Source organism: Lolium rigidum, chromosome 3 (assembly GCF_022539505.1).
Source record: "Lolium rigidum isolate FL_2022 chromosome 3, APGP_CSIRO_Lrig_0.1, whole genome shotgun sequence".
NCBI lineage: Eukaryota > Viridiplantae > Streptophyta > Magnoliopsida > Poales > Poaceae > Lolium > Lolium rigidum.
In genome coordinates, this window is record NC_061510.1 from 250,098,797 (window position 1) to 250,169,949 (window position 71,153).

The 71,153-nt window shown below is 45.6% G+C and overlaps 4 protein-coding genes across 5 annotated transcripts; 1 reads left to right on the forward strand and 3 right to left on the reverse strand.

The window, feature by feature from the left end:
* Positions 1–23,687: 23,687 nt before the first annotated feature.
* Positions 23,688–30,866, forward strand: LOC124703272 (factor of DNA methylation 1-like). The gene is made up of 6 exons (XM_047235499.1): positions 23,688–24,573; positions 24,684–24,865; positions 29,296–29,385; positions 29,464–29,748; positions 30,151–30,360; positions 30,459–30,866. Exons 1-6 carry the CDS (start codon positions 23,688–23,690, stop codon positions 30,684–30,686), a joined length of 1,881 nt encoding a protein of 626 aa, XP_047091455.1. The 3' UTR covers positions 30,687–30,866.
* Positions 30,867–31,880: 1,014 nt separating this feature from the next.
* On the reverse strand, positions 31,881–34,447 carry LOC124703273 (cyclin-dependent kinase B1-1). Of its 2 annotated transcripts, XM_047235501.1 has the most exons (8): positions 34,319–34,447; positions 34,094–34,144; positions 33,757–33,818; positions 33,554–33,665; positions 33,344–33,437; positions 32,790–32,859; positions 32,328–32,466; positions 31,881–31,973 (listed from the first exon to the last, which is right to left on the reverse strand). In XM_047235501.1, exons 1-8 carry the CDS (start codon positions 34,445–34,447, stop codon positions 31,881–31,883), a joined length of 750 nt encoding a protein of 249 aa, XP_047091457.1. The 2 variants fall into 2 exon arrangements, with proteins under 2 accessions (XP_047091457.1, XP_047091456.1); XM_047235500.1 differs by having other exon boundaries at positions 34,094–34,447.
* Positions 34,448–36,150: 1,703 nt separating this feature from the next.
* On the reverse strand, positions 36,151–41,084 carry LOC124696344 (probable indole-3-acetic acid-amido synthetase GH3.7). The gene is made up of 4 exons (XM_047229076.1): positions 40,585–41,084; positions 38,074–38,175; positions 37,144–37,961; positions 36,151–36,743 (listed from the first exon to the last, which is right to left on the reverse strand). Exons 1-4 carry the CDS (start codon positions 41,082–41,084, stop codon positions 36,151–36,153), a joined length of 2,013 nt encoding a protein of 670 aa, XP_047085032.1.
* Positions 41,085–55,747: 14,663 nt separating this feature from the next.
* LOC124699300 (translation initiation factor IF-2-like) lies at positions 55,748–59,417 on the reverse strand. The gene is made up of 4 exons (XM_047231621.1): positions 58,317–59,417; positions 56,745–56,960; positions 56,565–56,656; positions 55,748–56,471 (listed from the first exon to the last, which is right to left on the reverse strand). Exons 1-4 carry the CDS (start codon positions 59,415–59,417, stop codon positions 55,748–55,750), a joined length of 2,133 nt encoding a protein of 710 aa, XP_047087577.1.
* Positions 59,418–71,153: the final 11,736 nt, after the last annotated feature.

A 71,153-nucleotide genomic window follows, 5' to 3' on the forward strand; every position in this document is an offset into this window, starting at 1 on the left:
CGGGAGATGATTCCCCTCTCCGGCAGGGTGCCGGAGGCGATCTCCAGGATCCCCCGAGATGGGATCGGCGGCGACGGCGTCTCGCAATGTTTTCCGTATCGTGGCTCTCGCATCGGGGGTTTCGTCACGGAGGCTATTTGTAGGCGGAAGGGCAGGTCAAGAGGCGGCACAGGGGGCCCACACCACGTGCCGGCGCGGCCAAGGGGGGCCGCGCCGCCCTAGGGTTTGGCGCCCCCGTGGCCCCTCTTCGTCTCTCCTTCGGACTTCCGGAAGCTTCGTGAGAAAATAGGCCTCCGGGCTTTTATTTCGTCCAATTCCGAGAATATTTCTTTACTAGGATTTCGAAACCAAAAACAGCAGTAAAACAAAGAATCGGCACTTCGGCATCTTGTTAATAGGTTAGTTCCGTAAAATGCACGAATATGACATAAAGTGTGCATAAAACATGTAGATAACATCAATAATGTGGCATGGAACACAAGAAATTATCGATACGTTGGAGACGTATCAGCATCCCCAAGCTTAGTTCTCGCTCGTCCCGAGCAGGTAAAACGATAACAAAGATAATTTCTGGAGTGACATGCCATCATAAACTTGATCATACTATTTGTAAAGCATATGTAGTGAATGCAGCGATCAAAACAATGTGTATGACATGAGTAAACAAGTGAATCATAAAGCAAAGACTTTTCATGAATAGCATTTCAAGACAAGCATCAATAAGTCTTGCATAAGAGTTAACTCATAAAGCAATAATTCAAAGTAAAGGTATTGAAGCAACACAAAAGAAGATTAAGTTTCAGCGGTTGCTTTCAACTTGTAACATGTATATCTCATGGATATTGTCAACATAGAGTAATATAATAAGTGCAATAAGCAAGTATGTAAGAATCAATGCACAGTTCACACAAGTGTTTGCTTCTTGAGGTGGAGAGAAATAGGTGAACCGACTCAACATTGAAAGTAAAAGAATGGTCCTCATAGAGGAAAAGCATCGATTGCTATATTTGTGCTAGAGCTTTGATTTTGAAAACATGAAACAATTTTGTCAACGGTAGTAATAAAGCATATGCATCATGTAAATTATATCTTATAAGTTGCAAGCCTCATGCATAGTGTACTAATAGTGCTCGCACCTTGTCCTAATTAGCTTGGACTACCCGGATTATCACCGCAATACATATGCTTTAACCAAGTATCACAAAGGGGTACCTCTATGCCGCCCGTACAAAGGTCTAAGGAGAAAGCTCGCATTTGGATTTCTCGCTTTTGATTATTCTCAACTTAGACATCCATACCGGGACAACATAGACAACAGATAATGGACTCCTCTTTTAATGCTTTAAGCATTCAACAACAATTAATTCTTTTCTCATTAGAGATTTGAGGATGTTTGTCCAAAACTGAAACTTCCACCATGGAACATGGCTTTAGTTAGCGGCCCAATGTTCTTCTCTCACAATATGCATGCTCAAACCATTCAACTCAGTGTAGATCGCCCTTACTTCGTACAAGACGAACATGCATAGCAACTCACATGAAATTCAACAACGAGTTGATGGCGTTCCCAGCAAACATGGTTATCGCACAACAAGCAACTTAATAAGAGATAAAGTGCATAATTACATATTCAATACCACAATAGTTTTTAAGCTATTTGTCCCATGAGCTATATATTGCAAAGGTGAATGATGGAATTTTAAAGGTAGCACTCAAGCAATTTACTTTGGAATGGCTGGAAAATACCATGTAGTAGGTAGGTATGGTGGACACAAATGGCATAGTGGTTGGCTCAAGTATTTTGGATGCATGAGAAGTATTCCCTCTCGATACAAGGTTTAGGCTAGCAAGGTTATTTGAGGCAAACACAAGGATGAACTAGTACAGCAAAACTCACATAAAAGACATATTGAAAGCATTATAATACTCTATACCGTCTTCCTTGTTGTTCAAACTCAAAACTAGAAATTATCTAGACCTTAGAGAAACCAAATATGCAAACCAAATTTTAGCATGCTCTATGTATTTCTTCATTAATGGGTGCAAAGCATATGATGCAAGAGCTTAAACATGAGCACAACAATTGCCAAGTATCACATTACCCAAAACATTTATAGCAATTACTACATGTATCATTTTCCAATTCCAACCATATAACAATTTAACGAAGGAGAAACTTCGCCATGAATACTATGAGTAGAAACCAAGGACATATTTGTCCATATGCTACAGCGGAGTGTGTATCTCTCCCATAAAGTGAATGCTAGGATCCATTTTATTCAAACAAAACAAAAACAAAAACAAAACGACGCTCCAAGAAAAAGCACATAAGATGTGGCCGAATAAAAATGTAGTTTCGGGGAGGAACCCGATAATTTGTTGATGAAGAAGGGGATGCCTTGGGCATCCCCAAGCTTAGACGCTTGAGTCTTCTTGATATATGCAGGGGTGAACCACCGGGTGCATCCCCAAGCTTAGAGCTTTCACTCTCCTTGATCATGTTGCATCATACTCCTCTCTTGATCCTTGAAAACTTCCTCCACACCAAACTCGAAACAACTCATTAGAGGGTTAGTGCACAATATAAATTGACATATTCAGAGGTGACACAATCATTCTTAACACTTCTGGACATTGCATAATGCTACTGGACATTAGTGGATCAAAGAAATTCATCCAACATAGCGAAAGAGGCAATGCGAAATAAAAGGCAGAATCTGTCAAAACAGAACAGTTCGTATTGACGAATTTTAAAATGGCACCAGACTTGCTCAAATGAAAATGCTCAAATTGAATGAAAGTTGCGTACATATCTGAGGATCATGCACGTAAATTGGCATAATTTTCTGAGCTTCCTGCAGGGCAGTGGGCTCAGATTCGTGACAGCAAAGAAATCTGGAACTGCGCAGTAATCCAAATCTAGTACTTACTTTTCTATCAACGGCTTAACTTGGCACAACAAAACTCAAAACTAAGATAAGGAGAGGTTGCTACAGTAGTAAACAACTTCCAAGACACAAAATAAAAACAAAGTACTGTAGGTAAAAACATGGGTTGTCTCCCATAAGCGCTTTTTTAACGCCTTTCAGCCTAGGCGCGTAAAGTGTGTATCAAGTAACATCGAGAGATGAAGCATCAACATCATAATTTGTTCTAATGATAGAATCATAAGGTACCTTCATTCTCTTTCTAGGGAAGTGTTCCATACCTTTCTTGAGAGGAAATTGATACTTTATATTTCCTTCCCTCATATCAATAATAGCACCAACAGTTCGAAGAAAAGGTCTTCCCAATATAATTGGACAAGATGCATTGCATTCAATATCCAAGACAACAAAATCAACGGGAACAAGATTATTGTTAACGGTAATGCGAACATTATCAACTTTACCCAAAGGTTTCTTTGTAGAATGATCAGCAAGATTAACATCCAAATAACAATTTTTCAGCGGTGGCAAGTCAAGCATATTATAAATTTTCTTCGGCATAACGTAAATACTTGCACCAAGATCACATAAAGCATTACAATCAAAATCTTTAACCTTCATCTTAATGATGGGCTCCCAACCATCTTCTAGCTTTTTAGGAATAGAGGCTTCGCGCTCTAGTTTCTCTTCTCTAGCTTTTATGAGAGCATTTGTAATATGATGCGTGAAAGCCAAATTTATAGCACTAGCATTGGGACTTTTAGCAAGTTTTTGCAAGAACTTTATAACTTCAGAGATGTGGCAATCATCAAAATTCAAACCATTATAATCTAAAGCAATGGGATCATCATCCCCAATGTTGGAAAAAATTTCAGCAGCCTTTATCGCAGTAGCTTCAAACAGCTTTAGCAGCTCAGCAGCTTTTCGCGCTTTGCATTAGAAGTGGAAACATTGCTAACACCAATTCTTTTATTAGTATGAGTAGGAGGTGCAGCAACATGTGTAGCATTAGCATTACTAGTGGTGGTAATAGTCCAAACTTTAGCTATATTCTTCTCTTTAGCTAGTTTTTCATTTTCTTCTCTATCCCACCTAGCACGCAGCTCAGCCATTAGTCTTATATTCTCATTAATTCTAACTTGAATGGCATTTGCTGTAGTAACAATTTTATTTTCAATGTCCCTATTAGGCATAACTTTCGATTTCAAAAGATCAACATCAGTAGGCAAGACTATCAACTCTAGAAACAAGAATATCAATTTTATTGAGCTTTTCCTCAACAGATTTGTTAAAGGCAGCTTTGTGTACTAATAAATTCTTTAAGCATGGCTTCAAGTCCAGGGGTGAATTCCTATTATTGTTGTAAGAATTCCCATAAGAATTAGCATAACCGTTACCATTATTATAAGGATATGGCCTATAGTTATTACTAGAATTGTTCCGATAAGCATTGTTGTTGAAATTATTATTTTTAATGAAGTTTACATCAACATGTTCTTCTTGTGCAACCAATGAAGCTAACGGAACATTATTAGGATCAACATTAGTCCTATCATTCGCAAGCATAGACATAATAGCATCAACCTTATCACTCAAGGAGGAGGATTCTTCGACTGAATTTACCTTCTTACCTTGTGGAGCTCTTTCCGTGTGCCATTCAGAGTAATTTATCATCATATCATCAAGAAGTTTTGTAGCCGCCCCCAATGTGATGGACATAAAGGTACCTCCAGCAGCTGAATCCAATAAATTCCGCGAAGAAAAATTTAGTCCCGCATAGAAGGTTTTGATGATCATCCAAGTAGTCAGTCCATGGGTTGGGCAATTTTTAACCATAGATTTCATTCTTTCCCAAGCTTGAGCAACATGTTCAGTATCTAATTGTTTAAAATTCATTATGCTACTCCTCAAAGATATAATTTTAGCAGGGGGATAATATCTACCAATAAAAGCATCCTTGCATTTAGTCCATGAATCAATACTATTCTTAGGCAGAGATAGCAACCAATCTTTAGCTCTTCCTCTTAATGAGAAAGGGAACAATTTTAGTTTAATAATATCACCATCTACATCTTTATATTTTTGCATTTCACATAGTTCAACAAAATTATTGAGATGGGCAGCAAGCATCATCGAACTAACACCGTAAAATTGATGGTTCATAACAAGATTCAAGAAAGCAGTGTTTAATTTCAAAGAATTCTGCCGTAGTAGCAGGTGGAGCAATAGGTGTGCATAAGAAATCATTATTATTTGTGGTTGTGAAGTCACACAACTTAGTATTTTCAGCGTTGGCCATTTTAGCAATAGTAAATAAAGCAAACTAGATAAAGTAAATGCAAGTAAACTAATTTTTTTGTGTTTTCGATATAGCAAACAAGATAGCAAATAAAGTAAAACTAGCAACTAATTTTTTTGTATTTTGATATAGTGCAGCAAACAAAGTAGTAAATAAAATAAAGCAAGACAAAAACAAAGTAAAGAGATTGAGAAGTGGAGACTCCCTTGCAGCGTGTCTTGATCTCCCCGGCAACGGCGCCGTAAAATATGCTTGATGGCGTGTATTTCACACGTTCGTTGGGCAACCCCAAGAGGAAGGTATGATGAGCACAAGCAGCAAGTTTTCCTCGTAAAGAAACCAAGGTTTATCGAACCAGGAGGAGCCAAGAAGCACGTTGAAGGTTGATGGCGGCGAGATGTAGTGCGGCGCAACACCGTAGATTCCGGCGCCAACGTGGAACCCGCACAACACAACCAAGCTACTTTGCCCCAACGAAACAATGGAGGTTGTCAATCTCACCGGCTTGCCGTAACAAAGGATTAACCGTATTGTGTGGAAGATGATTGTTTGCAGAGAAAACAGAGAGAACAAGTATTGCAAGTAGATTGTATTTCAAGAAAGAGAATTGGACCGGGGTCCACAGCTCACTAGAGGTGTCTCTCCCATAAGACGAACAAAGATGTTGGGTGAACAAATTACAGCTTGGGCAATTGACAAATAAAGAGAGCATGACAATGCACATACATATCATGATGAGTATAGTGAGATTTAATTGGGCATTACGACAAAGTACATAGACCGCCATCCAACCGCATCTATGCCTAAAAAGTCCACCTTCAGTGTTATCATCCGAACCCCTCCAGCATTAAGTTGCAAAGCAACAGTACAATTGCATTAAGTATGGTGCGTAATGTAATCAACAACTACATCCTTAGACATAGCATCAATGTTTTATCCCTAGTGGCAACAAGACAACACAACCTTAGAACTTTCGTCACTCGTCCCGTGTGTCAATGCAGCATGAACCCACTATCGAGCATAAGTACTCCCTCTTGGAGTTAAAAGCATCTACTTGGCCAGTAGCATCTACTAATAACGGAGAGCATGCAAGATCATAAACAACACATAAGCATAACTTTGATAATCAACATAACAAGTATTCTCTATTCATCGGATCCCAACAAACGCAACATATAGAATTACATATAGATGATCTTGATCATGATAGGCAGCTCACAAGATCCGACAATGATAGCACAATGGGGAGAAGACAACCATCTAGCTACCGCTATGGACCCATAGTCCAGGGGTAGACTACTCACTCATCACTCCGGAGGCGACCATGGCGGTGTAGAGTCCTCCGGGAGATGATTCCCCTCTCCGGCAGGGTGCCGGAGGCGATCTCCAGGATCCCCCGAGATGGGATCGGCGGCGACGGCGTCTCGCAATGTTTTCCGTATCGTGGCTCTCGGCACCGGGGGTTTCGTCACGGAGGCTATTTGTAGGCGGAAGGGCAGGTCAAGAGGCGGCACAGGGGCCCACACCACAGGCCGGCGCGGCCAAGGGGGGCCGCGCCGCCCTAGGGTTTGGCGCCCCGTGGCCCCTCTTCGTCTCTCCTTCGGACTTCCGGAAGCTTCGTGAGAAAATAGGCCTCCGGGCTTTTATTTCGTCCAATTCCGAGAATATTTCTTTACTAGGATTTCTGAAACCAAAAACAGCAGAAAACAAAGAATCGGCACTTCGGCATCTTGTTAATAGGTTAGTTCCAGAAAATGCACGAATATGACATAAAGTGTGCATAAAACATGTAGATAACATCAATAATGTGGCATGGAACACAAGAAATTATCGATACGTTGGAGACGTATCATCCCTCACTTCCAAGATCAAAGCCCCATGATACTATATTCCTATGAACTTTGTCTATGCGTACCCAAGCTTGCTCGGGGGTGAGTTCCATAAAAGATCCACCGGATAACAAATCTAATTCCCTTTTATTATCTTGTTCAAGTCCTCCAAACATGTAAAACATACCAAGGTGGTAAATCATGATGGGGACATTTTTGAACAGTACTGCTAAACCTGAGGTAGGCCCTCATTAAGCTTTCGCCGCTGCGATTCTTGAAATTTGTTATAAATCTTTGTGCTTCAGCGGATTTGACTTTGGGATATAACCAAAATATAAATTCCTTCATAAGATTCTCCCAAGTATCAATCTTTTCTGAAGGGCAAGTTCTATACCAAGATAATGCAGTGTTGGTTAGAGATTGACTAAACAATTTAAGTTTTAATTCATCATCAGTGTAGTTTCTCAATTTAATTGTCCAACACAACTTAGTAAAATAATGTAAATGACTATAAGGATCCTCATCGGGATCATATCCTGCAAAACTATTCTCCTTCATAATAGCAATAAAGCGCGGATGAATAATATACTTTACGTCACTCCCATTAGGGAATTCCTTAACAAACCCTCGGTTGAATTTCCCGAGGTATTCAGCAGCATCAGGCTTATTCATAAGCCTGAGAGCAGCCATGATATTACCTAGAACTATTAAACAACTTTAGTAAAACAACAATAGATAAGCAACTAAGAACAAAGACCAAAAGTGTCTAGCTCCCCGGCAACTGTACCATAAAATAGTTTGATAACTGCAAGAACACAGATCAACTGTAGCGCTAGTTTCGAAATAAGAGTATCGAACCACGAGGAGCTACTGGTTAGGTGATAACCCACAAGTATAGGGGATCGCAACAGTCTTCGAGGGAAGTAAAACCCAAATTTACTGATTCGACACAAGGGGAGGTAAAGAATACTTATAAGCCTTAACAAATGAGTTGTCAATTCAGCTGCACCTGGAAAAGCACTAGTAACAAGGGTGATGTGAAAGTAGCAGTAATATGAGAGCAATAATAACAGTAACACAGCAGCAGTAATAGTAGCACAGAGGTAATGGCACCATAAAATAGTTGATACTACTTCCAATGTCATGTAGAACGAGTATATGATGATGAAAGATGGACCGGGGTTCCCAGCTATCTACACTAGTGGTAACTCTCCAATAACAAGTGTTGGGTGAACAAATTACAGTTGGGCAATTGATAGGATTGAAATAGCATTAAGACAGTAACATCAAGATCATTAATCATGTAGGCATGTTTTCCATATATAGTCATACGTGCTCGCAATGAGAAACTTGTACAACATCTTTTGTCCAACCAGCCGGTGGCAGCCGGGCCTCTAGGGAATCTACTGGAAATTAAGGTACTCCTTTTAATAGAGCACCGGAGAAAAGCATTAACACTCCGTGAAAACATGTGATCCTCATATCTAAGCCTTCCCCTCCAGTTGTCCCAATTTCTGTCACTTTGGGGCCTTTGGTTCCGGACATAGACATGTGCATACAACTTGTAGATACAATCTAAGCAATAAGTATAGAGCTTAAATCTAAGATCATGCCACTCGGGCCCTACTGACAAGCATTAAGCATAACAAGATTGCAGCAACAATAACTTCATAAACTTTGTAGATAGACAATCATAATGTAACAATCCATCGGATCCCAACAAACACAACACCTACATCAGATGAATCTCAATCATGTAAGGCAGCTCATGAGATCATTGTATTGAAGTACATGGGGGAGAGAATACCAACCAGCTACAGCTAGAACCCGTAGTCCATGGGGGAACTACTCACGGAGCATGGTGGAGGCGGTGGCGTTGATGGAGATGGCTTCCGGGGGCACTTCCCCGTCCCGGCAGGGTGCCGGAAAAGAGACTTCTGTCCCCCGAAACGGAGTTTCGCGATGGTGGCGGCGCCCCTGGAGTCTTTCTGGAGTTTCGTCAATTGGTGTCGCGTTTTTAGGTCTCCAGGGCTTAAATAGGCGAAGAGTCGGAGTCGGAGGGGCCACGGGGCCACCTCACACTAGGGCAGCGCCCCCTCCCGGGCCGCGCCGGCCACACGTGTGGGGCCCCCGGGGCTCCCCTCCGGGTCCCGCTTTGACTTTCCGGAAGGTTCCGGGAAAAATAAGATGTTGGGTCTTCGTTTCGTCGAATTCCGAGAATATTGCCCGAACAGCCTTTCTCGGAACCAAAAACAACGAAAAACAACAACCGGCCCTTCGGCATCTCGTTAATAGGTTAGTTCTGGAAAATGCATAAAAACATTATAAAGTGCAAGCAAAACATGTAAGTATTGTCATAAAACAAGCATGGAACATCGGAAATTATAGGTACGTTGGAGACGTATCAGCATCCCCAAGCTTAGTTCCTGCTCGCCCTCGAGTAGGTAAACGATAAAAAGAGTTATTTCTGTAGTCACATGCTACTTACATAATCTTGATCATACTATTATAAAGCATATGAGATGAATGCAGTGATTCAAGGCAATGATCTATAGTTGCTAACAAATAGATAACATATAGCAAAACTTTTCATGAATAGTACTTTCAAGACAAGCATCAAAAGTCTTGCATAAGAGTTAACTCATAAAGCAATAAATTCAAAGTAAAGGCATCGAAGCAACACGAGAGGAAGATTTAAGTTTCAGCGAGCTTGCTTTCAACTTTCAACATGTATATCTCATGGATAATGGTCAACACAAAGTAATATGATGAATGCAAATAAGCAAGTATGTAAGAATCAATGCCGCTTGACACAAGTGTTTGCTTCTAAGATGGAAGGAAGTAGGTAAACCGACTCATCATAAAGTAAAAGAAAGGCCCTTCGCAGAGGGAAGCAGTGGATTAAATCATGTGCTAGAGCTTTTTAAGTTTTGAAATCATATAGAGAGCATAAAAGTAAAGTTTTGAGAGGTGTTTGTTGTTGTCAACGAATGGTAGTGGGCACTCTAACTACCTCATCAACCAGACTTTCAAGAGCGGCTCCCATGAAGGACGTTATCTCTACCAAGCAAGGTAGATCATCCCTCTTCTCTTTTGTTTACACATGTATTTTAGTTTCATTATTTATGGTTGACACTCCTCCCAACCTTTTGCTTACACAAGCCATGGCTAACCGAATCCTCGGGTGCCTTCCAACATTCACATACCATGAAGGAGTGTCTATTTGCAAAATTTAGTTGCTTACGGATCGATCAGGGCAAAACACGTGAAGAGAATTATTAATGCAAGTTAATTAATTGGGGCTGGGAACCCCATTGCCAGCTCTTTTTGCAAAATTATTGGATAAGCGGATGTGCCACTAGTCCATTATGAAAGCCTGTCAGGAGTAAATGACAAGATTGAAAGATAAACACCACATACTTCCTCATGAGCTATAAAACATCAACACAAATTGAGAAGCATTTTGAAGGTTTAAAGGTAGCACATGAAGTATTTACTTAGAATGGCAGGAAATACCACATAGTAGGTAGATATGGTGGACACAAATGGCATAGGTTTTGGCTCAAGGTTTTGGATGCACGAGAAGCATTTCCTCTCGCACAAGGCTTTGGGCTAGCAAGGTTGTTTGAAGCAAACACAAGTATGAACCGGTACAGACAGAAACTTACATAAGAACATATTGCAAGCATTATAAAACTCTACACTCGTCTTCCTTGTTGCTCAAACACTTCTACTAGAAAATATCTAGACCTTAGAGAGACCAATCATGCAAACCAGTTTCAACAAGCTCTACGGTATTTCTCCACTAATAGGTTTAAACTACATGATGCAAGAGCTTAATCATGATCAACTTTGAGAGCTCAAAACAATTGCCAAGTATCAAATTATCCAAAACAATATGAGGCATTTTCCTTTTCCAACCAAATAGCAATAAACGCAATAGCTTCCAACTTTTATCATTGAACATTAAAAGTAAAACGAAGAACACAAGTGTTCATATGAAAAAGCGGAGCGTGTATCTCTCCCACACAAGGATTGCTAGGATCCGAATTTATTCAAACATAAACAAAAATAAAAGCACACAGACGCTCCAAGTAAAGCACATAAGATGTGACCGAATAAAAATATAGTTTCAATAGAAGAAACCCGATAAGTTGATGAAGAAGGGGATGCCTTGGGCATCCCCAAGATTAGACGCTTGAGTCTTCTTGAAATATGCAGGGATGAACCACGGGGGCATCCCCAAGCTTAGGCTTTTCACTCTTCTTGATCATATATCATCCTCCTCTCTTGACCCTTGAAAACTTCCTTCACACCAAACTTCTCATAAACTTCATTAGAGGGGTTAGTACTTCAAAAAACTTTAATCCACCTTGGCCCTGTAGTGACACATTGCAAGAAATCAATAAAACATTAGCTACAGCTCTCCACGTCTAGAAAGCCTCACTTAAAGTCCGCAAGAGACAATGCAAAAAACAGAGACATAATCTGTCAAAACAGAACAGCCAAGAAACACGAATTTTTAAGAGGTACTTCCGTTGCTCAAATCGGAAAACTCAAAACTAATGAAAGTTGCGTACATATCCGAGGATCACTCACGTAAATTGGCAGATTTTCCCGACTACGAGAATCATACCCAGATTCGTGACGGAAAGAAATCTGTTTCGCGCGTAAATCCAAATCTAGCATCAAACTTCTATTAGAGACTTCACTTGGCACAACATTGCAATAAAATAAAGATAAGGAGAGGTTGCTACAGTAGTAACAACTTCCAAAACACAACAAAACAAGTAGCAAAATAAACACATGGGTTATCTCCCAAGAAGTGCTTTCTTTATAGCCATTAAGATGTGCTCAGCAGCTTTAATGATGCACTCGCAAGAAATAAGAGTTGAAGCAAAGGAGAGCATCAAAAAGCAAGTTCAAAACACATTTAAGTCTAACCCACTTCCTATGCATAGGAATCTTGTACACAAATAAATTCATGAAGAACAAAGTGACAATCATAAGAAGATAAAACAAGAGTAACTTCAAAATTTTAAGCATATAGAGAGGTGTTTTGGTACCATGAAAATTTCTACAACCATATTTTCCTCTCTCATAATAATTTTCAGTAGCTTCATGGATAAACTCAACAATATAACTATCACATAAAGCATGCTTTTCATGATCCATAAACACATAATTTTTATCAAGCTCAAAAATACTAGGAACAAAACTTTCTAAACCACTTTTATCAATAATGTAACAAGATGATTGATCAATCTCAAAAGATATGGGACTCATAGATAAAGTCAAGAACTCTCCAATCCCATTTTCATTAGTAGTACAATTAATATTATCAAGTAATATAGGACCATCATCTAGAGATTTATCATAAACATTTGCCAAACAAAACTCTTTAGTACCATGCATTTCAACATCAGGCACAAACAAAGCATTATCATAAGATTTATCAAAATAGCATGGACTATCATAATTAACAGTAGCATAATCATTTTCACAAGTTTTACTCATAGGAAATATTTCAAGAGAATCCACAGGAACATAACATTCATCCGCCTTTGGTAAGCATGGAGGACAATCAAATAGTGTAAGAGATAAAGAGTTACTCTCATTAGAAGGTTGGCATGGGTAGCTAATCCATTCTTCCTCCTTTTGTTCATCACTCTCCTCTTCTTTTTCATCCAATGAGCTTTCGTGTTCATCAATTTCTTCTTCCACCGGTTCCTGCAAATTGTGAGTGCATTCTTGTGCATTAATGAGTCTCTCTTTATAATCAATGATATAAGGATTATCAATGTAGCTTTCTATGCAAAAATTAAGGATAGAAGAGACATAATCTTTAAGGTCCTTACAAACAACACAAGTTTCATAATTTCTAGCAATGAAGGATTCGATCTCAGAAGCTCCCATAAACAAAACAAATTGTTCTACTTCTTCGAACCCAAAATGAATATAGCTATTCCAATTATAGTTCTTAATTAAAACTTCCTCACTAAAGCCACATTGAAATTTAAGATATTTAGTATCCTGTTTAGAGCAACAGTTTATATCATGGCGTTTAAGCAAGATTTTAGCAATTGTATTCAGTTTTTCTATCACAACACTCATAACTTTTCCCGTTCTTGATTCTCTATAATTATTATATAATGCAATAAGCTCCAAATAGGTTGTAGGTTCTCCCATAGCAACAGTTTTAAATTTTTTGGTTTTTCAAATTTTTATGGATTTTCGGGTATATGAGAAAAGTAAAACAAAAAAAAAACAAAAGTAAACTAAGCAAAATAATACTAGATAGAAATAAACTAAGCAAGAATAAACTAGACAAAAGTAAACTAAGCAAAACAAAATAAAATAAAATAAAAACAGAGATAGAGGTAGAGTGTACTCCCCAGGTGAACTTATGAGTAGAGCTATGCCTCCCCGGCAACGGCGCCGTAAAAATAGTCTTGATAACCCACAAGTATAGGGGATCGCAACAGTCTTCGAGGGAAGTAAAACCCAAATTTATTGATTCGACACAAGGGGAGGTAAAGAATACTTATAAGCCTTAACAACTGAGTTGTCAATTCAGCTGCACCTGGAAAAGCACTAGTAACAAGGGTGATGTGAAAGTAGCAGTAATATGAGAGCAATAATATAAGTAACACAACAGCAGTAATAGTAGCACAGAGGTAATGGCACCAGAAAATAGTTGATAGTACTTCCAATGTCATGTAGAACGAGTATATGATGATGAAAGATGGATCGGGGTTCCCAGCTATCTACACTAGTAGTAACTCTCCAATAACAAGTGTTGGGTGAACAAATTACAGTTGGGCAATTGATAGGATTGAAATAGCATTAAGACAGAACATCAAGATCATTAATAATGTAGGCATGTTTTCCATATATAGTCATACGTGCTCGCAATGAGAAACTTGTACAACATCTTTTGTCCAACCAGCCGGTGGCAGCCGGGCCTCTAGGGAATCTACTGGAAATTAAGGTACTCGTTTTAATAGAGCACCGGAGCAAAGCATTAACACTCCGTGAAAACATGTGATCCTCATATCTAAGCCTTCCCCTCCAGCTTGTCCCAATTTCGTCACTTTGGGGCCTTTGGTTCCGTACATAGACATGTGCATACAACTTGTAGATACAATCTAAGCAATAAGTATAGAGCTTAAATCTAAGATCATGCCACTCGGGCACTAGTGACAAGCATTAAGCATAACAAGATTGCAGCAACAATAACTTCATAAACTTTGTAGATAGACAATCATAATGTAACAATCCATCGGATCCCAACAAACACAAAACCGATTACATCAGATGAATCTCAATCATGTAAGGAAGCTCATGAGATCATTGTATTGAAGTACATGGGGGAGAGAATACCAACTAGCTACAGCTAGAACCCGTAGTCCATGGGGGAACTACTCATGGAGCATGATGGAGGCGGTGGCGTTGATGGAGATGGCTTCCGGGGGCACTTCCCCGTCCCGGCAGGGTGCCGGAACAGAGACTTCTGTCCCCCGAAACGGAGTTTCGCGATGGTGGTGGCGCCCCTGGAGTCTTCTGGAGTTTCGTCAATTGGTGTCGCATTTTTAGGTCTCCAGGGCTTAAATAGGCGAAGAGTCGGAGTCGGAGGGGCCACGGGGCCACCTCACACTAGGGCGGCACGCCCCCCTCCTGGGCCGCGCCGGCCACACGTGTGGGGCCCCCAGGGCTCCCCTCTGGTCCCCCTATGACTTTCTGGAAGGTTCCGAGAAAAATAAGATGTTGGGTCTTCATTTCGTCGAATTCCGAGAATATTGCCCGAACAGCCTTTCTGGAACCAAAAACAACGTAAAACAACAGAACCGGCCCTTCGGCATCTCGTTAATAGGTTAGTTCCGGAAAATGCATAAAAACATTATAAAGTGCAAGCAAAACATGTAAGTATTGTCATAAAACAAGCATGGAACATCAGAAATTATAGATACGTTGGAGACGTATCATTAGGATCTTAATGCCCTTGCTACTTTCCACTAAAGATTACTTATAATTTGCTTTCTAATATCAGAATGTTTAAAGGGGGGCCTTGTAAATGGTTGAATATAAAATAAATAAAGCAGTAAAAACGTTATAGGAAATGGGTTGAAACTTAATAAGACAAAATGTTCTCAGCGATTACTGGATCCACCTCTAGCACTAGGATTCATGTTAATCAAGATAAAGTATGATTTTAACCATATTGTGTGTGGGAGAGCTCCGTAATAAGATGCGCCCAGAAATCCATCGGTCATCGCATCTCTAAATAACCACAACAACTAGTTTTCTGCAAGCCACATATTGACTATTGCTATTAAGGGGTTTACCCGCATGGTTATCGATATGAGCTTATAATAAATAAAGCAGTAAAAACATGTAAGTATTGTCATAAAACAAGCATGGAACATCAGAAATTATAGGTACGTTGGAGACCTATCATTAGGATCTTAATGCCCTTGCTACTTTCCACTAAAGATTACTTATAATTTGCTTTCTAATATCAGAATGTTTAAAGGGGGGGTCTTGTAAATGGTTGAATATAAAATAAATAAAGCAGTAAAAACGTTATAGGAAATGGGTTGAAACTTAATAAGACAAAATGTTCTCAGCGATTATTGGATCCACCTCTAGCACTAGGATTCATGTTAATCAAGATAAAGTATGATTTTAACCATATTGTGTGTGGGAGAGCTCCGTAATAAGATGCGCCCAGAAAGCCATCGGTCATCGCATCTCTAAATAACCACAACAACTAGTCTTCTGCAAGCCACATATTAACTATTGCTATTAAGGGGTTTACCCGCATGGTTATCGATATGAGCTTAGTGAATCCCTCTTATCCCCCTTATTCATGTGTCAAAGCGCCGATACAGTAATGTCACTTCCCGTCATTCACTTTACCACACTTCAAAGGGTAGTTCCCTCTCGAGACCATAAGGCAAATATTACATGGTGCACAACACATAATATCAAGAGAGAGAACTAACACACATTAATACTTAAAACCATAGATCATCTTAGATTCATCTCATATTCATGCTAGGGTTTCTCCATCTCCCCAAGAACTATTAGGACTACTCACATATGGAAGCAATCAAGAATATCATCATAATCTTATGGAGGGGATTAAAGGAATGGAACAAATTCCAATACAAATCCACAATAGCAATCAAGATTACAACTATGGTTTGAAAGGACACGGATGTCGCCTAGAGGGGGGGGTGAATAGGCGATTTAAAACTTTTACGAGATGGGCTTAACAAATGCGGAATAAAACTAGCGTTTACTTTGTCAAGCCCAAAGCCTATATACTATGGTTCACCTATGTGCACCAACAACTTATGCTAAGCAATACAAGCAAGTATGTGATAGCAAGATATATATAACTTCAAGCACGATGGCTATCACAAGGTAAAGTGCATAAGTAAAGAGCTCGGGTATAGAGATAACCGAGGCACGCGGGAGACGAAGATTTATCCCGAAGTTCACACTCTTGCGAGTGCTAATCTCCGTTGGAGAGGTGCGGTGGCTTAGTGCTCCCGAACGCCACAAGAGGCTCACCTTGAGATGTGGTTGCTCGATGCACACCAACGCCACAAAGGCCTCACCCCAAGATGCGGTACTCACACCACACACCGAACGCCACGAAGGCGCCTCACCTAAATCTCCGGTGACCCTCGCCACAAAGGCCTAGGTCACGGTTCCACTAAGGGATTTCCTTCGAGGCGGAAACCGGGCCTTACACAAAGATTGGGGCACACATCCACAACTTAATTGGAGGCTCCCAACAAATCGCCACAAAGGCGTAGAATCCGTCTAGGGTTCCAAGAACCCAAGAGTAACAACCTTCTTGCTTTCACCACCACGAATCACCGTGGAGAACTCAAACCTATGCACCAAATGCAATGGCAAGAACACCACAAAGATGCTCAACTCCTTCTCTCTCAAATTCCAACAAAGCTACAAAAGCTATTGGGGGAATAAGAGAGGAAGAACAAAAGAAGAACACAAAGTTCCCCAAGATCTAGATCCCAAAGATTCACTCACAAAGAGATGATTTGGTTTGGTCAAAGTGTGGATCTAGATCCCCTCAATCTTTCTCTCAAATAGATGCAAGAATCATTGGTTGGGGAGAAAGATCTCAAGCTCAAGTATGAACAACAATGGTGGAGCAAAGCTTGAGAAGAGAGGAGGAAGAAGCAGCCCAAAAAGGTGAGAGAAAGGGGCTTAAATAGCAGGCCCTATTTTTCTGCCCGTTGGAGGCGCTGTGGGCTGGGAGGGGGAGGCCGGAGGTACCGGCCAGGAAGGGCCGGTACTACCGGCCATGGTAGAGCAGCGCGGCGAGGCTTGGGGCGCGCGGGCCGGGAGGGGAGGCCGGAGCCTCCGGCCGGGTACCGGCCAAGGTACCGCCGGGGCTCCAACCTCCCCGGCACATGTACCGAGCCACAATTGGCTCCCGGCACCACGGGCGGTACCAAGCCCGGAGGCTCCGGCCGCTGCGTGGCCGGTGGTACCGCCCGCACCACCGCCGGCGACCACCCCTCCTCTTCTTTCCTTTTCTTCTCTTTTTCTTCTTTCTTTTAAACTCAAATATGGAAATGCGAATATCTTGAGATTGAAGAATCAGAACGAGATGAAACTAATTTTGTTGGAAAGAGGACAACAAGAGCTAGAGGTGGGGGGTGATTTTCTATGATTTTTAGAGGTGCAATACCTCAACATGAGAAACCGAGAAAATCACCAAACTCGAAAACGCAACAAGTGATATATGCAAAATCCGTTTTCGATGAACTAGAGCTTGTCATGAGAATAAGCACAAGCTCTAAAACATCACATGGATAAGATCTAAATAACAACCAAGAAAGATGATGCAAGGATGCAAAGGTTTGAGCTCTCTCCGAACGATACGATCGAGTTACTCACTCGAGAGCCCTCTTGATAGTACGGCAACTAAACTATAAACCGGTCTCCAACTACACCATGAGACCGGTGAGAAAGAAACCCTATCAAGAGCAAACCTTAACCTTGCGCATTCCACTTGATCTCGATGATGACGATCTTGACCGCAACAAGATGGAACGCCTTTCTTGCTTGTGCTTGCTTGACGACGTCTTGTAGATTGCTCCCCCATAATCCACCATGGGAGAGCTTCTTCTTCGGCGCATCTTCTCAAATCCATGAACACCATATGGATGGCAAGCTTCAAGCATATGATCTCTTCGAGTTGGCTCATCTTGAACTTGCACATCATTTCTTCATTCTTCATCATGTTGATGTCTTGAGATAACTTGAGGGCTCACTTCATCTTCATCTTCAAGACATACTTGACACTTGATATCCTTCATCAATTTCTTCTTATTGCAACCTTGAAGCCAACATATGGTTCAAGCATTGCCTATGGACAACTCCTACAAATATAACTCAATGCAAACATTAGTCCATAGGGATTGTCATTAATTACCAAAACCACACATGGGGGCTCCATGCACTTTCATGGTTGGAGGATGATGATGGTGATGGTGCAGCGGTTGATGATGATGAAGGGGATGATGCATTGTCCTCCGAGGATCCACGTAGTAGCCCGGATGTTGTCTTCTCCAAAGTTCTTTCTTGAGATCTGATCTAGGGCGATGTTTTTCTATTTCGAGGAGTTGCGTGTCTCTGATCTCTGATCCATCTGCGGGAGATGAAAGTATTTGATGAGGCGGTGCTTTTGGAGGGTGGTACGGGCGGGCCTTGCCCGTACCGATGCCCATTAAAGTTATTAGAAGTTGTCCATGCATTGTCCTTTCGCCCAGGTGCATAATTAAGTGCTAAAATGATTTCTATCACGTCAAAATGCCAAAAAAAATACAGTTTTTATTTATATTTCACCATTGACTTATTATTTCAAGATCATGTGTAGACAAGCATAAAAAGGCATGGTAGCGCGGTGAAAATACAAAATGTACTCATCAATCATACTACTACTCAATGATAACTTGATAAAATAACGATGTAAAAGCATGCTAAAAATGCACTCATCAATCCTCACCGTTTCCAAGGCGGCACGGGATCGAAACTCAGGGGGTCAAAAAATCAAAGAAAAGAAAAATGTATCGTTCATAGAGGATGACATGCGGGACCCATGAGGCAGTAGCGTCCTCAACGTTCAAAGGCGGCATGAGATCGAAAGAAAAAGGCAAGTGACCAAATATCAGGAGCTAAACATAATCCAAGAAAAAACTCTTATTGTACATAGAGGATGACATATGGGTCCCATTTTGCAGGAAAAAACTCTTATTGTACAAATACGTTTCGAAGGCGCCACAGGATCGAAAGAAAAAGTAAGTAGCCAAAAATCAAGGGTAAAAAAAATCCAAGAAAAAATATTTATCGTTCCGAGAGGATGACATGCAGAACCCATGAGGCAGCAGTGTCCTCAACGTTTCAAAGGCGGCATGAGATCGAAAGAAAAGTCAAGTAGCCAAAAATTAAGGGTCAAAATAAATCCAAGAAAAGAAATTTTGTCGTTCAGAGAGGATGACATGCGGGACCCATGAGCCAGCAGCGTAAACAACTCGATCGGAGAACGTGAATGAGAGGGCGCGATCGAAAAAAAAACATCGCTAGAGACGCTAACATCTGGGAACTACATCCCTGGGCGGTGCAGATTTGCGTTGACTTGGCCGGCGCACCCGAGAATTCATCATGCACCACGTCCCGGGCCACCATACGTTACATTTTACACATTTACGTCGGGCTAGATGGCCTCAAAAACGAGAAAACAAAATTAGGTTTTGACATGCATCACGGAGAGAGCAAAAATCGTCGGGGATGGTGCATCAGCAACCACGGTCCAACTTTGAATTCATCGGCCATGGCAACTTTTCTTGTAGTGTTGTTGCTATAATGTTTATTGTTAAAAGCATAACAAATCAGCTGGGCTGGAATCATGTTTCTTTTAGCTATTTAAAGTGCCAATTTTAATTTGTTGGGCCACATGATGATTATTACTTTTGACCAGCTTATGATGTTGCTTCCTATGGTAGCTAAGCTGTGTATGGAATAGATCCTTGGATCTATTCCAAGGTATGGGTATTACCTTGCTCTAGTTCCTAGACAAAATGGTTTATTGTTGTTGATTTCTGCTTTGGCTTGCCCTGCTCCTAGCTCCTGGCTGGATCTTGATCTAGCTCACCATGATGTGGATCTGGGATGATTTTTGGGTATGAACTGGATGGATTGTGGGGTTCTTTATGAACTTCTACTGGTTATGCTCTATTACCGGTTGTGTGTGTCGATGGAAAGCTTGCTGATGTGTTTATTTGAGCGCTTATATAGCAAGGCAGGTCCTTTGCTTGGTTGACATGAAAACCTGGTGACTGTGATGTGTGTGTGCTGAGCTTCTGTGTGTGTGAGCAACTTGGAAATGAAGGATTAAGTCATCTGGATCAGCTCATCCAAGTGATGATTATCACCATATTGATTTGTTTTGGAATGACACTTGTCATTCCACTTGTTTTTCCTGTATTTTCTTGTCGTTTGTTTTGTAGATGATCAAAGACAAGGAGATCAAGAGCAAGATAGGATACTAGCAGTAGCTAGGTTAATTTAGGTTTTCATTTCTGGTACAGACTTGTAATTTCCTTTTTGTTTATTTATTCATTCTTGTATAAAGAATAATGTAAAGACAATATATCAATAAAGTTCAAGTTTTCTCTATTGAGCTTTGAGTTGTATATGATCTTATTAATTGAGAATTTCAATTACTTATATACTTATTCAAATAGATGCTTATATTATCATTTCTTATTATATTTGAATTATGTTGTTTGTTTGAATTCCAATTTTTGATAGTTAGCAAAGTATTATTTTTGAAACAAAGAATTCAAACTTAAATTTGAATCTCAATTCAAATTTCCTTGTTTCCCTTCAAAACCGTAATAGCATAGAGGTCATGTCGAAATCTATCGCACCCTCACCGCGACTAAACCTAACTCGAAGAGAGAGAGAGAGAGAGAGAGAGAGAGAGAGACATCGACCCCCTAGGTTTTATGCATTTAGGCACGGAATTTTTTCTTGTTTTGCGATGCAATGCACAACCCTTTCTAATTCTACCCCGTGTTTGTCCTAAATCCTACATTGTTGCAGCGGCGGAGTAGGGCCGCTGGATCCCCGCGCCCGGAATTGCACGAGAACAAGAGAGAAGAAAGAGGAGAAGCTATGCACGGGGACTGAAGTGAACCAGGGCAGACCGGTCGGACCGGGCCAGTCCTAATGAGTGTGCAGCCACATTGACACTAAATGCAAGCCCAACCTGTTAGTTTTCGTGTCACAATATGACCAAACACATATTTCCTTCACGTGTGGTTCTTGACCCCAAAATTGGTACCAATTAGGAATTTTTGATGAAGAGGCATCGACTCATTATCCTAATCCAGTTATGATACTGAAATATAATAACTACTATACTAAAGGGAAACTAACATCTTTTTTCTCATGATTTTGATTATTTTTCCAAATTATGGTTAGATGGTTGGATTTCCGCATGTGTTTTTCTGGGTGTGCTTTCTAGGGATTTTCGGAGGCGTTTTCTTCTCTTTTCTGATCTGTTTCTCTATTGTTTGAGTAGCTTTAGTTGTGATGCTGGTATGCCGCATTGGTTCCGTGGATATCAGGTCTAGGCGATTCTAGTCGTGGTGGACCCAGTAGTTGACAGCTGGTTTATTTGCTACATGCCGTGACCTGGAGCTATTGGTTAAGCTGAGTCAAACTATTGGCTTGTCAATCGTTGCACGGTACGTCAGATCCATGTCCCCTCTTTTCTACATTTCCTCAGAATTGAGTTCGTAGGCAGTTCTCTTTCGATCCATCGCCCACGATGCCATTGGATTACCCGAACGAGGTTGCCAGCAGCTGCCGCCGGTCATCCCGACAACTTCACTGAGCGGTGGCTGCCGCCGTTTCCTCCAGGAGAAAGCCAGGGCGACGAAGGAGCTGGGAGCGTCCTCAGCGACACCAAGAAATCAGCGGCAGCTTGGCCATCCACCATCAGTGGAGGATATGCACCTCCACCGGCCTTTCCCGCCCCCACCTGACATGCTCCCTCCTGGATCCCCCTTCCCAAGCTCTCCTCAACCGCGAGCTCCCCTTGTTTACTCTATGAGGAAACTAGCGGGAGGAGCGATAGAAAGTCCTTTTGGCGCGTGAGATCCAGTGATCCCTCTATATTAAAAATTCAAAAATATAATTTACAGGTTTAAAAAAATGAAAACAATTATGTGTTTTGTCAATAACAAAATCGCAATGCGAAATTCTTTCTATTACTGGGCTATACACAAGAAAGACAAATCTGATTTTTAAAAAAGTTTAAAAATCTCTTGCCATCTTTTAGCCAAAGATACACATTATTTCAAATTATAGTTCATAGGATTTGTGAAACTCGGAAAATTTGTTTTCTATTTTTCTTTTTAACAAGCTGGGTCAGTGGTGCCCATGTGCGAGCACCAAATCCCCGCTTGAGGAGAGATGTTTTTGTAGTCCGACTTGAGAGCTGCCCTGTCCCTTCCCATTCGCATCTCTCTCTTCCTCTGCCTCTGTGTATCAAGACATTTATTTTCATCGCTTCGTTTCCGCACTTGTGGCCTGTTCAGTTTGGCCCCGCCTCCTCGGCATTGGCGTCAAGCTCTGCTCCTGGTCATGGCCACGGCATAGCTTCTCCAAGCCATCGTCAAGCGTCCCAGGTGCGTTCGCTTACGCTGGGATACGGGCCTGCTGTGTAGTTCTCTTTCTTCTAGGGTTTCGTTGGTTGGTGTTTTCTTGCTTTAATTGTAGGGGTTTCAAAATTCCAAAGACCACTTCCGGATTTATTTGCACCCGTTGGTTGCCAAGAAACGATCAAACAAGATTTGGGACGAGGAATAGATCTATCAGTACTTACTGCTAGTTTATTATTGGGATTTGACGCCATAAGTTTGTGATTGCGGTCATAAGCAGTAAACAAGTCCGCTTTCCATTACTGAACGTACTACTCTGCTTTGCCAGTTCTTCGTTTGTAAAGTCTTTGTTTGTTTGGCTTTGGATTTGTACTCGTTCATTTAATCTGCCTTTCTCTGCTTTGGACAATTTCTTTGTTTCATCCCAAGATATTAATCGCCCCTGTGATTAATGGCAGGTGCTGATTAATTATCTTAGCTAGGAGGCAGGCAAGTACAACAAGACATTGAGGATCATCAGATGGGGCAAGTCTTTTGTGTTCTTGTTACGAAAAATTAGCTCTAGGCAGGCACGACTATCATGTGCACACCACTAATAATACTTGCACCATGTATATTTTGTTGCCTGAGAGCAGTGATTGCTATCGTCATGTTCGAAAACAGGTTATATGATGCATCCGTGCTCATCTTGGATTCAAAATTTTATAAGCTGCTTCCTGTGTTTCTTCACTAGTTAGTTGATTTACACAAACCTGAAATACCAATTCTTGCTGTCCATGCATGTCTGTCTATACCAATAAGTATTCATTTTAGCTTGAATTGTGGAATGCACCATGTTTTTCCTGATCAGATGCCTTTGCTGTGTGTTATTGTAGTAATGTTTCTATCTGAAAAAATCCTTATTTTCAGGTCTGCCATGGACTGCAGTTCCGATGAGTCATCAGAGCTAAGTGATACAGATGTTGATGACTATGCTGAGAAGGTGTACATGGACCTGAAGTCCGGCAAGCTTGTGGCTAGACTAGGCACTGACAGGTTTAGATGCCCGTTCTGCCCCGGGAAGAAGAAGCTGGACTACTGTTACAATGAGCTACTTCAGCATGCCATTGGGGTGGGTGCATCCAATCGCGCTGCCAAGGTGAAGGCAAACCACCAGGCCCTGGCCAATCTTCTCAAGACTGATCATGCTGATGCGGCAGGCTCATTGCCGTGGCGACAAGCTGAAGCACTGTTTAATCCTCCTAAGCCTGTGCAAGATCAAGAGCTGTTTGTTTATCCTTGGATGGGCATTCTTGCCAATGTTCCAGCAGAGCAAACAGAGAAAGGTGGAGCCACTGTGATGCAGCAGCTAGATCATTTCAGACCCTCGCGGTTAGATGCTGTGCATTGTTCTAATGGGTACACTGGATATGTGGTTGTTCACTTTCACAAGGATTGGATTGGATTCAAGGATGCCTTGGCATTCCATAACTACTATAAATCACATCATTTGGGTAAAATGAACTGGAATGAGGCAGCTCGGAAGGGAAAGTATATTTTTGGTTGGCTGGCAAAAGAAGAGGATTACAGTTCAGATGATCCAGTTGGTAAGTTCTTGTCAGAAAGAGGTGAGCTGAAGACAGTGCCTGAACTGCAACTTGAGCTATCCCAGAAGACTGAGACTATCATAACTAATTTGACAAACCAGATTAGTGCTAAGAGCAAGTATTTACTGGAACTTGAGTGCAAGTGTAATCAGATGGATCTCGCTCTTCAAAGGGCCATGGAGGACACTGACTCACTGCACCAACGCTACAATGAAGGTACCCTCATGGAACTGCACTAAAATGGAAAAGTCTCCTGTGGTACACTCTTTTGCGTTACTGACATGATCATGTCTAGTGTTTTATGTTTTATCTTGCATTTTCTGCAGAAATGCGAAATATGCAGTCTGCTGCCCGTGAACATTCACGGAGAATTGTTCAAGAGACTGATCAGCTGAGAAAGCAGTTGGATGAGAAAGAGCATGACATCAAAAGGAGATCCAAGCAACTAAGGGAGATAGTTGCTCAAACTGACATGGAAAGAAGAGAGCTGGAAAATGAGAGGAAAAAGGTACGAATCTACCATTCCTTTGTTTTACGTTACTCCTTATTATCTGCACGTAGAAGTATAAATGTAAGCATAAGAGATAAATCAATGTCATGTAAAGGCTATCAGCAAACCGACTTTTGTCAGCTAGCTCAACATTCATTGCTTTCAGACGCGCGCATACGCTCACAAATACGTGTCGAAGACTAGCTATATCTGTCTAATTTTGCTTTGTATTGAGACAATATGTCTAAGCCACTTAGCAGGTTCAAATTTCAACTCTAACATCACCAATATGTTAGAATTTTCTGCCTTACAATACATAGATTTCCACAGTATTAAGAAAAATGGACATATAATTTAGTGATTGACTAAACTCTCCTCTGAAAGACAAGACACAAAAGACTACTTCCGAGCACCATCCATGACAAACAAGCTCAATGTGTAGACAATATGACACTAAAAAGTTGTGTTGCTTCAGAAAAAAAAAATGCATACACAGTATAGGTTGCCCTTTATCTGTAACAAAGAATCTCTTAGTTTTGATATCAGCCACCTGGGTAGCTTCTTCAAGCACATGACACAACCAACCAACAACCAAGCCTTTCAGTCCCAAACAAGTTGGGGTAGGCTAGAGTTGAAACCCATAAGATCTCGAAGCCAAGTCATGGTTCCGGAACGTGGATAGCTAACTTCCACGCACCCCTATCCATGGCTAAATCTTTGTCGATATTCCAAACCTTTAGATCTCTTTTAACGGACTCCTCCCATGTCAAGTTTGGTCTACCACGACCCCTCTTAACATTCTCATCACGCTTTATCCGTCCGCTATGCACTGGCGCTTCCGGAGGCCTCCGTTGGATATGTCCAAACCATCTGAGACGATGTTGGACCAGCTTCTCTTCAATCGGTCCTACCCCAACTCTCTCTCGTATATCGTCGTTCCGTACCCGATCCTTTCTTGTGTGGCCACATATCCATCTCAACATGCGCATCTCTGCTACACTTAACTGTTGGATATGTCGTCTCTTCGTTGGCCAACACTCAGCGCCATACAACATCGCAGGTCGGATAGCTGTCCTATAAAACCTGCCTTTTAGCTTTTGTGGCACTCTCTTGTCACAGAGTACGCCAGAAGCTTGGCGCCACTTCATCCAACCAGCCTTGATTCGGTGGCCCACATCTTCATCGATATCGCCATCCTTCTGCAACATGGACCCCAAATATCGAAAAGTGTCTCTCTCCGGTACCACCTGCCCATCAAGGCTAACCTCTCCCTCCTCGTGCCTAGTAGAACTGAAACTGCACCTCATGTATTCAGTATTAGTTCTACTAAGCCTAAAACCTTTCGATTCGAGAGTTCGCCTCCACAACTCTAACTTTCTATTAACCCCCGTTCGGCTATCATCGACTAGCACCACATCGTCCGCAAAGAGCATACACCATGGGATGTCTCCTTGTATATCCCTTGTGACCTCATTCATCACCAAATCAAAAAGATAAGGGCTCAAAGCTGACCCTTGGTGTAGCCCTATTCTAATTGGAAAGTCATCGATGTCGCCATCGCTTGTTCGAACACTTGTCACAACATTATCATACATATCCTTGATGAGGGTAATGTACTTTATTGGGACTTTGTGTTTCTCCAAGGCCCACCACATGACATTCCGAGGTATCTTATCATAGGCCTTCTCCAAATCAATGAACACCATATGAAGGTCCTTCTTTTGCTCCTTGTATCTCTCCATCAGCTGTCGTACCAAGAAGATGGCTTCCATGGTAGACCTCCCAGGCATGAAACCAAATTGGTTTTTGGTCACGCTTGTCAACCTTCTTAAGCGGTGCTCAATGACTCTCTCCCATAGCTTCATAGTATGGCTCATCAGCTTGATTCCACGGTAATTAGTACAACTTTGAACATCCCCCTTGTTCTTGAAGATTGGTACTAAAATACTCCGCCTCCATTCTTCGGGCATCTTGTTTGACCGAAAAATGAGGTTGAAAAGCTTAGTTAGCCATACTATCGCTACGTCTCCAAGGCCTCTCCACGCCTCGATGGGGATACCATCAGGACCCATCGCCTTGCCGCCTTTCATCCTCCTTAACGCCTCCTTAACCTCAGACTCCTGAATACGTCGCACAAAGCACATGCTCGGTATCATCAAAGGAGTCGTCTAGCTCAATGGTAGAGCTCTCAGCCTCTCCATTGTAAAGGTTGTCAAAGTACTCCCGCCATCTACGCTTGATCGCCTCATCCTTCACAAGAAGCTGATCATCTCCGTCCTTGATGCATTTGACTTCATTGACATCCCTCGTCTTCCTCTCCCTAAACTTGACCATCTTATAGATGTCCCTTTCGCCTTCCTTCGTGTTTAAACGTTGGTAGAGGTCCTCATACGCCCGACCCCTTGCTTCACTCACCGCCCGCTTTGCAGCCTTCTTCGCCACCTTGTACTTCTCCATGTTAGCTGCACTCCTGTCCAGATATAGGCATCTGAAACAATCCTTTTTCTCCCTAATAACCTTCTGGACCTCATCGTTCCACCACCAGGTATCCTTAGCTTCCCTTCTACTTCCCTTCGTCAACCCAAACTCCTCTACAGCGACCTTCCACAAGCAGGTCGCCATACTCGTCCACATCATGTTTGCATCGCCTCCTTCCTCCCAAGGGCCCTCCTTAATAACCCTCTCCCTGAAAGCCTGGGATGCCTCACCCTTGAGCTTCCACCACTTTGTTCTAGCGACTTTGGCGCGCTTACCCCGCTGGACACGGATCCTAAAGCGAAAGTCAGCAACCACCAGCTTATGTTGAGGGACAACACTCTCTCCAGGTATCACCTTACAATCAATGCAGGCGCGTCTGTCTTCTCTTCTAGAGAGGACAAAATCAATCTGGCTAGAGTGTAGACCACTACTGAACGTCACTAGATGGGATTCTCTCTTCCTAAAGAGGGTGTTAGCTACGACCATGTCATAGGCTAGAGCGAAGCTCAGGACATCTTCTCCTTCTTGGTTCCTGATGCCATAGCCAAAGCCCCCATGCACCCTTTCAAAACCTGTGTTAGATGTACCCACATGGCCATTGAGGTCTCCTCCTATGAAGAGCTTCTCACCAATAGGTATCCTCCTAACCAAGTCCTCCAGTGCCTTCCCGAACTCCCTCTTGGTGCTCTCATTGTGGCCTACTTGTGGGGCATACGCGCTGATAACATTGAGGACTAAGTCCCCAACAACCAGCTTGACAAGGATCATCCGGTCCCCTTGCCTCTTGACGTCCACAACTCCATCCTTGAGGCTCTTATTGACCAAGATGCCTACTCCATTTTTGTTTGAAGTTGTCCCCGTGTACCACAACTTGAAACCGGTATCCTCCACCTCCTTCGCCTTCTGTCCCTTCCATTTGATCTCTTGGACACATAGGACATCAACACGCCTCCTCACCGCTGTATCAACTAACTCCCGTAACTTACCCGTCAGGGACCCTACGTTCCAGCTACCTAAGCGTATCCTCCTAGGCTCGGCTAACTTCCTTACCCTCCGCACTCGTCGAGTCAAATGCGGAGACCCTTGCTCATTTTTCACTACACCGGGGCGTCGGTGCAGCGCGCCACTAAGGATGCGGCGACCCGACCCTTGCTCACTTATCACCGTATCCAGATCAAGATACGGCGCGCCACCAAGGGGGTGACGGCCCGGCCCTTGCCCATTTGACACCACACCCGGGTTCCGATGTGGCGCGTTGCTAAGAGGGTTACGCCCCAACGAGGTTCCTTTGGGTTTCATCTCCATAAGAGTGGCTGGGTTTTTTACGTTGGCTCGCCTCGCCTATCACAACCCTCCTCCTTTACCCGGGCTTCGGACCGGCTATGTTGAGACAACATAGGCGGAGTTAAGCACATGACACAATAAAAAAAATATTTATAATCTACCTATTTTCACCATGCTAGCTTAGAAGTATGGAAATAATTCTAGTTGTGTAAATGTTCGCAAGATTCCAGGCTTACTATTTACTAGATATGTTATCACTGGGCATACGATGGAAAAGTATCAAACAGAAACCAGATTTATGTCAGATTAAGACCCCAGGGCTAATATTATGAGGGAACAAGATATCCTGATAATTCCCTCGTCCCTAACTGTCAAGTAAAAATATAACAAAAATGATCTTTTCCAAATATACCTCCCTTATCTGGTTTGGAGTTAGGACTGGAGAACTTGCATTTTGCTATCCAAGAACTACCAGTGGAACGAAAATTTAAAAGATTGCGTTTGAACGTACTTTATATTGAGGATTTAGTATTGCCCTTAATAAAGTGATCCGTCTTACACTTTGAACACCATTTTGCTATCCAAGAACTGCCAGTGGAACGAAAATTTAAAAGATTGTGTTTGAAACGATTTCTAGAGTAAGCTTGCTGACTAATTGTCTTACTGCTAAATAAATTCCTCTGCAGAATGATGTTCAAAATGATTCCCTCCATATGGCAAGAATTGAGCAAAAGAAAGCCAATGAAAGTGTGCGAATTCTTGTTGAGAAACATAAGGTATGCATTCTACCCTCCAATTATTGGTTTCATTCAAGTGTCTATTGAATTCTAGAATCTGTAATTTACTCTTGACAGAAAGAGAAGGAAGCTGCTTTGAAAGAAATCCTCATGTTAGAGAAGAAGCTGGATGAGAAGCAAAAGCTTGAGCTGGATATAGAACAGCTTAGAGGCAAACTGAAGGTGGTGAAACACATGGAGGGAGAGGGTGTTGATGTGAAGAAACTTACTGAAGAGCTGACCAAGAAACTAGATGAAAGAATGGAGGCCATGGAACACTTGGATCAGCTAAATCAAGCTCTGATCATCAAAGAGAGGATGACCAATGATGAACTGCAAGATGCAAAGAAAGAACTGAAGAAGGTAACGTGATGTACTAGTCTTCTCTTAAGCAAGTTCGGCACAATTATACCTTATTTTGATTAGAATCCTTTTCAGCTTCTAAATCTTTATGTTCTGACTCCTGAGACATGCGCATGTGTGAATATGTAACATCTGTGTATAAACTATCCTTCTGAAACAATCTTGTTAATTGATTGTTATTCGCCAACAACCAGCAGCCTTTTCAAGGTTGGATTCACATCTGTTGATTGCTTGTCATCAGTTTTTAGCAGGTCTTGTTTCTACATGGTTCTAGTTAATGGCACAATAGTATTTCCCTTGTATATTTTCTCAGATGTGAACAAAAGATAATAGTGATGCCATTGCCAAATGTATTTGCTTGCATATTATGACATTGAATCACTTGACTGGTTTTTTTTGTAGGGCTTGGGTGATTTGTTAAACCCTAACAGCAACATTGGAATCAAGAGGATGGGTGAACTGGATGAGAAGCCGTTTCTTAGAGCTTGCAACGAAAGATATGGCGAAGAGGCTGAAACAAAAGCTCTTGAATTCTGCTCATTGTGGCAAGATAATCTCAGGGATGCTAATTGGCATCCTTTCAAGGTAGTGACCACAGGTGAAACAGCCAAGGTATGCCCAGTGGAGTAAATCTTGCGCAGTTGTTGTTGACAATGACAAGTGCGTAATGCAGTGTCAACACTAATATGATGTGATGTTGTGGTCTTCAGCAAATCATCAACGAAGGTGACGAAAAGCTGGTGGACTTGAAGGAGCAGCTCGGAGAAGAGGTCTACAAGGCTGTGACCGTGGCGCTACTGGAGATCAATGAGTACAACGCCAGCGGCAGCTACGTGGTCTCTGAGCTGTGGAACAACAAAGAGAACAAAAAGGCCAGCATTGGGGAAGTCGTGGAGCACATTCTCAAGCAATGGAAGGCTCAGAAACGAAAGAGGTGATAAATGCATCACACCATAAGAAGCTAGGGTGTTGCATTTTGGAGGTTCAGCAGATTAGATGGGACTGCGATGGTTTCCTTTTTACCATGATTCAGATTCTGTTCGTAAACTGCAAGTTACGTGCTATTCTGAATGCACACTGATGTCATCTCGGAACCGTCCACATTTTGCAAGAACCAACTGAACCAGCCGTTTTTGGCTCCTACTACTTGATATTATATGCAGACTATGTTTATCAGACCGTTCTTTTTTCCTATGTTTAGAACTGTTATCATGGTGCAACTGTTCGACGATGATGCTTGTCCCATCACAGATTAAGAGGGCCAATTGGCGCATATGTTGACCCTGAACGAAATATTACCTCTGTTCAGCTTTCTAAAAAGGCTTGCATTTTGGAATCGTGGTAGTTATTATTTATCCTCGGGAGAAGTATTTTTGCATCGACTTGAGCATTTTCCTTCTACTGTTTATATTTTGGTCTGTACACAAACCGTAGATATGTTTGTTTGCACTACAACCCACATGGCATATATTATCCAGTTTCAGGAAAATTAGTATGAGACGTTTACAACAAAGAGAACTTTGAGGTGCTAGCTCTCTACTGTTTGTCTGCTCCTCCTAGGGAAGCTGGGCATCCTATGTCCCTTCCCCATGCGTGTCCAGGTGCCACGCCAATGATCAGTACGTAGGTGCCCCGCAGAAACGCGAGGTCACCCAGCGGTCGCCTCACATACAAACGCCACCGACAGAATACCAGACCAATCCCGGGCTGTCTCCTAGAACACACTTTAGCTGGTAAAATGTTTGTCAGTATAAGGCTCAAGCTAGATCCTTCAGCACACCTGTCTGAAACTAGTCACGACCTCGCACTTCCAGGTCCAGTCATCGAACTAACATTCTCTTCCAGGTTACGAACATAATTGCACAACCTCTTAAACAAATGAATTATGTCGGCAAATCCGCCTCATCAAACAATTCAGTACAGAGAACAGAAAGTACTTATATCGCATCTGAACAGCAAAGCAGCTGTAGATTTACACCGCGGGGGGCAGGTAAGCCAACGACGAGCAACACGGCATTGCTGGGTGCAGAAACACTGTCTGCTGCGCTTTCAGCGTCGATCTCATGAGCAGAAAAGTTGGGGAGCAGAGCACACGAGCGGAACTAAGAAAAAGCACATGATAGCTCGAACAGCTAGAACTGGGACTTGTCGAGGCTGTCGAAGTAGGGATGCTCCATCGCAGCTTTGGCTGATATCCTGCTTGCCGGATCGAACTGGAGCATTTTCTGCAAGTAACAAGTTAGAAGTGTTCAGCTTACGGACAACCCCTTCTACCTCAAAAATATAACATGAATTTCTGCTTAGGAATAGGTACTGCTCTCTAGTAGCAACTTAATTATTGCAACCATGTCAAATGAATGAAAAAAATAAACTGAAGTGAATAAAATGAATCAGTCGAATGGAAATATGGGACAATATCACAATGAAGAAAATACGAAGACATGGATGGACAAGCGTAACTTGAATTTGATGAATTGAACAAACAGGAAAGACAGATAAAGAAAGTACTACGGCATACAGGTGACAGGAAAATAATTTTCTGGTAAAGAGTTAGCATTTCAGATCAGCATTTTAGTTACCGTTAGCAGGTCGACCCCTTCCGGTTCCAGTGTCGGGACTACACGAGTCAAATTCTGTGATTTCCACCCTGGATACTCATGCCAGTCCCTCAGATGAGTCACTCCAGGCCAATTCTCCTCAGTAGGAGTTCCCAGCAACCTTGTCATAAGCAGTTTTAGTTAATGGCTCAATGCAAGTACAATATAAGTTTATAGAAGAAATGGGGAGAACGAAAAACTTTGAGATGATGTACTGGTAGTAATTCAAGCCATATGTTTTCAGTCATTGCAGGGGGTGTAACTGTTTGACAAAGTATAGGCATCTCAATTTTCAACAAATTTGGTTACATTTTCAGATTATAGCAACCATCAGCATGAAATTGTATGTCACTACCGAGACACTATTCTTGCAACTAAGTTTTAACACGATAAGTCTATACCTACATATTGTTCGTTTTCATGAGAAGTAGGAGAAAGAAAAACCTGAAAATGTGAAGCAGCTGTTGTAACTCAGAGTCACCAGGGAAAAGAGCCTGTCTTCTGACCATCTCAGCTGTATAAAAAGGATAGGAAACATCAAACTGGGGGACAAGATTTCAAGAAAAAAAGAAAATAAATATGTATCATAGATTAAGAAGAGCAAGGAAAATAACTAAAGCAGCTGGGTAAAAATAAACAAAATATGAGACCCATGTGAAATTGGAGCTCAAAATCTTAAGCTAAATCAAATTTAAATTTAAGAATGCAACTTGTTTCTTTTTACAAGAAGCATTTTGTAGTTAACTCTTAATGGCAATCCTTGACATTGATACTCTCAAAACTTTCAGAATTACTGTTAAGGTTATAGCTTTTTTTCAAACAAATGAAACTTGTGGTGATGTACGTTAAAAACCACTTAACTAGTGCTATATTTGATTATATGGAAGAGTGACCATGAATTGAGTGTACTTTTGCTCTGATTGTACATAAGTGTATTTGCAGATTCGCTACAAGGATGATATTTTCAATAACATCAATTAAAAGGAAAATTGGAGTACCAAAGATGCAGCCAATTGACCAAATATCAACACCCGTTGAGTAATGTGTAGCTCCAAGCAATACTTCGGGAGCTCTATACCAAAGTGTCACAATCTACAATACGAAGAGAGAATAGGAATGTCAGGAACTTACTAAACCATGATGATAAATTACGTGGAACAGAGCATTCACTATCTAAGCGTAGAGTCAACTAGACAAGTAAACAATACCTCATGGGTGTAGCTTTTCATAGGAACAGTAAAAGCTCTACTTAACCCAAGATCTGCAATTTTCAGAATCATCTTCTCCTTGTCAACCAATATATTCTGTGGCTTTAAATCCCTATGATGTCAAGGATGAAGAAGCTTAAATTGGCATGGGTAACAAATGCAATGTATGAGCAGTAACACAAATCAGAGAATAGAAGTCCAACCGATGAAGGACACCATGGCCATGGCAGTGTGCAATTCCTTTGCACAACTGGTACAGGAAACTCTGCAAGAAAGTTATCCATTAGCCTGAAACAAACCTATCCAAAGGAGAATAGACAAATTTAGCCTTCAGCGACTAGCCTAGAGTTTACACAAATTTTGCTTTAATGAAATAATTCAGACTAACTTACAAACACATAGGAACATTTAGTGGTCTGATTTCGCATTCGGCTAACAATCGGATGTCATTCACAAATATAAGAACAGCAGATTTTCGAAGCCAAACCTCAGGGTTCAGAACGGGAGGCGTAACAGGAGGTGAGTTCAACAAACCAGTACCTTGACGACCTCCGTGGGGAGCGGCTTGGGGGCGGGCCCGCGGCGGTAGGCGTCGACGAACTTCTTGAGGTCGGTGTCGAGGAACTCGAAGACGAGGTAGAGTACGGCCTTGCCCCCGGCTTGGCCGCCCTTGGTGGCCTGCTCGACGGCGAGGAGGCGGACGACGTACATGGAGCTGGAGAGGAGGCGGAGGAGGGAGATCTCGCGGAGCGCGGTGGGCGGGATCCCTTCCTCGTCCATCTCCAGGCGGGTCTTCTTGAGCGCCACCAGCTGGCCCGTCGCCTTGTCCTGCGCCTTGTACACCTTCCCGTAGGTGCCCTCCCCGACCTTCTCCAGCTTCTCGTACTTCTCCATCCCGATGCCGGCGGCCCGGGTGTCGTCGTCCGCCTCCTCGCCGCTGCTTGTGTGGGGAGGAGAGGAACCCTAGGTGGGTGGGGGCGGCGGCGGTTGCCGGATTTGAAGGTTTTGAAATGGGGGAGAGAGGGAAAAGATGGAAAGAAAGGGGAAAGATTGACCGTGTGTGTGTCGGGGCAGGGAGACTTGGTTGGGCCGGGCTGGGCCGCTGGATGTTTTGTTCAAGTGAGAACAGTTACTCGCGCAGTGCTAACTGCTAAGCAGAGAATGGTTAAAGGATACAAATTCATTATCCTTGAAATCTCTGCAACAGCATGTCCAGCAGCTTACCCATATTTTGAATATGTTTGGCTAAGGATGGATCACCAGATTTATTCAGCTTTTCTAGCTTACCCAAAACTGGGTTAATTTTTATCCTTTTGTTTTCCCTTAATTTCTGCATTCTTCTCCGTCCACCCCACCTTCAATGCCTCCATCCCCACCTATTCCTATCGCCATGTCCACGTGCAGCTCCATGCGGCCCCGCCACCACCCGCAAATCCGTCCGGCCCCGCCTAGCGCTACCCAATCTCGTCCATCATAGTGACGCTGAGGAAGATGTGGGGGTCGGGGAAGGCTAGAAAGAGCGGGTAGGTGAGGTGGCTCGTGCCCGGCGGTGGCCCCGAGAGGCTCCGACGGTAGAAGAAAAAACGGATAAAAGAGGAAAGAGAGGGCTAGGCAAGAGTTCTAGCCGGCGAAACAAACCTGTATTGGAGGCAAGAGAAGAGAGAGTCTGAGCTCCTTCTATAAGTTGTTCATCTGTGAAGAAGATCAGACAAGCGGGATGTAGGGGTTTCGTATTTTGCGTCCTAAACCTGGGTAAAATAACTGTGTGTTTGTGTTGTGCTTGATCCTATTCACAACATCCAGTGCCCACCTACCGAACAAAAAAAAAGGGGTGCAAACCGAGTCCTACGTCTCGAGGACCCGACATTTTTGTATTCCAAAATTATATGGGTGTGGATTAAAGTCAAAATATGCCTTGATGCATCACTATGGCGGTTCCAATAATGTGCCCAAAGATAAAATTATAGATTTCCTGATATAAAAAAGGATGATTTTGTGGAGAGGAGATTTTTGGCTCTCAAGCTTTAGCGATCTCTTTATTTGAAAAATTCAAAAATTGTATTTACAAGTTTTAACACAAGATCTAAAATATAGATATTGCTAATGATCTATCCTACAAGCATACACACTCGTAATACAATTTTTTTGTATTATGAGATACACAAAAATAATAAGATACGATATTTTTAGATTTAAAAATATGCATTGTTCACTATACTTAGATACACCCTTATATTTAAAGGTCGGAATAAAGGTGTTTCAAAATGAGATTTTGCGCGATTATGGGTTACATCATTGACTACATCCCTTTTTCAGAGTTCATTAAAAATGTAGATCTGATTTTCGAATTTAAAAATAAAGGGTCCCCTGGAGATTGGAATCTGAAGAGCGTTAAAAATTCCATATCGCAGTTGCAGCCAATTTCTAGCTAGCTAACTAGACGTACCTAAAGCTGCACTAGTTATTACATCATCAGAAGGGCAAAAACATATGCCGTGGACATAGCTTCGCGGAATCCTTTGGACTGCCTGATCATGTTGTCATATGAATCTTATCGTTTCCTCTAGGTCCAGCACCCCTGCTAGCTATCCGCAGAATCATTTCCTCTCGTATTCATACACAGGGCCGCTGGGCGTTTCTGGGTTAAAGAACCTTCCTGACACCCTCTCCTCTAACACCATCAGCGCTTCTTCTGATCGAATAGCCATTGGAGTTTTGTACTGGCTAGGCGATGCGCCCCTAGACACGAACAAATCCATCAGAGCATCAAATGCACCAGGTTTCACCACCCTAATCTCGAGTGCCCTGATCGACCCACGGTGCCGGCTTTTGCGGTACATCTGATCGAAGCATCCTTCCACGGTCAGACAGCACTTCTCCATGACAGTCCGGTCGATATCACTGGCAATATGGTTACTCTCAGCTGCACGGAGCAGCTCCCAGAAGAGGACGTAGTGGCCAGGCAAGGTGGATATGTCCGCATATGCAGTGGTACCACCAAACATGTAACCAAGAGGCCTAAGGTGCAGCTCATATGCTTGCGAAATGGCCTTGAGGAGGTCCTCCTCGGTTATACACTCGAAGTCAATGTTTAAGGCAACATTGTGCCTCCCGGAGAACTGAAATAGTGGCGTTGCGTTGTAGAATCCACTCACTGTCAAAAGGTCACCCACCCGGTACCTGTAAAGTCCTGGTATGCACAAGAATATGCAAAGTCAAATCAAAGTGAACTCATTTTCTTAGGCCTACAACTTTTCAGAAATTGTTGAGATCATTGATTTTAATTCTTATATCACAAAAAAAAGCCACCAAACAATGCAAGCAAAAGAGACCAGAGGCTTACACAAGCGGGGAGAGTTACTGCACTGCAGTGGGGCAACAATCTCACTTAGTGGTACTTCATGGCTAAACATGACACTGTGAAGTGCTAGTTAAATTTGGTTTCTTAATACTTGGGAGTTGCAGTAGCAGATAACTACTCTGATAATGTATTCAGAGTAACGCTGATAAAACGTAAATCATGGTGACTTTGAAAGCATGTAAGAAATCAGACTGGAGATATGGTAGGGAGTAGTAGTCTAACAGCTAACCTGCAGAGGTGGTGATAACCAGCTCATAGCACCGACCGATTTTGACATTCATAAGATCCACAAGCTTTAACCCACCAAAATTATCAGTTGTTCGTTGCACCATGTCATCATCACCACGCTTGACCTCTGCGAACTCGTAGTATGCAATGTTTGGAAGCAATGCATACGACGCGTGGGAAGGCGGATCAAGAGGCCTTAGATTGATTCCTGCAGCGCACTCCGTAGACACGTATGTGTGCGAAACAATCGGTAACCCAGCACCATAGCTCTCGAGAATTGGAATGTACTGCGACATGGAGCCGGTGACAATGGTGAGGATGTACCGTGCTCCTGGCCATAGCCTCCTCAGTATCCCATCCCAAGGCCTCCCGGCACACTGGGACACGATCTCATCGGCTAGTGCTGGGTCAGGCTGTCGCAGGTAACGCTGAGAGATGGCATCACGCAAAGGAACATGCGTTATCCAGTCGCTGAGATGTCCAGTGCGGATGTTGGAGCACATCTCCTCCCAGTTATCTTCCAAGAACCTGATCCCTTTCACGAAACCGTGAGCGAAGGCGCCGCCGACATGGTCGACGATTCGTCGGTCAATCAGGCCGCAGAGCAACTGGCAGTACATGCTCTGCTTGACATCTGGGCAGTAGACTGCCTCGATGGGGCTAGTGTTCCTGTGGATGTCGTGATACCTGAAATGGCTGCTGTAGCAGTAGGCGGTGCCAGACGAGTGGACGGGCAAGCCGGAGATGGTCGGGTTCCCAGGGAAAGTGAACATGAGGTACATTCCCTTGCCGCATTTCTCCTGATCAGCATGCAAATGCCTACAGCAACGGAAGCCGGTTCTTAAGATAACAAATTGCAAATGCATATACACTTTGGTAGATAATGGTTACACAACAGCTGAACTCGACCAAGCGGATGGCCAATGCTTACATCTTCCTCACGGCTGCCTCTAAGGCATTGTAGAACATCCTCTGGTGGAGCTTCTCCGTGGTGGATGGATAGAGCTTCTGGTGCCCCCCGGACGTGCCCGAGCTGCCAACCATGAGAAACATACACATCAGTTTGGTGTAGTGTTTCTTTCGTCGCCATGAGAAAAATTTAAGCGGGAAATATAAACTAGAAAAGGCAAGGCTACTCGAAATTATTGAATTCCTAGATATTAAAGCAGAGACTTGTCCTCTATCTAATGTTGAGAGGGATGAGTTAAAATTGGCAAATGATAAGTTGAATAACCTTAGAAGGTCCGAGGAAACCAAATGGGCACAGAGAGCCAAGGTTAAGTATGTGCAAGAGGGGGGCAATAATACAAAGTATTTTCACTTAATTGCTAATGGGAAACATCGGAAGAAGAAAAAATTTCAACTTGAACAAGATGAGGGTACGATATATTGTTGGGGATGAGAACCTCAAAACTTATATTATTGAATACTACAAAAAACTTTTTGGTGAGTCGCAACATAGTTCAGTACTAATGGTGGAGGATAGGACTGACGATATTCCTCAAGTGTCTGCGGCTGAAAATGAGCTTTTGATCAAAGACTTTTCTGTCGAGGAAGTTTATGAGGCCATCTCACAGATGAAACATAACAAAGCTCCGGGCCCTGATGGCTTTCCGGCAGAGTTTTATCAAACCTTTTGGGAGGTAATAAAATTGGACTTGATGGTGCTTTTTAATTCTTTCCAAAGAGGAGAGTTACATTTGCACAGGTTAAATTTTGGGGTAATTACTTTGCTTCCTAAGAAGGATAATGCGACACAAATTCAACAGTACCGTCCTATTTGTTTACTTAATGTGGTTTTTAAGATATTCACTAAAGTTGCTACCATTCGTATTTTGGAGGTGGCTCATAATGTGATTAAACCCACTCAGACTGTCTTCATGCCAGGTAGACATATTTTAGAGGGAGTGGTTGTGCTTCATGAGTCGATTCATGAACTGCATAGGAAAAAGTTAGATGGTGTTCTTTTCAAAATTGATTTTGAGAAGGCATATGATAAGGTTAAATGGCCTTTTCTACAACAAGTTTTGCGGATGAAGGGTTTTGATGACAACTGGTGTGATAGAATTAGACAGTATGTTCAAGGAGGGAGTGTGGGAATTGGGGTGAATGATGATATTGGCCATAATTTCCAAACTAGGAAAGATTTGAGATAGGGTGATCCTTTAGCTCCAATCATGTTTAATATTGTTGCGGATATGCTAGCTATTATTATTGCGAGGGCTAAAGAAGTGGGTCAAATTGGGGGTCTCCTAAACCATCTAGTCGAGGGGGGAGTTTCAGATATTTTACTTCTAAAATCAACAATCAAAATTTCAGATAAATTGGGCGTCTCCATCGCGAGGGAAGGGGTGCGGGGGAAAATGGCTCGGGTCCGAGCGGTTCGGTCGATTCTTTCACAGGAGCCCCAGATTATATACGGGAGGGCAGTTTCTCCGTAATTCCTTCGAAGTGCAAGGGCTAGTTTAGTCCTCTGGGACTCGGGAAGCAGCTGAAAGCTCGGGAAGCAAGTCGAGACCGTCTTTTGCGTTCGTAGTTCATTTCACCGCAGCGCTTTGGAGAAGTGCTTTCCTATTTGTTGTTGTTTGTTTGAGCTGCTGCTTTTGGACCCCAAAAGCTGAAGTGGAAGCCCAAACAAAAGTGGAAGCCCAAACAAACGGACCCTATGTACCTTGATTATATAAATGATCATACTAGATTTTTGCCCAAATATTTGTGGAAACTCAAAATTCCTTTAAAGATAAAAAATTTCATGTTGTTTCTTAACAATAAGGTCCTACTAACTAAAGACAACTTGACTAAACGTGGCTGGATAGGATCTCAAAAGTGTTGTTTCTGTGATGCAAATGAAACTGTACATCATTTATTCCTTGCATGTCATTTTGCTACTATCATTTGGCGGATGATTTACTTTGCTTATAATATCCCTCCTTCCACAAGTATTACTAATATGTTTGAGAACTAGTTGTATGGAGTTCCGAGAAAGATAAAATGAAAATTCGAATTGGTATATCTGCTGGATAATTTGGAATACTAGAAATGATATGATTTGTAATAATCAGAAGGGTACTAACTTTTTACAGATTATTCACCGAGCTGTGCATTGGATACATTTATGAGCTTTCCTGCTACCGGAGGATCAGTGCAAGGATATGGATACTGGCTGCAATAAACTACTACTGGTTACGCAGGATTTCTACTACCGGATTACTGGGTGGCGACACGGTATAGGATAGAGTATGGCTAGCATATTTACATGCGTCTTGTTTCGCTGGCTGATTTACGTGCCAACCATGTCGGCTCCATGATGTATTTTATTCCTTGTTACTTATACTTAATACTTGATACTCTATGATCTATATAGTAAACGGCTATGTGCAATTGATGCCCAGAAGCTGGGCTATTGCTCCTTTATCTATAAAAAAGAGAATGAATGATTTACCTTCTGACGAGCTCGGTGATGGGCTCGGAGCAGAGGACGCTGGACGGCTCGCCGGAGACGATGCGGTACACGTACGGCTTGATGTCCTCGTACCTGACCACGGGCACGCGCTCCTTGAAGGCCTCTCGGAGGTCGGCGGCCGAGGCGCCTGGTGGCAAGCCATCCAGGAAGCGGCGGAGGTACTCGGTCTGGGCGTTCCTGGTGAGGATCTCGGTGAGGACCTCCTGCTGGAGCGCCGGGGCGTCGGCGGTGAGGCGCTCGACGAGGCCGCGGCCGGCACCCGCGTCCGCCGGATCGAACTCCGGCAGCAGCGACGCTATTGCTTTGGTGGGCTCGCTTGGTGAGGCGGCTAGGTTAATGCTGCAGGGTGGACAGGCAGCCGACGGCGAGCTGTAGCCCAGACGAGTGCCAGACCGCGACCGCCGTCGGCCGAGATCTGGAGAGAGAGCTGCTGTCGGACGCAGCGACGAAAGGGAGTGGAGTGGCCCTGTCACAAACATGACGAAGTCTGCGTGAAATGTCCCTATTGGATGTGGCAATAGTGACCTCGCGGATACAAGTACCACGGAGTACTCCTATAGATTTGGCAGCTTCTGCGAAATTTGTTTCTTTTTCAGAATATAATGGTCCACGTGTTCAGTTGTACGGAGTAGTATCAAGCAAAGAGTAAAGACCTAACACGTAAGTACCTAACCACACCTAGAACATCCTAGTGGACAGCTGTGCTGGAGGTATAGGGTGTTGAAATATTGGGCCCATTTTTAGTGGCCCAAATTAGATTTCAGTTTTTCCTATAAATCTCAAAGCGCATGGTGGCAGCGCGTGAGTTTGAGCCCAAGTTGGTGGCAGCTACGCTGGGGAGTAGGCAGAGGTGGGAAGTTTAGTCCCATGGAAAGTTGGGAGGAAGTTAGACCACCTTATAAGGTGGGTTGTTCCACCACTAGTAAGTGAGTGAGAATAGGAGTGCTACACGCGCGCTCCTCCTCCTCCTCGCTCGCTCGTCTCGACTCGACACGACACGACACGACACGACACGACGCGCGCCGCGCTCGTGGTGAGTGGATTGAGCCTCGAGCCGAGACTTTCCTTACTCGAAACGTTCGTGCGACGTGGGCGTGGCCCACGTTGCCTAGGGTTTCCCGAGCCTATATAATCTCCTGCCCGGCTACCGCAGAAACACATCTAATACACGAGTTAGGGTTTCCACCTCTCTGCTTGCGCCGCCATCGTAGCTTACTCCATCCCGCGCGCCGAGCGTGCATCGGCGAACGGGAGAGCGAGTCTCCGAACCGCTCGTCCTTGCGATCTCGTACGGAGAGGGCGAGTAGGTTTTTGGGAAGCGCTTCTGCGCGGCGCTCAAGCTCTCCATCACGGGTCGCCTTCCGTCCAAGTCGGGCGGTGCTGCCTACCGTCGTCTACAACGCCGTCTACGCCGACCCGTCGTCCCCGTCATCAACAACGTTGTCATCAACAACGTTACTGCTGCGACATCATCTCGCTACACCTCCACCGCCACCTCCACCGGATCGGTACGTGCGGCTATATCTCGATCTCGTTTAGCGATGGATGTTGTGCTCGTTTGCTATGCTACTGTTCATGTTGATCACTACATCTAGTATGTTCGAGTTTCACATGTTAGTAGTTACCGTCGTCATGCTTAATATTCTGGAATTAATCATGGAAATTGTGCCTAATTATCCAACAATCCAAAAACCTAATTGTAGGCAATTTCTCGAGTTAACAATGGCTGGTTTTTCCGATGCACCGAGGCCAGGATAAGTTTACTCTGGTGTGCACTTTAAGAGATGGCGAGTATAAGGCCATGCTCGGCTTACTCATCCGAAAGTGTTCGATGTTACCGATGGTTTACCTGAAGGAACTATATCCGATCAAGATCGGAACAAGTTCAAGGAAAACAATACTCTCTTTGTCGGATGCGTTACGAGCATTCTTGTCGATCGTACGTGCGATGTGTACATGCACATAACCGGATGGTAAAGAGCTCTGGGAGGCACCGAATGCTAAGTTCGGTGCAACCGATGCGAGCGTGAATCGTACATCATGGAGAACTTCCATGACATCGGGATGGTTAACAACCGTTACGTAGTCGAACAAGCTCATGAGATACGGTGCATTGCGAAAGAGCTGAGCTCCTTAAGTGTGCCTTACCCGACAAGTTTGTGGCTGGATGCATCATCGCTAAGTTGCCCCCTTCATGGAGGAACTTTGCCACAACTCTCAAACACAAGAGACAGGAGATATCGATTGAAAATCGATAGCAGTCTCTTGATGTTGAGGAAAGCTCGGGCTAAGGATAATACCGAGAAAGGAGAGGGTCGAGTCTAGCGCCAACATGGTGCAGAAGAAACCCTACTGACAAGAACAAAGGGAATAACAAGCCCTCCTTCAATAAGCCTATGAAGACTACAACCTTCAAGAAGAAGAAGATGATAAACAAAGCAGATCTGAGCTGCTTTACCTCGTGGAGAGGCTGGCCACTTTTCTAAGGACCGTCCGGAGAGGGCGAGACCGCAAGAAAAAGGGAGGCAAGTCAACACGGTGACCGCTAGCAATGCTGATGGGTACGGTAATCTCTTTACTTGTTCTTTCGGTATTTCAATCTCCATGTTGGTGGATTGATACGGGTGCTAATGTTCATGTGTGTGCCTGACATATCCATGTTCACTTCTTACCGGGTCGCCCGGGATTCTTCCGTCTTGATGGGGAATGGGTCACATGCTTCGTTCGTGGTGTTGGCACGGTAGATCCGAAGTTCACTTCGGGAAGATCGTGCGGTCGAGGAACGTGCAGCATGTCCCTACTATGAACAAGAATCTCGTTAGCGGCTCCCTTCTATGCGTAGATGGGTTTAAGGTTGTTTTAGAGTCGAATAAAGTAGTTGTTTCCAAGTTTGGACAATTTATTGGTAAAGGCTATGACTATGGAGGCTTGTTCCGCTTTTCGCTTCCGATTTCAGTAATAAGTCCGTGAACCATATTTGTGGCAATGTTAGTGATGATACCAGTGTTTGGCATTCTCGTTTATGTCACATTAATTTTGGTTTAATGTCTCGGCTATCCAGTTTAAGTTTAATTCCAAAATTCACCATTGCCAAAGGTTCTAAGTGCCATAGTTGTGTGCAATCAAAGCAACCTCGGAAGCCCCATAAGGCGGCCGAGGAGAGAAACTTGGCACCTCTAGAACTCATACATTCTGATCTATGCGAGATGAATGGTGTGTTGACAAAAGGTGGAAAGAGATATTTCATGACATTGATTGATGATGCGACTAGATTTTGCTATGTTTATTTGTTGCGAACTAAAGATGAAGCTTTAGACTACTTTAAAATTTATAAGGCCGAAGTTGAAAATCAACTAGAGAGAAAGATCAAGCGTCTTAGGTCGGATCGTGGTGGCGAATATTTTCCTAAAATCTTTGATGAATTCGCGAGGAACATGGCATTATTCATGAGAGGACGCCTCCCTATTCACCCCAATCAAACGGGGTTGCCGAGAGGAAAAACCGCACGCCGACTGACTTGGTGAATTCCATGTTAGCCACTGCTTGTTTATCTAAGGCATGGTGGGGGGAGGCTTTATTGACTTCATGTCATGTCTCGAATAGAATTCCTAACAAGAATAAAGATAAAACCCCTTATGAGGAGTGGGTTGGGAGAAAATCATCACTTTCGTATTTGCGCACATGGGGATGCTTGGCGAAAGTAAATATTCCAATTACTAAGAAGCGCAAACTCGAACCAAAGACAGTGGATTGTATCTTTCTAGGTTATGCTCCACAGAGTGTAGGCTATAGATTTTTAGTAGTTAAATCTGAGGTGCCTGATATGCATGTTGATACTATTATGGAATCTCGTGATGCAACATTTTTGAGAATATGTTTCCTCTAAAAGATATGCATAGCATTGCTAGAATTTCTACTGAGATAATTTCGAGTCTAGTACATCTAATGAGTATTTTGAACAATCACATGAGAATGTTACTGAGAAGGATGACAATGAAGCTCCTAAACGGAGCAAGAGACGAAGGATTGAAAAATCCTTTGGTGATGATTTCATTGTGTACCTTGTGGATGATACTCCCACGTCCATTGCGAGAGGCATATGCATCTCCGGATGCGGATGATCTGGAAAGAAGTTGTCCATAACGAGATGGACTCGATTCTTTCTAATGGAACTTGGGAGCTATCGTAACGACCCCATGGATGCAAGCACTGTGGGCTGCAAATGGGTGTTCAAGAAGAAGCTAAGACCTGATGGTACTATTGAGAAGTACAAGGCGCAGCTTGTAGCTAAAGGCTACACACAGAGAGAAGACGAAGATTACTTCGACACCTGTCCACCTGTCACTAGACTTACCACCATTCAAGTACTATTGTCCATGGCTGCCTCCTATGGTCTTATCGTTCATCAAATGGACGTAAAGACAACTTTTCTTAATGGAGAGTTAGAAGAGGAAATCTATATGGATCAGATTGATGGGTTTGTAGTAAAAGGTGAAGAAAGAAAGGTGTGCAAGTTGCTAAAATATTTATATGGCCTGAAACAAGCACCTAAGCAATGGCATGAGAAGTTTGACAGAACTTTAACTTCTGTAGGCTTTGTTGTCAATGAGGTCGACAAGTGTGTTTACTATCGCCATGGTGGGGGCGAAGGTGTTATACTTGTGTTTGTATGTGGATGATATTCTGATATTTGGTACAAACATGAGAGTAATACACGAAGTCAAGTCTTTCTTGTCAAAGTGCTTTGATATGAAAGATGCGGGAGAAGCTGATGTAATTCGAACATCAAGCTTATTAACAATGAGAGTGGGATTACTCTAACGCAATCCCATTATGTTGAGAAGATCTTGAGCCGGTTCGGCTATATTGATAGCAAGCCTTCTTCAACACCTTATGATCCCGAGTGTGACACTACGCAAGAACCTGGAGGATTGCCATAGATCAATTGAGATATTCTCGGATCGTTGGCTCACTCATGTACTTAGCGAGCGCGACTAGACCCGACATCTCTTTGCTTTGTTAGCAAGTTGAGTAGGTTCATGTCAAACCCGGGTGCTGATCATTGGCATGCACTTGATAGGGTCATGCGCTACCTATGTGGTACAATGAGTTATGGGATTCACTATTCGGGGCACCCAGCTGTGCTTGAAGGATATAGTGATTCGAATTGGATCTCGGATGTAGCTGATGCGTACGCCACAAGTGGGTATGTATTTACCTTTGGAGGTGGCGCAGTGTCATGGAGATCTTGTAAGCAAACCATATTGACGAGGTCAACTATGGAAGCGGAACTTATCTGCTTTAGACACAACCACTTGTTGAATCGGAATGGTTGCGTGAGCTCTTGATGGACTTGCTCGTGGTTGAAAAACCTCGTTCGGCAATCCTTTTGAATTGTGACAATCAAACTGTAATTGTCAAAGTGAACAATTCTAAGGATAACGCGAAGTCATCAAGACACGTCAAGAGACGTTTGAAGTCTGTCGAGGAAATTGCGAAACTCCGGAGTAATAAGCTGTTACATATATTCAAACGGACAAAAACCTCAGCGAGATCCCTTTACAAAGGGACTATCACGTAATGTGATAGAAAGTGCATCGAGGAGATGGGTTTGAGACCCGTTGATGTTACGCCATAGTGGTAACCCAACCTTTGTGATCGGAGATCCCGTGAATTAGGACACCGGGAAGAACAAACTAGTGGTTTAATTGAGGAGAGTATTATGTAACCCTCTCTATGTGAAGATGCACAACTCTCGGTTCTTTGTAAGGCGGGTTGGCAACAAGCCTTAATGTGTTTATGTTGGCTATTTTAGCAAAGATGCTGTCCTACTGAGCATTCTTGAAATAACACACCTATATGAGTCCGATTGTTAAACGTCGCAATCTATGAGATTTGGGTGATCTCTAGTAAACTCATGAAGAGACCACGAAGTATGACGCATATGCTTCACCCGCGGGGTAGGCTACGGCAGCCATGTACTGGTCATGACTTTGAGTGAAACCCTGTTCACGCAAAACTTGCAATTCAAGGCTTAGTCCATTGTTCAAGTGTGAATGGATGTAGCTTAAGGTTCTAGGCGGAAGTTCAACTTAACGAGTCTCATTCGAAACACTGGTATATAAACAAGCAAGCGAGTATTGGTAAATCTCTAAATGAGGATTTGAGATCCGGTGGGGGATTGTTGAAATATTGGGCCCATTTTTAGTGGCCCAAATTAGATTTCAGTTTTTCCTATAAATCTCAAAGCCCACATAGTGGCAGCCTTGTGAGTTTGAGCCCAAGTTGGTGGCAGCTCACTAGGGAGTGGCAAGAGGTGGGAAGTTTAGTCCCACATGGAAAGTTGGGAGGAAGTTAGACCACCTTATAAGGTGGGTTGTTCCACCACTAGTAAGTGAGTGAGAATAGGAGTGCTACACGCGCGCTCCTCCTCCTCCTCGCTCGCTCGTCTCGACTCGACTCGACTCGACACGACACGTCACGACGCGCGTGGTGAGTGGATTGAGCCTCGAGCCGAGACTTTCCTTACTTTTTGCAGCTCGGAAAAACGAACGAGTCCTAGACGGACGCGTCGCGGTTAGTCGGTTCGGGTCGCTCCCGGATCGTGGGCTATCACGTAACCGACTCGGAACGTTCGTGCGACGTGGGCGTGGCCCACGTTGCCTAGGGTTTCCCGAGCCTATATAATCTCCTGCCCGGCTACCGCGAAACACATCTAATACACGAGTTAGGGTTTCCACCTCTCTCTGCTTGCGCCGCCATCGTAGCTTACTCCATCCCGCGCGCCGACGTGCATCGGCGAACGGGAGAGCAGTCTCCGGAACCGCTCGTCCGTGCGATCCTGTACGGGAGAGGGCGAATTAGGTTTTTGGGAAGCGCTGCAGCGCGACTCGCTCAAGCTCTCCATCACGGGTCGCCTTCCGTCCAAGTCGGGCGGTGCTGCCTACCGTCGTCTACAACGCCGTCTACTTCGACCCGTCGTCCCCGTCATCAACAACGTTGTCATCAACAACGTTACTTCGCTGCGACATCATCCGCTACACCTCCACCGCCACCTCCACCGGATCGGTACGTGCGACATATCTCGATCTGTTTAGCGATGGATGTTGTACTGTTTGCTATGCTACTGTTCATGTTGATCACTACATCTAGTATGTTCGAGTTTCACATGTTAGTAGTTACTGTCGTCATGCTTAATATTCTGGAATTAATCATGGAAATTGTGCCTAATTATCCAACATAGGGTCAGTTTGGTAGGCTGGGCCGGATTTCTGCACCATTGGCGCAGCATCGCCGGACCACGGGCCAGATTCAGCTCATGTTTGGTCTCCTGTGTTACATCAGTGTGTACAAAAGTGTAGGTTATTTAGATGCCTGAAAAAAATGTTACATCTGTGTTTAGGACATCACATGTGTTTGGTTGCCATTTTGGACACCCAGGTTGTGCTTCTCTGACCACATTTAAATATGGTGACATTACCATCACATAACGGCACACAAGAGCACAAAGACGATCATAAGCACATCACACAGTTATACACACATCGAATATAATACTTAGGAACTAATCCTAGCGTCAGAGTGGTAAAACGTCTACTTAAACTACCCAGGTCCAAAAGTAAGTGTTGCTATCGAAAAACGGGGCGCATGTGGAAAAGACAGTTGCTGTCGGAGCAGCTATCGGAAAGCGGGGAACATATGGAGCAGATAGTTGCTGACTAGCACGGGGTCAGCCGAAAGGGCGATGGCGTGACCTGTGGCGCACCATTGGGAGCAGCCGGACGCGGCTGGCCCCATGGCATCGGCGCGTGCATTGGTGTGGAGGCAAACCCCGGCGGATGCTCCATCTCCCTGCTGGAGCCTACTGCACCCGCTACCATTGCCGCTGCCCTCGCCGAAGAAAGCCCTAGGCAGGGATGAAAAACCCCCGTCGCGGGATCCGCCGAAGGAATCACGGCGGCCTATAAAGCGGTGACGGCCGTGCTGCGCGTACTCATGCCAACGGGCCTGGTCGCAACCGGCGACGGGTGATTCCACACCGGTACTCGAACGACATCGATCTACGTCACCGAATCGCGGCCGCCGGCCTCGTACTCCCGGAGGATGCGCAGCATTTGACCTCGTGACCGTCGAGCGAACGGCGGGATCCATCGGCGCTGGGCGGAAGGAGGCGGGAGAGGCGAGGTGATAGGGCAAAGGTGGCCGATCTTTCGATGCGAAGAGGATAGATCGATTTTTTGGTGGAGTTCGTGCTTTTTGATCCGACTACACGTGCAAAGCTCGTGCGCAAATGCAATCGCTAGGACAATCTCCGAGAGTTATGCACGATCAGCCTGACCAAAAGATCTTAATTCCTACCTGAAATCGAGCACAAGTAATAACTAATAATGCAATCATAATTATTGCGGATATAAATGAAAGCTTTATTGAAAAGGTAGGATTCTGAATAGTCGGTCTTGTTCTAGGTGTTGGCCTCAAAAGAAGTACATAATGAGTTGCAGCAATGGCTAACTTTTAGTCTAATCAAAATCCGGGTCTAAACGTGACACCTATGGGGGTATATAAAGGAGGAAAAGGTAGGGTTTCGGCCAGCCATACGTATGGTGGTCGAACCAAACCCTAGAAGGCCTTCAATACGGACTGTAAACGATGGATGTCTTAATTCCTGCGAAAATGACATGGCCTGGCCCAAAATTAAAAGTGACACAACACCATATTATGCTATGGACAAAATTATGAAGTATAATCTTGTGTATTTCATCCAAGTCTTCAATCTTCATTATGGTGGCTTCAAAGTTCTGAAATCTTCACTTGTGACGTCCTCTTCAATCCTGACATGTTTGGCACAACCTCCATGCACGATCATGCTCCAATGCTTGTCCCTCTCGTCCATGCTAGGTCCATCATTCTTAAGAGTAACAAACACATCTGATTTAGGCAGCATCATATCCTCATGTATGTGAGGAATAGTTCCAAGAAACGAAAGTACCCGATAATTAAGTTGTTTGACACAAGCTCGAGTGATTTGTCCTTGTATTTGTGGAGCTGTAGGTACATCGGTTGTATCAATAGATGGGATGTCCTCATCACAAGGAGGCCATGGGCGGTGGTTGATGGGACAACGCCGTGTGTCAGTGAGGGACTATCGACCCTCCAAGCCATCTTCAGCATCCTGAACTCCTCAACAATGTCGTCAGCAACCTGCTTGGGCGTGCGGCTTCGGTGAGAGTGCTGAAAGGCTTCAGCATTCCTATTCTTCTAGAGGGCGTAGCCCACCGTGCAAATGAGACCATCGAACCACCTCCTATCTCATGCACTACATCTCAATCTTTCTGCTGACCACCAGGCTTCAATCATATCCTCACTGCTAGGGATCCTCAAGTTGATCTGCAATGCTCGTCCGCATCTGAATAGAACCTCTCTTGCCACTACACACTGAACGAGAATGTGCTTCGTGGTGTCCTCCTCTTGCAGGCAGGCAAAGCGCCCTGCAGATTGTGCTTGCAGGCCATGTCGGAATCTCCTATCGGAGGTCCATATCCTATGTTGAACCCCAACCACATGAAAAGTTTGCTCTTGGGCGTCGCTTTGGCTTTCCAGATGGTACCAGCAAGCAGAAACCTCTTACTGCCCTGCACAAGCATATCATAAGTTGATTTGGCAGTATATTTCCCCGAACCGGACCATGGGCAGGAGAAGGCATCTAGCACCGTGGCATCCCTCTGCACACCCTGTACAGCCACCCACAACGCTAGGCATTCCCTTGCCCCCTAGTTGCAACGTTGCCATTGATGTCGCCGACCCAGCGGTTCTCAAACATGGCCTCAGCGACAGTTTTGGAGTTCTTGATGCGGGTCTTAAGATGTAGAGTGATCCCAGGGGCATAGTCCATCGCCGCTCTTCCATGAATCCAATGGTCTCGCCAGAAGAGTGTGTTCTGTCCGTTGCCAACATCAATGTGCACCAAACTGTCAAAGGCCTCCCTCGCCTCTACGTCCTTGACCATAGGCAAGCCTTGCCAGGCTATCATTTCAGTTCTACGCAGCCATTCCCACCGAATTCGAAGGGCCAAACCTTGCAAGCATAAGTTCTTCACTCCAAGTCCACCAAAGGCTTGTGGTTTACAAATCTGGTTCCATGCCACTAGACACTGACCTCCATTAGCTCTTTCCTTCCTAGCCTAGAAGAAGGCACCTAAGGACTTGTTGGTTTCCTCTAGTAACCAGGTCGGAGCCTCCACGATGATAAACTGGTGCACCACTCTTGCAGCCATGACAGATTTCACCAGGATAAGCCGACCTGGTTTCGTGATCATGCCCCTCTGCCATGCCGGTATGATCTTAACTACCGCAATGAGCACCTACTGCCATTGTGCCTTGATAAGCGGCGAGAGTGAGAGCTGTAGCCCTAGATATTTGATTGGAAAATTGGAGATAGGACAACGTAGCAGCCTCTGAAGCACCTCCCTATCTATAGGTCTCCCTCTGATGAGCGTCGCCGACGTTTTCCAGCAGTTGACCACCAGACCCAAGGCAGCCCCCAAAAACCGCCAAGAGTTCTCTGACAGCGACAATATCGGCAATTGCCGGCTTCACGAAGATCAGGACATCATCCGTGTAAATGGAGATGTGCTGTAGCTGAATGCAGTTGCCGAAAGTAGACAGAACCCCCGCCTCCACCGTCGTACTGAAAATTAGGGTAACCATCTCCATTGCCAAAACGAACAACTGCGGCGACAGGGGATCTCCCTGCCGTAGCCCTCTTGCATGTTTGATCCTCCTCCAGGCACGCCATTGACAGAGATGCGGGTGCTGGCCGTGCGAAGGGAAATAGCAATCCAACGAATCCAAATCTCGGGGAAACCAAACTTTTGGAGGATTTCAAGAAGAAACGCCCAAGAAAGAGAATCGAAGGCTCTCGAGATGTCGAGTTTTAGCAGCACACCTGGTTCTTTTCTGCTATGGATTTTCCGCACTATCTGTCGCACCAGGAGGAAGTTGTCATGCAACATCCGTCCTTTAATGAATGCAGATTGATTATTACTCACTAGGAGCTCCATTTTAGGTCGCAAGAGGTTTGCCATCAACTTGGTGAAGAACTTAGCGAAACTGTGGACTAGGCTGATTGGTCTAAAGTCTCCCACTTCCATCGCATCAGCTTTCTTGGGAATTAGGGTAATGAGTGCACGATTGAGCCTGTCGAAGGTGCTCCTGTCTCCGACAAACAACTTGAAAAGTGCTGCCAGGATATCCTGCTTGATATAGGGCCACAGTCTCTGATAGAAGGCGCAGATGAACCCATCCTACCCAGGCGCGCGATCCGGCGGGAGCTCTCTGATCACTCCCCAAATCCCCCAGAGGCGCTTGATCTTGATCCCTGGTTCCTTGAGGCGGTGGATAAGCTCAGGCGTGGCTTCCGCTGGGCTGGGAAGAATGAGGCCAACGGTGGCAATTTCATGGTTGCTTGGGACGCCATTTGCATGCCAAAATAGCTCGTCGGCCTGGGCCTTCCGAATCCCAGGTTCATGCATGCAGCGCTTTGGGCTAGATGGATCTGGTTGCAATGATCGGACGCCTCAAAACCCTGGGCGGGTCTTGTGTTCCGGGTCTCGCCAATCACGACAGCCATTTTTAATGCCTCCATCCGGATCTCTGTGGGTCTGGGCACAACCGTCTTCTTTTGGCTCGATCCTTGGATCAGAGGGCTAACGGTGGCCGTGATAGCCCCTGCAGTGCTTGAGTTGGTTCGCCCTGGTTTGGCCAAGAGCCGTACGGTCGCTTGGGTTAACGACCTTGCAGGTCAGCTCTCGGTGGATGCGGTGGTCCAGTTCTTCAAGCTCTGGGACGCTGTCGGGCGTATCTCTCTCGGAGAATCGGCTGATAGTTTTACCTGGAAGTGGACCGCATATGGTTCGTTCTCCTCTAAGACGACCTATCGTGCGTTCTTCCATGGTACTACTGCTTTGCCAGGTGCAGCGCAAGTGTGGAACTCCTTCGCCCCTTTCAAGTTTAAGTTCGACGCTTGGTTGGCGCTCCGAGGGAGGTGCTGGACTGCGGATAGGCGTCTTCGACAAGGCCTGTCGTCCCACACCCTTTGCCCTTTGTGTTCGGCGGTTGATGAGACTCTGGATCACTTCTCCATTGGCTGCCCCTTCGCTCGTCGCATTTGGATGGGTTTCCTGGCGGTTGCGTCGGTCAACGTCGACACCCTGCCGGTGGATGGCATCATTAAGGAGTGGTGGCCGAATGCAGTCTCTCACCTATCCCACTCCGATGCCAAGGTTGCTAACTCGGCCATTATGTTGGTTATGCGCTCCTTGTGGATTGAGAGGAATGCCCGGATCTTTGAGGGAGTGTCCCTGCCAGCCCCCAGACTCCTGGAGGATGTGCTCCGCGATTGGTCCATGTGGTGTTCTAGTAGGCGTGGGTAGTGCGAGGTATTGGTTAGAGCATCTCCACTCGTCTCCTCACAGAGCCCCCCACGGCCACTTTTTTTCATCCGGACGGCGAAAAACGGCCCAGTCAGCCCCCCGGTTCCTCGTTTTGGTCCGGATTTGAGCCTATTTTCGTCCGGACTCCCCATGCCATCCTCGGTTTCCCGGGGTCTCCCGGGGACTCCGGATGAAGCTAAACCAACCGCCCACGCCCACGTGTCTCCTCTTTCGTCCGGATTCCCCGAGCCATCCTCTTTTCCCCGAGAAACGCCGCTTGGGGAGCACACGACTGGGAAACTACTCCTCCCCACGCCAAATCTTCCTCCAATCCGGACGAAAATTTCGCCGGATTTAGGCGTGGGGAGCGCCAACGAGTGGGGATGCTCTTAGTGTTTGCGGCATGTTGCCCCTAAGGGTGTGGTGGATGTTTGCCTACGTGTGCTATGTAATCGCTTGTGTAACACTCTTCCTCTTTCGAGCTTAATGAAATGACGCGCAGATCTCCTGCGGGTTATCGAAAAAAAATCTCCTGCTCCGTGAAAATGTCGCCTAGGTCCTGCAGCTCATTTTCACGAGAGGCCAGGCCTATCTGGCTATCTCCCTCAGATCAATAGATGGAACGTAGTAGTACAGTGATAGTCCTGCAGCCAATGTTTTCCGACTACCAAGAAACATTTTTTTTTTTTGCGAAACACTACCAAGGAACATAATAGTACATTGACGTTGCAACCCGGAGTGTGCCTGGAATAGCCAGGGGCCGGATATCATCCTTCGCTGTGATGAACAAGAATATTACTGCTACGACTTAACGAAGCCCTTGGATTGGATGACTGAAAAAGACCCGGTAATAGTCTAAGTCAGCACTCACCACTATTCAAACCCATTATTTTGGAAATGGAGGGTGAGACTCTCAACCTCTGCATCAAAAAAATACACTGACCATTACTTTTTTTTTTGACTGTGACTACGGCGGGCATAAGCCCAGCCTGAACATATATTGAGTCAAGTTGCCTATGAAACTTTTCAGCCTCTACAAGATGGGTCCAAATGAATCAGAGTACACAGGGGTTACAAGGGTGGAGAAGAAAAAAGAAAAACACACACTACACACAGACCGAGAAGGAGAAAGTGGCCACCCACAAACCTATGGGACGGTTGGCCGATGAGAACTCATCGCAACCCAAGTACAACGATCACAAGGAAGAGCCCAGCGATACGCAAGAGGGGCACCAGAGCTCTAGTCCTCGCCGGAGTAATCGAACGGCATTGGATCGCCGAGACCTAGCAACGACACTGCAACGTCGACGTAATCGAAGGGAAGCGCGCATCCGAGACCACCCTACGCACCGACACCATCTGCGTCGAGGGGGTTGCCAAAGGATCGCACGCGGCCGAGACGACGCCACGACGCCTGTGTGCCGCCAGCTAGAGTCGAAGGGCATCACCAAGCAGAGACACACCCATTGAGCACTCTCGCAAAGAGCACCCTCAACGCGCCACATAGCTCCGACAAGGACCCGACACCGGAGCCCGACGAACCGGCAAGAAGAAGTCACCACCACCGCCGCCACGGCTCACCTCGCATCGGAGAGGAGACCGCACCCATGGCCGCCATCTCGCAGAACCATAGGGCACACCAAGTACGGAAGGAAGCGAGCGTCCTCTGCAGCTCGATGGCAAGACAGAGGGCTCAACACCCAGCCACGACGGTCCCCGGGTGGGAAGCGCGTCGCCACCATGGCCGCCACTGTGAAACCATGGCACTTGCCAGCCCCAGCGGCAACCCCCTGCAGGCTGATGACTGAGTTAAGAGGAGACGACTCTCACAACCACACACACACCGACCGCCACAGGCCGGCACACCGCAAGCAGGCACCCTGCTGCCCGACGCCACGCCGGCCAGCGAGAAGAACCGGCTCACGCCCGCTGCCGCCGAGCCGCCGAACGTCGAGGCCTTGGAGGGGGCGCCCTGCCACCGATGCAGGACACGACACCACCGCAAGAACCCATACTTGGCCCAGCCAAACCCGCCCCAGGCCTGCAGGCCCGCAGCAGGCCCAGATCGGGCCCGAGCCGGCGCGCCGCCGGTAGAAAAAGCCCTCCGTCGATGCATCCCCCGCCGATGCGCCGCTCGGAGGCCACCAAGCTCGCCAAGGAAGCTCCGCCGAGCCTCGCTGCGCCGCCGGTCAGAGGAGCGGAGAAGATCGTCGCCACCAGATGCGACCGCCCCGCGAGGCCGCCCTAGCGCGCGAGAAGAGGAGATCCCGCCGCCGCCGGCACCGCCCGAGCTTTGCCCGGCGGCTCCCGCCGGCGGCGGCAAGGGAGGGGAGGAGGGTGGCAGCTGTTGGACGGGCTAGAGTTTTCCGCCCCTGCCGTCACCCGCGGGGGCGAGAGCAGGAGCCACGGAAACGTTTCGCCCTCCTCCACTGACCACTACTCAAAACCATAACACAACAAAAGCCAAGCGACAAAATGTAAAGGGCTTGCATAACTGAAACCCACAAGGCATTTGAAGATCACGAACAGACATACTTATTCACAGAGCAAACCCATATTCATAAACTAAAACGACCTATAGAACTGCCACCATTGAATAATTGGCAGCCGCGACTTCCCTTCAGTTCATAATCATATGACCTTAAACCCCATCCACAAAAGAAAAAAAAATGACAGCCCAATCATCCACTTCAGAGCATGAAGCATCATCACTCAACTTTTGGCCGAAACCGAGACCGAGCTCTCGAAAGCAGAGCCCATGCGGCTGATGACGAACTGGTAGATCTTGCGCTTCAGCCGCTCGACGCCCTCCCTGGTGGCCTCCTCCTCGGCGACCTTGCCGACGCCGTCTAGCCAGTCACTGATCCTCTTGAACTGCGAGAGGACCAGCGTGATGTGGCCGCTCTGCTTGCCCCTGGCCGCCACGTTCTGGTCCTCGAACAGATGGAAGCCCACGTCCATGGCCTCGTTCACGAACCTCAGGAACCACACATGCATCTCGCTCCACAGCGTGTTGGCGAGCTCGACGGTCTCGTTCATGCCCGGGGTCTTGCTCCATGATGCAGCTGCAGCAGGGAGAGGTGGGGACACCCTGTGCTGGACGACCTTAGCGGACGGCCTCTTCGACGACAGGCTTGCTCTTGGTGGTTCGATCACTGAAGGAGGAGCCTTGGGCTTCTCAGTGCTGCTCTTCTTCTGGTAGATGGATCCGGTGGCACTGTTGACTAGCTTGAGGACCTCCAGCTCAGTTGCTAGTGCTGCTTCGACCCAGTGAGTGGTTGACTTCTCCCAGATGGCAGCTTCGTCTGCTTTGTTGGTGGCAACGGACTCAGCGATTCTCTTCCACTTGAGAGTGTCCTCGTAGACAGCAAGGAAACAGTCGACTGTCGGGAGGGGGTTGGAGGTCTTCGATAGCGAACAAAGTTCAGAAAACTTGCTGTAGACAGAAATTAACACAATGTTACCACACTCTACTGACATAATACAAAGGCTTCGGTCGAAGATGAACCATGGGACTGCTGCCAGTTACCTCAGGTTCCTGATAACAGATTCAGTGATCAGCGCCTCCTGCAGAGCGTCAGCTGCAGCAGCTGCTGCCGCGTCTCTCCTTTCAGTAGCTTCCTGTAAAACAAAAGGAAACAGAGGCTGCATTAGAAGGGTCATCGATTGATATTGTCGGCAAAAAAGAAATGAGAATGAGATCGCATACCTTCCCAATCTTTGAAAGCTTATCAGAAACTGCACCCAGTGAAATGCTACCATCAGTCCATTTCGCATCATGAAGTATGATTTTTGGGGCCGCGGTTTTTGTCTTCATTGCAGTAGACTCTGCCTTCCTTCGTGGCTTTGGCCTCTCATCAACAGATGAATCATCATTGCTGGATAGCTCTGTCGTAGCATCACTAAGTCGCCCAGACATTGCTTCCTGAAGTTACAGAAGAATATACGGGTACATGATTATCCATAGCAAATATAATAAACAAATTGTTGTGGCTGCTTGAACAGACAGGCATAAACATGCCAACCTAAACGAGTTCAGAATATAACAAATACCTATTGCTCTTCATTCTGTTTGTACATAGCTGTAGACAAAGAAGTCTAAAACACATACAAACACAGCACTTATATTTATCGATTCCTCTTAATATCAGTCAAGCTATGCTAAATTCTAACAAGTACATGCACATGAAAATATACTGGCCTAATATTTAGATTCATTTATTTGTCAAAGAAATATATATTGTCAGAACTAACCAAGTGATATATTCTAGAAAAAAAATAGCCAAGTGATTAACAATCCAGAACTACTAAAAGATGTTTGGCACTTAACAAGATTCTGAAAAAAAAATGAGTTTATGGTTCAATTCTATTATAATATACTATTTTCCACCCTCAAATTGAACTCCAAAACTGAGTATGCAATATGTTGCCACAATTTGCAGCTGTGTAGCTTAAAACGGATAGGCCTCTCGTTTGCATCTCACATCACACTGGATTGCAAGTCACTTGGTTAGTTTTTTTTTTAGAAGGTAAACTTTCCATTTCTCAATTATGAACAGATTCTCTGCTTGAATTTGCAGCTGTATAGCTTAAAAAGGATAGGCATCTCCTTTGCACCTCACATCACACTGGATTGCAAGGCACTTTGTTAGTTTATGTTACCTAATAAGGTACATGTCTTTCCATTGCAAAGATATAAATAGATTGTCTGCTTTAACACGCGAACATGCTAACTTCAGTATTCAGAATAACTATTGTTCTTCGTTCTATTTGTACATAACTGTATAAAAAGAAGTCCAGAACACATAAAAAGACAGCACTAATAGTCTAATAGTTTTTCCATTCATCTTAACTTCAGTCTGGCTGTGCTACACTCCCACAATTATAAGCACAAGAAACTGTCATGGCCTTATATTTTTGGTAAACAAAATGGATATTATCAGAACTCGGAACTAGCCAAGTTACTAGCAGTCCAGAACTATTGCTTTTGGAGGGCATCAATAACTATTACTCGGTGTCCAATGAACTATGCCACATAAACAATACCCTGTGCACCGAGTTTATAGTTAAATTCCTGTATAAGTGAACTCCCACAATTGAGTGGCATGTTCCACTATTGCATCTGTCTATCTTCATTTTGCATCTAAATCACACCGGATTAAAGTTCCCAGTTGGTCTCTTGGATGAACATGACCAATTAACAGTCTACACTAGCAATTCCAGGATGATAAATAAATATCCAAATGCAACACAATGTAGTAGCAATCAGCATGATCCTTACCCGAGTCCTGAGAATGGTATCTCTGTCGACCTTGGCCTTGGATTTCTTGACGGAGCCCGCGGCCGCAGCTGCGACAGCCATTGCCGACTCGTCCCAGCTCTTCCTCCCAGGCTTCATAGCCGACCCGCCTGACAGATCCGTCATCTTCGAGATGCCAGACACCAGCACCTTCTTCTTGCTGCCCCCTTCCCCCGAGAGCCGCCGCGAGCTCGGTGAGAGGGAGCCCCGCCTCCCACCGCCTGCGGGAGACGCCGCTCCCCTTCTCCCTCCTGCCGGCGAAGGCTGCCTGTACCTAGAAGGCACGATAATCGCCGGCTCCTTTGCCGCCCTGCGGTTCTCCTCCTTGGCGGCGACGAGGCTGGGCACCACGCACTTGGACGGCGCCGGCGACGAGGACCTGGACGTGGCTCTCACCGCAGGTGAAGATGCTCGTGAGGCGCCCTTGACGGCGGGCGATGCCGCCCGTGATGCTCCTTTGGCCGCAGGCGATGGATCTCGCTGCTTGGATGGGGCCGGGGACGAGAACCGGCGCTTCACGGATGAAGCGGCGCCTGGCGGCGCCGCCGCGGCTTCCGGGAAGTTTTTGGGAGCAAGGACTGTTCTGTTGAAGGAAGCATCGGAGGGCGGCGCGGCGCGTGAGGCGGAGGGCATGAGCGGCGGCGCGGCGTCGGAGGAGGAGTCGGGCCTGATGACGTAGCCCCGGGCGCACGGGGCGGCGCGGACGACGAGCGGCTCGGGGCAGCCGGCGCAGGGGAGGGCGCGGGAGGAGGGGACGAGGCGGAGGCCGACGGCGCGCGGGACGGGGCTGGCGAAGCGGAGGCGGTCGAGGTGGACGAGGTGGCCGACGACGTGGGGCCGCGCGGAGAGGAGCGCGTCGGCGTCGGGCGGGGAGGGCTGGACGTAGGTGGAGTGGAGGCCGTCGGAGAGCTGGAGGAGGAAGCCGTTGGAGGGGCAGAGCAGGGAGTCGGCGGTGGAGGCGGTGAGCGCGGGCACGACGGCGGTGACCTGGAGCGCCGGCGAGCGGTGCTCCCCGGTGACCCGCTCGTCCGTGTGCATCGCCTGCAGAAGTCGCAGCAGTACGCCCTGCGTCACCGTCGCCATCGCTCGCCGCCGATCGGGAGCGGAAGGGGGATTGGGGGGATTTGGGTGGGCGGAGAGATTTGGGGGCAGAGAGAGAGAGAGATTTGAGGAGGAGAGGGAGAGAGACGTTGGAGTCTAGTGTGGGGTTGCGGCGTGAGAGGAGGAGCCGAGGTGGGATTCGAATTTCAAACGACCAGCCTCTGCGTTACGATGTGGGGCCCAGTGGCAGGTGCGTGTCGTCAGTAAATGAGCCCGCGGTCCGTGATGAGAGTCCTCATGGTTGTCGTCAGTAAATAGGAGATTTTCTTTGAAGGAAAAAATATCTCTTATTAATCGTCTATAAATGCAATTTACTTCGTTCTAAAAAAGTGCAATTACTTTTATTTTTCTTCATCATGGGTCTATCTAAATAACTTCATCCAGACAGAACGACCGTCTGTTCCAACTTATGACCCACAATTGTCAAATGATATCCCCATTTGTGATACCTCACTACACATAACCTTATAAGAGCATCTCCAGTCGCGTCCCCCAAACCGTCCCCCAAAGCGCGCCGGATCGAGCGTTTGGGGGACGTGTTTTGTTCGTGCCGCGTTTGGGGGACGTCGCTCCTTAGCCGCGTCCCCCAAACGCCGCCCCCAATCAGAAATTCAAATAGATGCATTCAAAAGAGATCGTTCCCGCCGGTTCGTCGCGATCGGAGTAGCGGCGATCGATCAAAGTACCGGGCGCGCGATCATATTACGGACCGGTGGTGCATGCAAATTAGAAGAAGGGGTTGGTCGACGGCGTCGTGTCCCGAGTCGACGCAGGCCCGTCGAGCACGACGACCTCGTCGCGATCCGCCTCGTTCCCGTGCATGGTGCGTCCGCTCCGTCGCCGACGCGGAGGCCGACGCAGGTGTAGCGATAGAAGACGCGTCGGCCTCGCTCTTGCTGCTGCTGCCGCCGCCGCCGATGCCGATGCCGCCTGCCGGGGCCGCCGCGTCCGCCGCCGCCATTTTGGCTTCGATGTCGTCGAGGATCCGGCCTTTGAAGAAGTTGTGCGCCGCTCGCGTCCGGGGAGACATTCCCTCTCGTCGACGTTCTCGGCAGGGACATGTCGTCCCTGCGTTTCTTGAGCTCCGGCTTCTCCTCTTGCCTCTTGAGCGGCTCGGCCCACCTTTGGTCGGCCTTCTTGTCGCGGGAGATAAAGGTCGAGGAGACGTCGGCGAGGCATTTCGTGATCGACGCCTGCGTCTTCTCGGACGACGCAGCGTCGGCCAAGGCGGCCTTGGCAGCCTTGTTGCCGGTAGGACGCCCGCCGACGTTGCCGGCGGCGCGTCCGGATCAATGGCGTCCTTCCCTTGGACAACGACGGGCGCGTCAACTTCCATTTCTCGTTCCCTTTGAGCTTGCCATAGCAATGCGTCGGCGCGAAAGACTTGTGACCTTCCGAGTACTTGGCGAACAATTCCATAGCCCGATCAAACTAACCAAAGGAAGCGAGAGTCATTTCATCGAACACAATGTGGGCGCTACGGATTATGGAAGAAACAGTCGTACCGGTTGGCCGACGTCGGCGCCGCTGTCGCCTCCGGTCTCTAAGTCGTGATGGTACCCATGGAAGGAGTTCACCGACGCCTCGGATGATGGCCCATCGCGTCGACATTGCCTTCTCGGCTCCTCTTCATTGGCACTTTCCGGTAGTCGTCGTTGATCGGCTTGCGCTCATCGAACTCGGCCTTGATCCTCGCCCAATACTTCCCGCCTTTTTGGTTGGCGCCGATGATGGAGTCATGGCTCACCGTCGCCCACGACTCGCACGGACAAAGATCTTCCGGAACCGTCCACTTCGGGCCTCGTGTGCCCGACGCCTTCTTCTTCTTCTTCTTCGTCCTCACGCCGTCCGCGTCTACCTCCACGAGATCATCGTCACCGGCACCCTCGTCGTCCTCTTCCTCGCCGCCCTCTTCCTCGCCGCCCTCTTCGTCCTCAACGTCGTCCTCCTCGTCGTCCTCCACCCCATCCTCTTCCTCGTCGTCCTCCTCCTCAACCCCGTCGTCCTCCTCAGCACCGGCGCCGTCGTATTCGAGCGGACCCCTGCGGACGGTGAAAGGGCCGCCGTCCGGACCGGGTCCTGGCTCGCGTTGCTCGTACGCCGGGGAGTAGAGGTTGTTGGGGTTGAAGCCGCCGTGCGGCGGCCGCATCCCGGTAGTGCGGCGACAAGTTAGGCGTCACGCACCCGGGAGTGGCGGAGGGGCCGTCGTTGTAGAAGGCGGCTTGCGACGGAGAGAAGACTCCCGGAACGTACACCGGCACGTTCGTACTATATGGGCTCGCGTTGGTGGCGGCGATACACCCGGCGATTATGCGGCGCGTGGCCGGCGCGCCGCCGGAGCCTTCTTCTCCGGCTCCGCCGCCCTCCGTCCTTTCCGCTCCGCCGTCGATAGCTTCCGGCGCAGGGCAATCTTGCTGCCATTCATCTTCGGTCATGCCTTCGGGCTTCTTCTTCGCAGCCGGCGCCTTCCGCGGCTTCGCGAACGGCGCTTTCGCCCCTATCGTCGCATTGCCCGGCGGCTTCTTGGCCGCTTTCTTCGCCATCTTTTTGGGGGCTGTCGGCGGCGCCATGGAATGGGGAGAGGGTAGCGGCGGCGGGTGCACGGCGGGAGGGAGAAAGAAATCGGCGGGATAGGAGAAATGAATCGGCGGCGAGGATATGTTTTGGGAGGCCCGTGCGCGGCGGTATAGGCGCGATTTGGCGGGAGCGGCGGGATTTGGCGGGAGTGTGAGACGAATTTTCCTCGTGCCGCCGACGGGTCGGGCCCGCGTCGGTTGGCCTCGCTTTCGTTGTGTCCGGCGTCCCCGGTGCGTCCCCCGTGGGACGGGGACGGGCTCGGGCGCCGGACACCGTATCGGGGCGCGCCGGACAAAAAAGGGCTTTGGGGGACGCGGCTGGAACGCTTTTTTTGTCCGGCGCGCCCCAAATCGCTTTGGGGGACGGTTTGGGGGACGCGACTGGAGATGCTCTAATCACTTAAATCTAAGGCGAACGCTGGGAGTCGGTCGCCGGATCTTGACCCCAAAATCGGTTGTCCTCCGCCCCATCGGATCGCGATCGAACGTCCAGAATCAGTCGCATTAGGAAGTTTACATTATAGCCCCCGGTTTTTAGAGAATCAACCCGCAGTACTATATTTCTCAGATAATAGTTTAAACGCGGTTTTACATTTGCCACCCTCCTTTGTCTGGAAACCAACCCGCGGTAGCCCTAATGTGAAGAGTATTACAACAAAAATCCTCTCTCCGCGTACAAAAAATATATACTATTACAACAAAAAGTCGCAACATTTTTTAAAATAATATCACAATAAAGTGGTTAAACCAACAAATTGTTTTGTTGGAGATAAATTTACAACAAAAGTAGCCATTATTATTAACAAAAACCAGAAAATATTACAACAAAAATCCATATGTTTGCAAAAAACTAGAAGAAAACATTAATTTGTTACATATTGAATTACAACAAAAGTCACCAACTTTTTTTACAAAAAGTCACAGAGGATTACAATAAAAAAATCAATATGTTTGCAAAATGATGCAACGTGGTCAAGCGACATTTAATTTGCTACAGATAGAATGACAACATAAATCACCTACTATTTTATCCAAAGTCACAAATGGTTACAACAAATAAAAAATCACTTCGTTATTAGCATCAACAACAAAAAAGTTGTCTCTTTACAACAATTGTTAACAACAAATCCTACAAAAATTACTGATTGTTTACAACAAATAGTTCATCATCTCACTCATGTATTTTGCAGCGAAGCCATTGTTGGGCCGAAAAAAGCAGGCCCATATAAGCCGACGCGGGAGCGAGGCCGGATGACCGATCCCCGAGCGCGCGATCGGTCGTCGGATCCAAAGCGTTTCCCTAAATCTAATGATCCGAATCAAGCAATGATATAGGGTGGACCGATGAAACAACACCGTGGTTTGGACTCGGCAACCGTGGCTATAATCTTGAGTGAGCTTTTTGCAATTGCAACGATTTCCAAAATCGGTGATGGTGAGAAAGAAAAAATTTCGGACTTCCCAATGACTACAAGGAGCTCGGCCAAAAGATATCGCCCCAAAAGTCTACAAGATTGCTGGAAAGAAGAATGGTTCGATAAGGAAGGAGCTTGATAGCAACGGTTTGGGTTGCTCAAATTGACCCGGACCACGGCTTTGAATTGGAGCATATTTAACAATTTGTTGCCCTTTGGGAGCGCATCTCTACAAACCAACTTACTCATGGATTCCCTGGCTCAATCTGTTGGAAGTGCACTAACGGTTGTTTGGAAATCTTGGTCTCCATCAAATTGCAAATTCTTCGCATGGCATGAGTTGCAAAATAGGATTTGGATCGTGGATAGGCTACAACCGCCATGCTTGGGATAATTATGGAAATCACCCTCTTTGTAACCAAGTTTAAAAATATGGGGCGCATCTTCTCTTCAAATGCCACTTTAAAACTTGTGCATGAACGGCTCAATGGGCAAATGGAAGCTTCGGTTCAAGATTGGTGGGTGAGGATCACTCTACAAAATGGAGGAAACAACAACTCTTTGGCTTCTTTGGCAATGCTTATTTCATGGGAAGTGTGGAAGGAACACAATGCAAGAATCTTCCGAAGTCATGCATCCATGTCAATCTTCATCATCATGAACCCCAAAGATGAGGGAATGGCCGGAGCTAAATTCTTCGGTACCACATTACCGGGAGAGTAGGTGGAAACCACAAATTTAGCTCGGTTGTTCTAGGATCCGTTTGGTAGGCTGGACCGATTTGTAGGTCGCAGCTAGATTCGGTCCATTGTTTGAACGATTGGGTTGTATCACTCTAGTAGCTAGTTCCCTCTGAAGTTTCCCTCAGAATAGCTGGCGCCCATTACGAGTTCTGTCAGGTAAAGCCAATGATTAGAGGCATTGGGGGCGCAACGCCTCGATCTATTCTCAAACTTTAAATAGGTAGGATGGTGCGGCTGTTCCGGTGAGCCGCGCCACGGAATCGGGTGCTCCAAGTGGGCCATTTTTGGTACGCGGAACCGGCGATGCGGGATGAACCGGATGCCGGGTTACGGTACCCAACCGCGCGCTAACCTAGAACCCACAAAGGGTGTTGGTCGATTAAGACAAGCGAGGACGGTGGTCATGGAAGTCGAAATCCGCTAAGGAGTGTGTAACAACTCACCGCCGAATCAACTAGCCCCGGAAATGGATGGCGCCGAAGCGCGCGACCCACACCCGGCCATCCGGGCAAGCGCCATGCCCCGATGAGTAGGAGGGCGCGGCGGCCGCCGCAAAACCTAGGGCGCGAGCCCGGGCGGAGCGGCCGTCGGTGCAGATCTTGGTGGTAGTAGCAAATATTCAAATGAGAAATTTGAAGGCCGAAGAGGAGAAAGGTTCCATTTGAACGGCACTTGCACATGGGTAAGCCGATCCTAAGGGAAGGTGTCGAGGGTACTCCTCGGCAATGCCCTCCGATTGGGGCTTAGGGTTGATGGAATCCTGCAAGCTGATACGATACATCGGTTCACAGACAAGCGGGAAGAGCGATTTACCCGAGGTTCGGGGCCCTCGATGAGGTAAAACCCTTACGTCCTGCCTGTCTGATCTTGATTATGATAATAATGGGTTATAATGGGGTGCCGAAAGGTTCGGCAGAGATCTCGTCGAGAGGCTAAGTGCTGCGGCGACCTAGCTCTAGACTTCTGGTGGCTATGATTGCTAAGATTAATTGTGTCCCTCGGCAGCCCCTCTCCTGGCCTTTATATAGGTGGCCAGGTCTCAAGAGGTCTAACCGAGTACGACTAGTTTTACAATAGTTCTAGCTCTAAACTTTCCTTGTTCGGCTCCTTCCTTGTCTTGCCCGCCAAGGAATCTTATGCTGCGACATCCAAGTGGCCCATCTTGCCATCGAATACCTTCATGGGCCTCCAGTTAGATCGTATAGGGTAGGGCAATGTCGGTTACCCGAAGGGTAATGCCCACGTCAGACGGGGTAACCCCGGCAGATAGCGCGATCACGCACATCCCCCGAAAGGGAATCGGGTTAAGATTTCCCGAGCCGGGATGTGGCGGTTGACGGCGACGTTAGGAAGTCCGGAGACGCCGGCGGGGGCCTCGGGAAGAGTTATCTTTTCACGCTTAATGATGTCTACGCACGCTTCTATTCCCGTAGACAGGTGTTGGGCCTCCAAGAGCGAGAGGTTCGTAGAACAGCAGCAGAAGTTTCCCTTAAATGAATCCCCCAAGGTTTATCGAACTCGGGGAGGTAGAGGTCAAAGACATCCCTCTCAAGCAACCCCGCAATTAAGATACGGAAGTCTCTTGTGTCCCCAACACACCTAATACACTTGTCGGATGTATAGGTGCACTAGTTCGGCGAAGAGATAGTGAAATACAAGTAATGTGGATGATTATAAGTAGTAATTGCAATCTGAAATAAAAATGGCAGCAAGCGAACATGTAGCAGTAACTTGTTGGAAACGGTGTTTCAATGCTTAGAAACAAGGCCTAGGGATCATACTTTCACTAGTGGACACTCTCAACAATGATCACATAATTGAATAAATAAATGCTACTCTCAAACACTCTCTTGTTGGATAACAAACACCATTCATTGTGTAGGGCTGCAAAAGCACACCTCAAGCTGGAGTAAACAAGCTCCACTACGTCATAAAAGGTTTTGAAGCAACACAAAGGAAGATTTAAGTTTCAGCAATTGCTTTCAACTTTCAACATGTATATCTCATGGATAATTGTCAACACAAAGTAATATGATGAGTGCAATAAGCAAGCATGTAAGAATCAATGCACACAGCTGACACAAGTGTTTGCTTCTAAGATAGAAAGAAGTAGGTAAACTGACTCAACATAAAGTAAAAGAAAGGCCCTTCGCAGAGGGAAGCAGGGATTAAATCATGTGCTAGAGCTTTTCAAGTTTTGAAATCATAAAGAGAGCATAAAAATAAAGTTTTGAGAGGTGTTTGTTGTTGTCAACGAATGGTAGTGGGCACTCTAACCCCTTGTCAAACAGACTTTCAAAGAGCGGCTCCCATGAAGGACGTTATCTCTACCAGCAAGGTAGATCATCCCTCTTCTCTTTTGTTTAGACATGTATTTTAGTTTTATTTATAGATGACACTCCTCCCAACCTTTTGCTTTCACAAGCCATGGCTAACCAAATCCTCGGGTGCCTTCCAACATTTCACATACCATGGAGGAGTGTCTATTGCAAAATCAAGTTGCTTACTGATAAATCAGGGCAAAACATGTGAAGGGAATTATTAATGAAAGTTAATTAATTGGGGCTGGGCACCCCGTTGCCAGCTCTTTTTGAAAAATTATTGGATAAGCGGATGTATATGCCACAGATACGTCTCAAACGTATCAATAATTTCTTATGTTCCATGCTAGTTTTATGACAATACTCACATGTTTTACATACACTTTATATCATTTTGATGCATTTTCCGGTACTAACCTATTAACAAGATGCCGAAGCGCCGGTTCTCGTTTTTCGCTGTTTTTGGTTTCAGAAATCCTACACAGGAAATATTCTCGGAATTGGACGAAACAAAATCTCACGGTCTTATTTTCCACGGAGCCTTCCAGAACATCGAAGAGGAGACAGAGAGGGGTGATGACCCACAAGTATAGGGGGTGTATCGTAGTATCTTCGATAAGTAAGAATGTCGATCCCAACGAGGAGCAGAAGGTGTTGACAAGCAGTTTCGATGAAGGTTTCACTGTAAATGCTCACAGACAAGTATTCGGGGGTTTTGATGTAACGGATGAATAAAGTACAAGTAAGTAAAATGCGAGAGAAATAATTGCAGCGAGTGGCCCAATCCTTTTTAGCACAAAGGACAAGCCGGTTTGTTTACTTATAATGACCAAACGTTCTCGAGGACACACGGGATTTTAGTCTAGTGCTTTCGCTACATACAACTGATTAATCTTCATTGTTTTGATAAGTGTTGTGTGGGTGAACCTATGCTAATGTACCGCCCTTCCTAGGACTAATACATACTTGTGATTATACCCCTTGCAAGCATCCGCAACTACAAGAAAGTAATTAAGATAAATCTAACCACAGCCTTAAACTCTGAGATCCTGCGATCCCTCCTGCATCGATATACCAACGGGGATTTAGGTTTCTGTCACTCCGGCAACCCCGCAATTGGCAAACGAATACAAGATGCATTCCCCTAGGCCCATAAAGGTGAAGTGTCGTGTAGTCGACGTTCACACGACACCACTAGAAGAATAACACCACAACTTAAATATCATAACATTGAATATTACTCAACCATAGTTCACTACTAACATTTAGACTTCACCCATGTCCTCAAGAACTAAACGAACTACTCACGAGACATCATATGGAACATGATCGGAGGTGATATGATGATGAATAACAATCTGAACATAGACCTTGGTTCAATGGTTTCACTCAATAGCATCAATAACAAGTATAAATCAGTACCGGGAGAGTTTCCCCTATCAAACAATCAAGATCAAACCCAAATTGCTACAGCGGTGGCGATGTCCAGCGGTGGAGATGGCGGTGATGATGGTGGAGATGATGATGATGGTGATGGAGATGATGTCCAACTCGATGACGGTGACGATGGCGTCGATTTCCCCCTCCGGGAGGGAATTTCCCCGGCGGATTCCTGCCCGCCGGAGAGCTCTTTTCTCTCTCGGTGTTCTCCGCCCCGCGAGGCGGCCGTAACCCTTCGTGAGGATTCCTCTCGTGGCTTAGGTCTTCGGGACGAAGGGTTTCGCGAAGAAAAGGAGGCGAAAGAGGCCAAGGGGGCCCCGCGACCACATGGTGGCGCGGCCGGGCCATGGGCCGCGCCACCCTATGGTGTGGGCCCACCCCGGGTCCAGCTGGCTCCCCCTTCTGGCTTCCTCCGTCATCTGGAAAAATAGGATTTTTGGTAAAACTCCCTTCCACAGTTGATCTTCCGAAATATTGCATCCTGACGATGCTTTTTCCAGCAGAATCCTGGCTCCGATGCTCAATCCCCAAATAATCATGAAACATGCAAAATAGATGAAATAACATAAGTATTGTGTCCCAATATGAAATATATCAATGAATAACAGCAAATTATGATATAAAATAGTGATGCAAATTGGACGTATCAACTCCCCCCAAGCTTAGACTTCGCTTGTCCCCAAGCGAAACTGAGCTCTGTAAACAGGTCCACATGTTTATGGAGTGAAGAGTCGATAAATAAAATACGGACAAGAAGCATCATATTCATTCACACAAGACATTATAGTAAGCAACTTCTTCATATAACTCAATCTTGAAACAAGTATAAGGTAATCACAAATAAAGGTGCATAAGAAATCATAATTGGTGATGGCAAACTTTGTTCTTGGTCAGAGAACATTTAACAAATTATACTTATCTATCGAGCAGCGCTCTCATATTAAAAACTTATGGTAAACTTGCATACTCAATCATATTAATCATTGATGGCTTTCAAAGCTATATTCATTCAGGTAAAACTTGTACTAAACAAGAAAGAGTAAAGACATGATGAAGCAAATCACAATATAAAAGTTTGATCACAACAACTCAAATGCTTGCTTGAGATGGAGGGAAATAGGTTTACTGACTCAACATAAAGTAAAAGACAGTGCCCTTCGCAGAGGGAAGCAGTGGATTAAATCATGTGCTAGAGCTTTTTCAGTTTTGAAATCATATAGAGATAATAAAAGTAACATTTTGAGAAGTGTTTGTTGTTGTCAACGACTGGTAGCGGGTACTCTAACCCCCTTGCCAGACAACCTCCAAAGAGCGGCTCCCATATTATTTTCATTTTATGTGGCACTCCTTCCAACCTTTCTTTCACAAACCATGGCTAACCGAAACCTTCGGGTGCCTGCCAACAAATCTCATACCATGAAGGAGTGCCTTTTTATTTTAGCTTTATTATGATGATGATGACACTCCTCCCAACCTTTGCTTACACAAGCCATGGCTAACCGAATCCTTCGGGTGCCGTCCATCAATCACATACCATGGAGGAGTGTCTATTTAGTTTAATTAATTTGGGACCGGGAATCCCATTGCCGGCTCTTTTTGCAAAATTATTGGATAAGCGGATGAAGCCACTAGTCCATTGGTGGAAGTTGCCCAACAAAATTGAAAGATAAAACACCACATACTTCCTCATGAGCTATGAAACATTGACACAAATAAGAGATACTAAGTTTTGAATTGTTTAGAGGTAGCACATGAAGTATTTACTTGGAATGGCGTGAAAATACCATGCAAGTAGGTAGATATGGTGGACACAGATGGCATAGGTTTGGGTTCGAGGTTTGGATGCACGAGAAGTATTCCCTCTCAAGTACAGTCTTTGGCCAGCAAGGTTAATTAGCAAGCATAGGAGTTGAGGGAAACAAACAAATATACATGTGATAGAAACAATCATGCATCTTACTTGTAAGCACAAACAGTTTTAACTCTAGAATACTAAGCAAAGAACTCGATAAGAAAGATAATAACATCTTCTACATGTATTTCCTCTATTCTTCTTGAACTCAAAGTGTTGTTGCTATTGACCATTGCTAAGTTTGCCAAAACCAAATAGATTTACTCAATGCTCCCAAAGTGGTACCAATACTAAAATCAAGATCAATCATATAGTAGAAATTGCAAACTAAAATAAGATGTGCAATATGTAAATGGTAAGACTTCTCATTAATATTCCATAACGATAACTCACACCAAGGGATACATAGACAAACTAAAGGAGAGATACTTCCACACCGCAACCCATCTCATACGATAACTTCCCTACTCATGATATGACACTACTTGATAGTAAAAAGTAAAAGGTAATGATAATGTGATACCACGGCACTCCCCCAAGCTTGGAACAAACCAAGGGGATGCCAATACCGATGATGAATTACTCCTTTGGCGATGGTGGTGATGAATTCCCGTCTTCAGACTTCCAAGATAGAGGCTCCCCATCAACAAATGACATCTTGGTCTCGGGAATCCTGAAACTAGCAGCACGACTTATATGTTTGAACCTGTTTTCATACTCACAGTTCCGATTATGAACGTCATAGAGTTGAGCTTGCGGCTTGTTGGTGGTGTCGTGAAGTGAGAGGATGTCGCCCCATAGCTTCGTAGCTTTCCTTCTCGTGTTCGAGCAATGAGTTCGTACACAATCTTGTGAAAAATATCCACTTCACGCTCGGCCATCTTCTTGTAATTGAAGACCTCTTGTTCTAGCTTCTCCATCCTCGTCTTCCAAGCTTCCTTCTCCTTTGGGTCCCCGAACATCTTTGATCTGCAGCTTTTCCCTCGACGAGCATCAACTCCTTTGGATGCATCCTCGGCTCCTCCATGTATAAGTTGCCAACATCCTTGCAGGAGTTGTCCTTCGGAGTTCCCGATGAAGACATGATGGCTCTAGATCTAAAACAAATCCCGGCGAAACAGCTCGAAACAAAACACGTCGAGAAAACGATATACGGACCTCCAGGGGTCCGGGGATTTTATAATAAAAATTTTCGGAACAAACGGAAAGTACCGGATCGAACCGAGTCGGAAAGGGGCAACGAGGCGGCCGGACCATAGGTCGGCGCGGGCCCGAGCCGAGCCGCACCGGCCTATGGTGGCACGCCCTCGTGCGTCCTTTCCACTCCGTTTCGAACTCGTAATTTTTCATATTTTCCAAAAACAACAAAAA

What these genes read in the sequence shown, in the direction of transcription:
- LOC124703272 (XM_047235499.1), top strand. Translation starts at nt 23,688, where the DNA reads ATGGACTGCAGTTCCGATGAGTCATCAGAGCTAAGTGATACAGATGTT. An exon ending in GCACCAACGCTACAATGAAG is followed by an intron (nt 24,574 to 24,683) that starts GTACCCTCATGG and finishes CATTTTCTGCAG; the next exon opens with AAATGCGAAATATGCAGTCT. An exon ending in CAAAGAAAGAACTGAAGAAG is followed by an intron (nt 29,749 to 30,150) that starts GTAACGTGATGT and finishes TTTTTTTTGTAG; the next exon opens with GGCTTGGGTGATTTGTTAAA.
- LOC124703273 (XM_047235500.1), bottom strand. Translation starts at nt 34,447, where the DNA reads ATGGAGAAGTACGAGAAGCTGGAGAAGGTCGGGGAGGGCACCTACGGG. An exon ending in TCCCCACGGAGGTCGTCAAG is followed by an intron (nt 33,819 to 34,093) that starts GTACTGGTTTGT and finishes ACTTTCTTGCAG; the next exon opens with AGTTTCCTGTACCAGTTGTG. An exon ending in TGAAAAGCTACACCCATGAG is followed by an intron (nt 33,438 to 33,553) that starts GTATTGTTTACT and finishes TTCGTATTGTAG; the next exon opens with ATTGTGACACTTTGGTATAG.
- LOC124696344 (XM_047229076.1), bottom strand. Translation starts at nt 41,084, where the DNA reads ATGTTTGTGACAGGGCCACTCCACTCCCTTTCGTCGCTGCGTCCGACA. An exon ending in ATCACCGAGCTCGTCAGAAG is followed by an intron (nt 38,176 to 40,584) that starts GTAAATCATTCA and finishes CATGGTTGGCAG; the next exon opens with CTCGGGCACGTCCGGGGGGC. An exon ending in GGTTATCACCACCTCTGCAG is followed by an intron (nt 36,744 to 37,143) that starts GTTAGCTGTTAG and finishes TGTGCATACCAG; the next exon opens with GACTTTACAGGTACCGGGTG.
- LOC124699300 (XM_047231621.1), bottom strand. Translation starts at nt 59,417, where the DNA reads ATGGCGACGGTGACGCAGGGCGTACTGCTGCGACTTCTGCAGGCGATG. An exon ending in ATACCATTCTCAGGACTCGG is followed by an intron (nt 56,961 to 58,316) that starts GTAAGGATCATG and finishes CTGTAACTTCAG; the next exon opens with GAAGCAATGTCTGGGCGACT. An exon ending in AGCTTTCAAAGATTGGGAAG is followed by an intron (nt 56,657 to 56,744) that starts GTATGCGATCTC and finishes TTTGTTTTACAG; the next exon opens with GAAGCTACTGAAAGGAGAGA.